Source organism: Panthera leo, chromosome C1 (genome assembly GCF_018350215.1).
Source record: "Panthera leo isolate Ple1 chromosome C1, P.leo_Ple1_pat1.1, whole genome shotgun sequence".
Taxonomy (NCBI): domain Eukaryota; kingdom Metazoa; phylum Chordata; class Mammalia; order Carnivora; family Felidae; genus Panthera; species Panthera leo.
The window spans coordinates 169598425-169670513 of NC_056686.1; the positions used below are offsets into that span (position 1 = coordinate 169598425).

The following is a 72089-nucleotide window of genomic DNA, read 5'->3' on the forward strand; positions in this document are numbered from 1 at the left end:
AATAAATGACAAAGTGTCCTTTAAGATTAACAGTGCTAGATCAATGTAAAGTACTAGATAAATTTAAATTTGCATGTTATTAAAGAAGGCTTGTTTTCCTTCTCTTTCTTCCCTTATAAGAACTTGTTTACAGCATTGCAAAATTCCTGGTGCAGAGGAAACAATTGTTATGGCCTTTTTACCTGCAACAAGCCTCAGGAATTTTTTTATGAATATAATTGAATATATTGTCAAATTGGTTTACACATACAACACCCAGTGGTCATCCCAGCAAGTGCTCTCCTCAGTGCTCATCACCCATTTTTCACTCTCCCCCACACCCCATCCACCCTTAGTTTGTTCACCGTATTCAATAGTCTCTTGTGGTTTGCCTCCCTCCCTCTCTGTATCTATTTTTTCCCCTTCCCTTCCCTCATGGTCTTCTGTTCATTTTCTCAAGACCCACATATGGATGAAAACATATAACATCTGTCCTTCTCTGACTGGCTTATTTCACTCAGCATAATACCTTCCAGTTCCATCCACATTGCTGAAAATGGCATGATTTCATTCTTTCTCATTGCCAAGTAGTATTCCATTGAATATATAAACCACATTTTCATTATCCATTTATCAGTTGATGGTCATTTAGACTCTTTCAATAATTTGGCTATTGTTGAAAGCACTGCTATAAACATTGGGGTACACGTGCCCCTATGCATTGGCACTCCTGTATCCCTTGGGTAAATTCTTAGTATTGCTATTGCTGGATCATTTTTGATTTTTTGAGGAAACTCCACACTGTTTTTCAGAGAGGCTACACCAGTTTGCATTCCCACCAACAGTGCAAGAGGGTTCCCGTTTCTCCACATCCTCACCAGCATCTATAGTTTCCTGATTTGTTCATTTTAGCCACTCTGACCGGTGTGAGGTGGTATCTCAGTGTGGCTTTGATTTGTATTTCCCCGATGATGAATGACGTTGAGCATCATCTGTCTGTTGGCCATCTGGATGTCTTCTTTGGAAAAGTGTCTATTCATGTCTTCTTCCCATTTCTTAACTAGATTATTTGTTTTTCAAATGTGGAGTCTGGCAAGTTATTTATAGACTTTGGATACTAGCCCTTTATCTGATATGCCATTTGCAAATATCTTTTCCCATTCCGTCGGTTGCCTTTTAGTTTTGTTGATTGTTACCTTTGCAGTGCATAAGGTTTTTATCTTGATGAGGTCCCAATAGTTCATTTTTGCTTTCAATTCCCTTGCCTTTGGGGACGTGTCAAGTAAGAAATTACTGTGGCTGCGGTCAAAGAGACTGTTGTCTGCTTTCTCCTCTAAGGTTTTAATGGTTTCCTATCTTACATTTAGGTCTTTTATCCATTTTGAGTTTATTTTTGTGTAGGGTATAAGAAGGTGGTCTAATTTCATCTTTCTGCATGTTGCTGTCCAGTTCTCCCAGCACCATTTGTTAAAGAGACTTTTTTCCATTGGATGCTCTTTCTTACCTTGTCAAAGGTTAGTTGGCCATACATATGTGGGTCCAATTCTGGATTCTCTATTCTATTCCATTGGTCTTTGTGTCTGTTTTTGTGCCAATACCATACTGTCGTGATGATTCCAACTTTGTAGAAATCCTCAGGAATTTTCAAGACCACAACCTAATTTCCAGAGACAAAAAAAAAAAGGCAGTTTTCCAAGAGGTTTGGTTACCTGGGTCAAAATCACCATCCTCTGTGTTTTGGAGGAAGATCTCTCCTTCAACATGGCTTCTGACTATTTGACACTAAACAGGGGCCAGGGTATTAGCATTCTCCATGGAGCTCTGGACTTTTTCTAGGCTCAAGCCTATCTTTGCATACAGTTGTGTGCCATTGTCTCATTTATTCATAAGGTTTTTTTAGTCAGCCTGGCCTCATCACACAAGACATTTTCCCACTGTCCAGGCTGTGGCTCTGAGAAAAGGATCAAGTCAAGGGCCTGTGGTTTGTCTCCAAGGAGGGCTAACACCTGAACCCAGGCATATTTGAAGCTATCACATTCCTTCCTGAGTGGAAAGGAGAAGAGTAGGACTTCTAAAGATACCAAGACTTATTATTAAGATAATATCCAATCTAAGTCTAAAATACTTACAGATCTGCCTATTTAAGTGTGAGGTGTTGAACAAGTACTTTTAAAAAAGTATAACCTTTATAATTATAGCTAAATATTTCATGTAATTTGACATTTTATTGTGCTAAAACCTGCAGTGGAAATTGCCAATAGCAGAAATTATTATTAAATTCTAGAATTATCTTACAAAGAGATGATTTAATGTCTTCCAGAATACTCTTTTTTAATGGGATAGATAGATGATAGATAAACCACTATCTTACACAGATTATATTAGGTTTTACCTGGACAAGATAAGAATTAGTGAGGTTGAGGGGGCGCGTGGGTGGCTCAGTCAGTTAAGCGGCCGACTTCGGCTCAGGTCATGATCTCGTGGTCCCTGAGTTCGAGCCCCACGTCGGGCTCTGTGCTGACAGCTCAGAGCCTGGAGCCTGTTTCAGATTCCGTGTCTCCCTCTCTCTGACCCTCCCCTGTTCATGCTCTGTCTCTCCCTGTCTCAAAAATAAATGTTAAAAAAAAATTAAAAAAAAAAAGAATTAGTGAGGTTGCTCTTAGGTCTAGAATGCCTGAAAATCTTGTCTGCCTTCCACTGAAAACCCCTAAAAGTCCTCAAAAAAGAATAAACTGCACAAACCCAGAAATGAACTCAAGGTTCTTTTATATTTATACGATACATTCCATTTGTTGAATGGCTCAGGATCTATGCCATTTATTTATGACAGGTTCAGCAGTCAGCTGGCTATTTCATGGTTAAATTAACCTGAGCTAGGTTAATTATGCTGGCAATTGAACCTCATTCCTATGCCTTGCAGATTGAACCTAGTATAACTATATTCGCCTCTAAGCTACAGTATTTCAAACACAAACTTCTGGCTGGGAGCAGTTTCAGAATCAATTTACATTCAAATAAAAAGGGACTCCAGTGAGAGGCACATTAAGATGTTTAAGTTATGGGGCATGTGGGATTCATCAGGCAGGGAACGCAGTTGTAAATCAAGCTTCTGGTGAATGGGTTAAGCACACAAGAGGGTTTTAGTACATGCGCAACTCTTCCTAGTATCCTTTTTTTTTTAAATAATATTTTTAAAATAGCAACTGCCAACCATATTTATAGTTTTTCATTATTACAAGCATGCCAGCTTTAAAAATAGAGGCTAATTAGCAGTAGGAACACATTTCAATACACTAAACTAGAATGAATGGGAGGGGAGGTAAGAGAGGAATGAGACCAGCAGTTTGAGGGACTTTTAAAAGAATTACTCTTTGTTCTTATTTCTTTTGTAGATTCTACCATCTTGTATTATACATGGATTTTCCCTGCTGGATCATCCTAAAGAATGTGCCTTTGCAGGCAAACAACAACAACGAAATACTGCTGGGTGGTCAAATGGGCCCTATGAATAACTTCTTAAATGGGGCAACTAATGTCTCCCTTTTCTGGCTTCCTTCAATCCCCTATTCTCTAGGCAACTTCTAGGGCCTCTTTCAGTTCTAGATTGATACTAGGAAATGGTAATTTGATATCTTTCCCAAGCCCTTGCATTTTATTCCTGAAGAGAACAATATTCTACCCAATAGATTACTCTCTAATGGTAAAATTTTAAGGCAAAGTCCTATTTAAGCAGAAGCCTCAACTCTCAGTAGTTAAGTCTCTTTGCCACCAAAATTACCTATTTCCATAAGTCCAAAAAACTATAAGATAATTGAAACTAGTTAGTGAGAATTTGATTAGACCCACAAAGGTAGGCAAACTACAGCCCAAAGGCTAAATCTAGCCTACCTCCTGTTTTTTGCAAATAAAGTTTTATTGGAACACCACCATGCTCGTTCATATATGTATTATTATCGGTGCCTGCTTTTAAGCCTCAAGGGCAGAGCTTGCAACAGAGGCTGTATGGCCCACAAAGCCTTAAATATTTACTATGCAACCCTTTACAGAAAGATGTGCCAACTCCTGGATTAGGTTGTTCCCTTTTGCGGCTAGCTCACAGGTTATCTTCTATTTTTCCAGTATGTGCTAGTCCAAACCTTTATGAGTTATCCTTATTTCCCAAGTTTCAGTAAAAGCTGCCTCTGTTTAGAGAGCCCTCAGTGTGCAGCCTGGAATGCAGAGCCTGCACTTTTCAAATATAAACACTTTGTCTCGATATAATTTTAGTACTTCTGGAACTCCCTAGGAAATGAAAAACACCAAGAAGCTCCTCTGACAAAATTCTGCTCATATTGAGAACACATATCTTTGCAAGAGGTCCCTTCTTGCTCACCTAAACAATGAACAATAACCTTTCTGGGGGACCAGAATTTTACCAATACCATTAAGAAAACTGTTGGCTTACTTGTTTTGCTCCTTTACATGAAATTACCTCTTAGTTACCATGAATAACAGTAAAGTATAAAAACCCAGTTCCAAAGTTGGAAGAATAAGTGAATCAATTTGGAAGTTGACATCTGCATAGAAATAACCAGCATAAAGATGTTATGCTTTTTATAAGTTTACCATCCTTCATATTAAAAAGTGGTTGGAGAAGCACTTGGGTTTTTTGATTTTCAAAACAAATCATATTTGGAAGAAAACAAATTTTTAAAAATTTTTTTCTAATGTTTATTTATTTTTGAGAGAGAGAGAGAGATCGCATGAGTGTGGGAGAGGCAGAGACAGAATCTGAAGTAGGCCCCGAGTTCTGAGCTGCCAGCACAGAGCCCGACTCAGGGCTCGAACCCACAAACAGCAAGATCATGACCTGAGGCAAAGTCATACGCTTAACTGACTGAGACACCCAGGCACCCAAGAAAAAAACAAAATTTTACCAGTGATAATAGTATTTGTAGAATTATTATGTAGTTTTTTCAGAATATTTTTTTTTTTTTATGGAATGAGTATCCATCTGGTCTCCTGACCATGCTACTGTCTAAGCACATTTGCTAAGGAAGAGGAAGAAAAGAAAAAAGATTTCAGTCTTCAACCTGAGAATGCAGGAAGGAGATTTTTGTTGGGTTTGTCATCTTAAAGATGACAGAGGGAGAACAGAGCATGATGTAGGATCTCTTGGAAGCGGCCTTTTCTTCTTTTGACTGGGTAAGCACTCACTAGAGCCCTATTTGAGAACTGTGCACCTTACAGAGAAAATTCCAAAGTAAAAGGTCAAATAATTCTGATATTTATTAAGCCCCTACCATGCTCCAGGCAGTGCTCAACAGGCTCTGCCCAGCTCAACTCACCTGATCTTAAAACTTGGAGAGCAGGCTAAACAGTCAGAAAGTTTCAAAGAAAGAATCTGAACCCAGGTGCCCTAACTCCAAAGATCCTTTCAAGGTGTGATAAGGGGACCATTTTGATGATCGAATGTTTCTAAGGAGGGAGTGTGGAAGCTGTGGTTTCGGGCTGTTGGTATTGGGTACACAGGAGAAGCTAAAGACAAGACTGCCTGAACTAGTGATTTGAAAGAAATTCAGATGAGCTTCATGGATATTGACCAGAGGCTTTAAAGAATGTCACTCTCTTCCATTTGCTCCATGCTTGATTTTCTAGCAATTCTGAATAGTTCCTACAGGACTGTATTTGATTTAATGAGCAGAACAATATGAAAAGAAGCAGAATAGGTGAGAAGGAACAAGAGGCAAAGAGATAAATGTGCACAGACAGGACAACGCAGCCTTTGTGGGTATATTTCTGAGCTTCGTGGTTCTTTTTAAAGCTTTGATACCTCACTTGGAGTTATAAGCCCCAGGGAAAGAGTTTTTCAGTAGGCATTTTGTTTATATTCATCTATTCTTTTGTCCAGTTAAGTCATAACTATTTACCTCAAATTCTGTTCTTAATACTAGTGCAGGGATCCTATCTCTGAGAAGCCCTGATTCCCCCAGAGTCACCAAAATAATGTAGAGATAAAATTAGAGGGAATGAGATCAACTTGATTAGCGTTATTTGCCATCCAGTATAGACAAGAAATACTTGGTTCTCTGTTTCACAGACTGTTTACCATCCCAAGCTATCCTAAGCTTAAAGTATCACCTTGACCTACCCTTGCTGTTGCCTCAAGTTTTCCTAAGACCCGACCCTGCAATCCCACTCAATCTCATTTCATGATGTTAAGTGTGTGTGGAGGGAGTGCTGGCTGTTTGGAAGGGCAGCCCCAGCACTACCATGCTACTAAGACATGCTGTTCCCCTTCACAGCCTGGAGATTAGTGGGCAGTTCTGTTCTGCATTTCCTTTCACTTCTGATTTAGCCTCCTCAGCCCACACATCCTTCCCTTTCTGGACGGACACACTTCCTTGAGCATGCCCTTCCCTTCTTCGTAGTTCCTTGACTTCTCAACACCCGCCATTCAAAGTAGAAACAACAAATAATGGTTACACTTTACCCAAAGAAACCCCAGCTTTAGGTGTCTTTCAACGTGTTGAATCCCCGTCATAATAAAAATATTTAATGAAAGAAAAGCAAGAGGAATTAGGTCATGTAGAATCATTTTCTTTCTCAGCTGTGGAGGATGCTGGTGGCAGGAGGGATTAAGGGAAGATCTAAGAATGAGAAAAGAGAGTTCTCAGTGGAAAGCAGCCAGCCTGGTTTTATTTGTAGTAACCATCAACCTTCAATTTCAACTTTCTTCCTGACCTTGTTAAGTACTTTCAACGCCATACTTCCCTCCAAATTCAAGGGAAAACGGACACTTAGAGGGAAAATACCTTTTTTTTCCCTCCTGAGAATCATGTAACTTTAGTAATGCCAAAACAAAAGAAACTATTAATGCCAAAATTCACTTACCTGCTCATCCTCTACAAGAATCATTCCATGAAATTTTAATTTTATAGGCAAGGAAAACCGAAGAGCAAAAATGACAGTACTTGGGATCAGATTGGAATTATATTACATATGCTTTCTGGCATTCAGTCGGTAGACCTCAGTTTAAGAAAAAATTTTAGTAGTCCACTCCGTGCCTGACACTATGCTTTTTCATAATGTCAGGATGCGTTGATCTTTCTCAGTATTTGCAATGGTTGAAAACATATAACTTAGGAAATAAAAATAAGAGAGTCTGAGGCCCAGCTCCGCTCCTTACATAACTTGATTTTTTCATCCATAATATAGAAATACCTACTTCACAGACTTCCAAGGGTTATATGAGGTTATACACATGCACGTATTTTGTATAGACCTCTAGCCACTGTTAGATATTATTACCCAGAGAGATAACTATCAAAAGGTACAACTATACCATTTTTTATTAATACAGCTGGGAACCATATTCAAAAACTCTATCAGATTTCACTAACAGTATTAGAAATCTCTGCTTTATCTCATTTTTACCATCTTCTTGAATGCTCATACTAAGTAATAAAATTCAGTCTAAATAAATACCAATCTTGAAATACTTATTTGTCATTTTGCTTGCTGAAAAAATAATAGCAAGTAATTTCTTGCAGAAGGCAATAAGTAGTGATATTTACTCACAGTGATTGTAATTTTTGTATTTGCCTTCTTAATACATAACAGATGTGGAGACCCATGGATCTGTCCCACCCCACCCCCAATGCTCAGTGCAACATATGGCACCGAGTCAGATTACACTCTGTATGTGACACAGTAAAATACTCACATATCTGCAAAGAGACTCCAAGTTTGCTGTTATTTTAATTTTTGCTATTCAGCACGCACCTAACATTTTGTTCCTGTTACTTGGCTGGGGAAATTAAAATCCTGAAGGTGAACAAAAGTTTTCAAAGAAATTTTAAGTGAATTTTATAGACCTCAAGGTCACTGACAAGGATGCATATAGATTAAAATTTTAGTGGCTTTCAAAGTGAGTACCTGTCAGAAAAGCCTGTAGAGACACTAATAAGATGCATTTGTATTATGGCAATTGCAGAGTAGAAATGATTTTGCAGTCTGATTAGAAACATGACCACCATAAAAATCATGTTATCTCCCAAAAGAGGCTTGCACATAATTAATGAAGACATTGCAACTATCAAACTGAATGCCAAAAGTACTTTATTCATGGACCTCATACCATTAGAAGCTTTAACTGACAGAGCCTCACACAAACAAAATCAACCATTGCCAGTGCAGATCACTAAAGGGAAGGTGGTAAAGAACACAGCTGAATCCCAAAATCTAGTCCTCTTTTGTTTATAGTTGTATATGTACTGTGCATAAATTGTGTCATTCTACACAGGAGCTAACTTATGGTCACCACTGCCCCCCGCCCCGAAAAAAATACTTCAGGGGCTTGGATACATCTGTGGCTTCGGTTGTACATCAAAATATTTCATCACTTAAAATTCCTCTTACTGTGCTTTGGAATAAGCGATGACATTGTGTGGATTTGAGAAATCAATTCTTTTAAATCTCCCACAGTCCATTCTTGCCCTTCTTCCCACAGTGAACATGAAAGATGCCTGAGAAACACGGGACAAGGCAGAATTCTACTTTCCACTCTTCAATCCTTGAAGCTCAGTTGGGGCATCAACATCAGGACGAGAGATCCCAAGGTGTATTTCTTCCCTTGCGGCACTTCACTCCTGCCCTGTGACACCCAAACTTACCTCTTTAAGGCTGTAACAGTAGCATCTAGAACGATATGCACCTGCCCCAGCCATCTGAGAATAAAGCGGGTGGCCAAATTATCGATAGCAACCACACAGCAGCTCAAAAGAGCATGCGGTCTTCATGGAGGCAAGGTTGGAACTCTTTCTTGTGGGATTCCAGAAACTGTAGGGGCTTGGACATCAGCCAGAAGGTTGAGATGGTCACTTACTTTCAAAAGAGAGAATTTAGAGGAATTATTATTTACCATTTGTGGAAATGTTTGTTCTAGACTGAATTTCATTCCCACACGATTGTCCGTGTAGAAGGAAGCACAGCACCATTTTGCTTCATAAATGTTTTATTTTCAGTGTACCGTATCTTGGAAATCTGTTCTACTAATATCGAACACATAAATTGAAGGAAATGAGACATCCAAGTGATTGGCACAAGCTATGAAGAACTTGCTAGAGGAAGGAAGGAAAAGCATCAGTTATTCCCCAAGGTCCCTGGGGACACTGCAGCTTGGGTAGCAAGATTGTGCATTTGGTTCAAAAGTCGGCATAACCTCTCTCCTGAGGCGCCTGGGTGGCTCAGTCAATTAAGCAAAGCATTGGACTTCAGCTCAGGTCGTGACCTCACGGTTCATGAGTTTGAGCCCTGTGTTGGGCTCTCTGCTGTCAGGACAGAGCCTGCTTTGGATGCTCTGCCTTCCTCTCTGTCCCTCCCTTGCCTGCGTGCTCTTTCAAAAATAAATAAAAATATTAAAAGAAAAAAGAATAATCTCTCTCCTGACAACCGTAATTCCTTTTATTAGGCATATTTTACTGAGCATTAAACAGCACAAATCCAAATGATCAAGTACAGGCCTGTAATTCAGTCCAGCTTGGGTGTGAGTGCACAAACACATACACACGCTCACACACACACACACAGGCACAACCTTGCACATTTTACCATGCTGCAAACTACAGCATTTTATAGAGCTATGTACCTTTCAAAAATAATACCCTGGTGCACATGCATACATACTTTCTTTTCCTGGTCAACACATCAAGATTTATTTTAAAAGATGCAAAAAAAAAAAAAAAAAACTTACACCAATGGGCTTATTTAAAGGGAAGCAAACTTAACAGAGGTACGCTGATAACAACAGATGTCTAGTTACAATTCACTTCCCTAATGCTGATTAATATATTCACAAACAAACCAAATGTATTGTCAAAAGAAAAATGCTACCGTTAACACCCCAACGGCTACTGGTTTCAGTTGTGCTTCTCAATCAGGCAAAATGTTCTTTCCCCAGCTCCTAGCACTATTTATTTTGCTTCCTGCCAATCTTGCAAATAATTTATCTTGTGTGTCGTTTCCTCATAAATGGTTCCTGGTGCTTGATTGCTTTGCCTGTGTGGCATTTGATTTCAAACTGCCATTTTACCTTTATAAACATTCAGAACTTTTAAGCGTGAGGAGAATGCCCAAAAGGCATGTGAAAATGAGGCTGTAATTAGATGAGCAGACTAGGTTTCACAGCATATCTAGCTCTCTGTGTATACCAGAAATCTCTCTTTGCATCCAATATTGCATTCCCAATCTGGGTGCAGAACAGCATATTAACATTTACTCCAGCAAAAAGGCCCTGGTATCAACATGTTTAATTTATTATTATTGCAGAGAATAGTTTTCCCAGGATTAGTGAAACAGAATACATATATTTAAGGAGCTGCACTCAGAACACAATAAAGAAAAAAGAAAGAGGGAAGAGAAAAACAGAAAATGAAAGAGAAAATAGAAGTAATATCAGTTACCACATGATTTTTGTGGTAAAAAATAGAATATGACGTGCAATAGTGCAATTTTCCTTTGCTAGTCCAGCAATGCAAGTCTTAATAGGAAGTCCAATGGTGTTCTTTCTGCACTTCAAGATTTAGTTGCGTGCTTGACGGGGGTTGGAGCTCTTGCCAGGCTTCTGACTCTGAGTGGAATCACTATGGCTTGAATCGCTTTTATTGAGTCCAAGATGGCGGAGCTTCATATCCCAGCGCTGTGAAATTCAAAACAGAAAATGCTCACGTGCATGTATCACCAGGGTCATCATTTCTATTATTCTAACAACTAAGTAAGACCTCAAAGTCAGAACTCAAAACCCTTTTCCAAAAGTATAAAATTCATATCCCAGGATAACAAAATTGATGCTACGTGAACATAATTCTCTGATCATGAAAAGCACCAAATTGGCCACCTATAATATATCAGTTATGTTTTCATATCAGACCTTAAACTTAAAATTTCCACATCAAATGGTGACAAAAATATCTATCAAAATCTGCAGGTATTTCCGGAACTAACATACACAAGTCTGGCACTACACAGGGGATCACCAATGGAAGATTTACACAGAGAATTTGAAGGGCTATTCTTCATCTTCTTCTTCTACAATACATCAGAACATAGCCTTTTAAAACATATGTGATTTAAGCAGCGAAAAAAATAGAAATTTTGGGGGCAAATAAGATCTCTTAAAAACATATTTCCAAGTAATATCTACCAAGTGCGACAATCACAACAGATAAGGTCCTGCACTCATTCTGTTTTACAAAGCCGACATTACCAATATTTCTAATGACCACAGTCAAGTTCACTAATATTTCATAGTAACACTACCAATAGTATTTACATGTAATATAATAAAAGGAAGTTATATTATTGGTGTTAAACGTAGTGAATAAGGACCACAGCACTACTTCTCAAATTTCGATGAATACAGAAATCACCTGGAGATATTAATATTGCAGATTCTCATTCGATAGGTCTGGGCTGGGGCCCAAGATCTTCATATGTAGCAAGCTCCCAGGTGATGCCAATGTTGCTGGCCCCAAGACCACACTTTGAGCAGCAAGGAGCTAATGTCAGATGGCCCAAGCCCAAATTCTAACTCTATCAGTTACCGTGCAAAGTTTCTTGAACTTACTAAACCTCATTTTAATCATTAGCACATTGGAATTAATAATAGAATATACTTATAAGACTGTTCTGAAGATTAACAAATGAAAAATATATGAAGGGCTTAGCATATAATTATCATTTTTCAATTACTGAAAGTAATTCTTCATTTTAGCATACTTTACAATCTTATTGTTTTTCATATTAAAAAACAGTCTGATTCTCAACTGCCCAAGGCAGACCAAATATTTTGATTTGAACAACCTGCTCTAACAGAGACTTAGGTAGACAACCATCTGTATGGCAAAACCAAAAGAAGGTCTTTATCTCATTCTTATTCTATTCACTGAGCAAAAAGAAAAAAAATCAGCTGAAAAGGGAAAATCCATAAAACTCTTTTTTACATCCTCAAATTGACAGGAAAACTAAACTAAGGATCTCAATAATTCTAGCCAAAAGAGATTTTCCTACCCAAGATATTTAGCCATGAATATCTGCAATATCAATTAAAAATTGTTGGGATGCCTGGGTGGGTCAGTCAGTTAAATGTCTGACTTCAGCTCAGGTCATGATCTCATGGTTCATGAGTTTGAGCCCCACATCAGGCCCACTGCTGTCTGCACAGAGCCTGCTTCAGATCTTCTGTCCCAGACTCCCCCTGCTTGCGCTCGCTCTCTCAAAATAAATAAATTAATTTAAAAAAAATGGTCACATTATTGATTTAATTCTTCCCTTTAGCATGTTTACATCCAGACTGAGATATAAAGAATTTCACAACAATTCTATGAGTCCCCTGTAGAAAGCAATGGAAAATGTTTGCCTAAGAAATAGGATAAACAAGCCATGTGTCCTGGGTCTTTACATGATGGTAATTGTTTTGGTACCAAAAGAGAAGCAGCAAGCAAGCCTCGTTACATGCTTTGCAGCAGGGATGTTGAAAGCTCTTCCAACTGGTACAGGAATTTAGGACAAATTCCTGTTCTGAATTAGCAAGCAGAAAACCAAATTAAAAGAACAGTAAGAGATTCCAACTTACTGAAGAAGAGCCACTTTTTAATAAACACCAAAGTAACTGAAAATAGATACAAATGGAGAATTCCCACAAGTCTGAACTTGAAATACATCTCACTTTTGACAAATATACCAGGGAAAAAAAGAACTTACTGAAGGGTAGTTTCTCCCTGCAAAATAATGCCCTTTACATTTTTGTAGGTCACTTCAACTCAAATGTGTCTGCTGTGTCAAGTGCCAGATGTATAAGATAAACTGCTCAGGGGTGTTTAACTTACCCTGTAAATGTTTCCCAAGCCTTCAAACTCACAGAAGTTAGAGGATGTATTATGTTTGGTACAATTCCCACTCTTTCTTTTCCCTCCCTGCCCACAACACACACACCCTTTTCAATTCTTTGCCAATCTGCGCATACATTCCTTTCTTTGGAACAGATTAGCTTAGTATATAGTAAGAAGAAAAGAAATGAAACCTTCTAACCTTCTATAATAAGGTTATATACTGTGATTTTTAAAATTTTTTTGTTTATTTATTTGGAGAGAGACAGCATTAGCTGGGGATGGGCACAGAGAGAAAGAATCCCAAGCAGGCTCTGTGCTGTAAGCACAAAGCCCAATGTGGGGCTTAACCTCATGAACCATGAGATCATGACCTGAGCCGAAATCCAGAGTCAGACACTCAACTGACTGAGCCACCCAGGTGCCCCTATTGTGATTTTTTAAATGTATCACTTACAGAATCTAAGAATCAGTGGTTTAAAAACAAAGCTACATTACTGCTCTAAGGACCTAATTTGCTCAGATGTCTTATACACAGATGAACATGGCTGCATTTTGTACAGAAGAACTGGTGTCTACGAATTGGGACAACATTGGTAGTTTCCTACCCACCCTTTGTTCTCCCCTCTTAACTCCCAGAACTGCAATTTATGCCCAGCTAAAAAACTGCATTTGCCATCCTCTCTTGGAGCTAGAGATGGATATGAGACTAAGACCTAAGTAAAAATTGCTAGATGGGGCACTTGGAAACTTCTTTTTATCTCTTTTTTTTTCTCCCTGAAATGTAGGTGTGATACTGGAGGTGGGAAGCCATCTTGCGACCTCCTGGTGAACATGAGCATGGAAGCAATGCCCTTAAAAATAGCAGAACAGCAAGCTAGAAGGAGCTGGAGCCCTAATGATAATGTGGAGCTACCCAACCAGGACTGGACTGACTATAGCCAGACTTCTCATTGTGAGAAGTTAGGCAACTGTAGTTAAATCTCTGATACACTTATAGAGAATTCACTCCTTAAATGAAATTGACATTAAAGACAAACTCAGTCGTTAGAATTTGAGATACACACACACACACACACACACACGCACACACACACAGCTCAGGTTTTAATAATTCTCATGCTGTTAAGGGCAGCTATTTTGTTTAAATGACAAATGTCTGGTTTTCTACTTTATGTATCACTTTGAACATAAAATATAGGCTTACCTTAACTTTTTTACCAAGTCGATCCTTCCATTTCTCAGCAATAGAACCTTCCACCAACAGTAATCTGTATTTTTTAAAGAAGCAACCATTTTTGAAAAATTAAAAGATATTACTGAAAAATACAAGGAATCGTTGCCAAGAAAGATTTACTGTTTATTCTACAATAGGACAGCCAGATTTTAGAATAGAAATTCTTAATAATTTGTGAGTCATAGACTCCTTTAAGAAGAAATGATGTTATGATCCTTCTCCCCAGAAAAATGCACACCCACAAATTGCACACATATACTTTTCTATCCAGTAAATGATATTGAGGGACCCAAATACAACCTATCGGTAATCCCCTAGGAGTTAGATCCCCAGGTAAGAACTCCAGAGTAAGACGTCTAGAGAAATGAAATAAAGAGATGATAGGTATAGCAATTATTCTGAACCTTTAGGGAAAGAATTACCTGGAGCGTTCCTCATCTTCATAGCCCATGATGATATACTCCTCATTAACATTAAGTGGAGGACACAGGCAGCCAGAGCTGGTGTAAAGGTTAACGTTTTCTCTTGGAATGTTTACCAGAGAAGCTTTTAGAATCTCCTTCACCTCAACTACTACAGTCACATCATGGCACTTGGTCTTTACTTCTTTAACTTTAGCCCGAATGACTGGATAAAAGAAAATAAAGTCGATATGGTAATATGATACATGATAGATGCCCCATTCAAAAAAGACAGGTAGACTTCTTTCTAGTCAATTCATATCCACTTCCTGCTCAACGAATGGAGAAGAAAAGTCAATCAGATGTTTGCCTTAGACATTAGTGAATGACACACTACACAACACACCTGCCCCCTTTAATGTTCAGCCCTGATCCCCTTCCAATTTGTATGTACATATATATTTGTGTATACATATATACACATGTATATGTGTGTGTACATGTGTGCATGTACTTCATAGTGAAAAATCCATTTAGATAATCAAAGGTTGAGTGAATCTGATGTGATTTTCCTCCAAAATTTTATTTGGAATGTGTGCATGCATGTAGTTTCGATTGCTACCAACAGAAGTTTATATTAATTTCACTATATGTAAAGACCTAGTACTTGAATATGCTTTGTTTACTTGTCAGTATTCTATAAGATTCATAGATTTTCTAAAGAGTTGGGGTCTTCAGTGCTTTCAAGTCCTGTTCTACAGTGTCCCCCAACTGTTTCCACCATCTTTCCACCTCCTTACCTTAGTGACTCTTTAAAAAAAATTTTTTTAACGTTTATTTATTTTTGAGACAGAGAGAGACAGAGCATGAACGGGGGAGGGTCACAGAGAGAGGGAGACACAGAATCTGAAACAGGCTCCAGGCTCTGAGCTGTCGGCACAGAGCCCGACACGGGGCTCGAACTCACGGACCGCGAGATCGTGACCTGAGCCTGAAGTCGGACGCTTAACCGACCAAGCCACCCAGGCGCCCCAGTGACTCTTTAGACATCAGCTCCTTTCTTCATTTCAGAGCAGATTATCTTTTATATTTTCCTGTGAGTATACCACACTTTCTTTTTGAATAAAAACTGCTACCACTTGACTTTGTTTTCCTCCATCTGCTTTGAAGTCAGACACTCCAACATGTCTTCCTCTCATGTGGTATGGACAATGGTCTAATGTGTCAATTGCATTAATCTACCTCTCTCAGTGGAAATGCTGGCACCCACTTTATCTCACAAGAGCCAGCTTCACTCCTCAACATAAAGATGAACTGCCTTAAAAATAACCAATTTCGCTGCAAAGTCAAAGTATTTGTCTCAGAATCTAGAAAGCACAGTTCTGTGTCTAATCTGGGTATTCTGTCCTTTGGAAGAGCCAAATTTTTTAGATTCCTCCTTCTGATAAATGAGTTATCCTTTTTTTTTTTTTTTTTTTGAAAGAGGAGTTTGAAAGCCTACAAAGAAGTAAAAACATCAATTAGTAAGAAGCCAATGGCTTTTGACTAGGCTCCCCGGCTGCTCTAGTTTAATATCTAGGGATGTTATACGGAAGAAGACACAATATATCCAAATTAATCCACTTTTTGAAAGCCTCTTAGGAACAGATCTGCAAACCACTTTCATCTGAGTTCCTTCCCATGTATTTTAGGGTCTTTTGGACTACACAGGAATGGAAAAAAGTAATCCATGAAAACATAAAGCTAGCTAATAAACCATTCCCCTCATCAATGCCCCAAGTCTATATGGAAACATTCAATAACATTCCACCAGTACAATATATGTATGATAGAAATTAAATTGCAAATTCTAAAAACTTCAGGACAAAATCTCATTTTTGCTTCTCAGGTATTTCAGTTTCTGGAGAAAAGTATGAGAACTTACAGCAAACAAACATAACTACCCAGCTGTCCCTGCTTGGTGAAACTTGTGAGTTAAGAAATCCCTTATTAGTGTTCTCTCTAGTCTGTATTTTAACAAAAAGTAAGATTGCCCTTTTTTGAAATGTCATTTGGGGGAATCAGATGATAAATTGACAAGCCCAGCTAGCAGGCATTTTTTTGTGTCCTGGTTTATGTAAATGTGCTTCATAGCATCCATCAACTCTTAGAGATTAGCAAACTGTGCAAATGTTCTCAAACTAATGATTTATTTACCCAGTGTGTCTACTATTTTCATTAGAAATTTTTAGCACATGTACCCACTCCAAAACAAATATCTCTCTACAAGACTTACTTTATTATTCAAGTAATTTTGTTAAAGCTCAAGAGCTTTTACTGAATTAATCTGAATGAAGCACAGGTCATCTGAATTATCATTTACTCCCGCCCCAACTTTGTTTTCTCATTAGACACAGGCAGATACTTATGACAAAAATCAACAGATTTCAGAAATTAAATTGCATTTTCTTTTCAGCATTCTTCCTTCTATTTAATCATTTGAGTGCCTGCCTTCCCCCAAAGATGTTCCACATTAAGCTGCAGACACATGAAATCCTTCAACTTTGGGCAACCTGGTTATTGTTTGGCCATGAAAAAGAAATGATCTCTCTCCCATTAAATGTGATCTGTATTCCATTTTACGTTATACTATTCCCTCAGCTACTGTGTCAAAAATCTTCTCTTTCCATGACTTGTAACCACTAGTTTTTTAACTTTTAATCAAAACAGCAGCATCAACCATTGAAGCACTAAGAAAGTAAGATAAAGTAAAAATCAATAATAAGAAAAGTAAAATAAATACCAAGTAAACTAAATTCCCTTGAAATAACATTTTTATTATGATTTTTTTTTACTATAACTATACTTAAAAGTCCATAAAACATTTTTCAATCTTGAAAACCTAATCTCCTAAAAATCAAGACCTCCATTTCCCTGTGATTTTTCACATTGGGTTTTAGAAGAATGGATCCTCCAATTAGCAGCCAGGCATTTGACTTCTCAGAAAAACAACCTTTCAACCTTGCAAGCCACCATTGGCTAAGAGAAGTTAGATTCCTCTTAAGGTGAGTAGTAAGCAAAAAATAAAAATTTATTCCATTGAAGAAAACTTGTAAAATTAGTACATTTATTTCAAAGAGATTTATTTACCTGAGAATTTTCTATTTTATACTTTCTAATACATGATATTTTCATAGATATCAAAGATTACTCTTACAGAGTCTTACCAATTCCTCTCCTTCCTACTCCCAACAGTACAGAAATAAATTTGCTATATATGTTCTATGTCCTCTAAAATAAGGCCTGTAAATTTGATAATAAAATTCTCATTTTAATAAAGTTTCCTTTAAAAATGTATTTAAAAAACATTTTAAGGTTTATTCTTGAGAGAGACAGAGACAGAATGTGAGTGGGTTAGGGGCAGAGAGAGAGAGGGAGACACAGAATCCAAAGCAGGCTCCAGGCTCCGAGCTGTCAGCACAGAGCCCAACACAGGGCTCGAATCCATGAGCTGTGAGACCATGACCTGAGCCAAAGTCGACGCTCAACCAACTGAGCCACCCAGGTGCCCCTAAAAATGTATTTAATTGTCATGTTTATTCATTGACTCCACATCAACAATCATCTTCAGAGATATAGTCACATGACCTTTATTAATCTTATAGATGCCCAGGAAAAAAAATCACAATAAAATGCCTATGGATTACAGCAAATGTTTTTTGTCCCTTGTTGTATCAACTGGAAAACTCCGAGTTGTCTAAATATAAGAGTAATTGATATTTGTGACTCTGAAGCATGCCAGTACCCAAAAGTACATTCTAAATAATTTAAGAAAGGACAACTTACATTCAATAATCACTGATAAAATTAGGATAATAATACATCTCATGGGGCAGTTGAGGAAACTATAAAAGATAGTGTATAGAAGTCACTTTGCACAGTACCTGGTACAAAGACAGGAGGCTTTTTCCTCCATTTAAGTCTGTTGGCTACATTTAGATGGGTGGCTCTTAGATTAATATTTTATCAAAATGTCACATTTCTAGGTCAAGCTAGACAACAAAACATTTCCTTAATTGAATACTAACAACTTCTGTGTTACTTTCCAACTCTGTCAATATGTTCCATGAGACAGACTGATTGGAGACACCAAGTTGTTCTCTGTTAACCATCCATCCCTTATGCATCAAAGTGCTCCTCTGTTCACCCCAGTGAAGCTGACTTGGAAGCAAAACTGAAAACCCATGCAGCCCCAAACATTCAAGCTCAAATCCTCCTCAGCGTCTCAGAGAGCAATCTAGTTTGAAATGCAGCTCTGTGTACTTACTTAATTACATGGTTCTAGATGCCAGCAATGCTGCCCAATATGATTCAAAATCAAGCATTGGTTAAGAATTTTGCCCATCAGACATTTTAATTGTTTGGGACAGGGCACTATGTGCTTAAAAGTTGTCTTTGTTTGGTTTTAAGCCTTATTCTTAAACTGCTCTAATTCTCTCTCTCTCTCCCCGCCCCCCCCCCCCACACACACACTACTTTCTTAGCACAGCAGTTATCCTTACCATAGTTGTAATTGTTTCGGAAATAGGTCTTCTGTGTAGCTCTAATAGGCTTACACTTGCAGCGTTCTGAAAAATACAACATTTTAGCTGTCAGCAAAAATTCAACATGAGCTTTCTTTTGTTCATTCACATTTTTGGTAAGGTAGATCCAAATTTGGTGGCGAGGAGGCTCTTAGTAATTCTATGTGTTTGATCTCTTTCTCCTGGAACTACATTCATGTTTATTCTGTTTACCTAGCCTCTTATTTAATGTGAGTATGCTCATAAGCTCCTACTCTTCAACAAACCACCCGAATCCTAAGGAAACCCTGTTCACTACCATGCAAGAAGAGATCATGACCCCTGAATCCCCCAAAAAAGGCATTTAGTGCCTATGGAAGCAGAACCAATGCCTACTGAAAGGCAATTTCTTGCTTATGCTCAGGCAACTGGTTTACCCCTGTGGGGTACCACCTGCATTCATATATGCTTTACACATTACATAGCACTTTTCCAAATACTATTTCCTGCATCTAAAAGCAACTCAATGAGATAAGCATGTATTATTACAACCCAGTGAACTTAGTGAAGTTCTTAAGAGAGGCCATGAGCCCCATCTATAGGCAGAATAACTGCTATTTAACTCAATGATATTTTTATACTCACTGGAAGAAATTTACTAAGTACATAATTTGAAATGAGAAGTTCCATACTTTTCAAATCTGCAACAAAGGGGTGTATATATCTATAAAAATTAGTGTATTTGTTTTCTTTGGGTAAATACCCAGTAATGGAAATGTTGGGTCATCTGGTGTTTCTATTTTTAACTTTTTTCAAGAAAGTGCTACATCCAATGTGAGGCTTGAACTCACACTGAGATCTCACTCCTGAGATCAGGAGTTGCATGCTATCCTGACTGAGCCAGACAGGCACCCTTTTATTTTTAATTTTTTGAGAAGCCCCCATACTATTTTTCACAGTGGCTGTACCAATTTGCATTCCTATGAAGAGTTCATGAGGGAGAGATTCTTAAGATGAGACTATTTCTGAAGAAGTAACTGATATAGTCTTTGATTTACAAACTATCCTCACCCATATACAGAAAGGGATTTGTACTTTTTCTATCATTTAAAAATAGGTATTTTTCAAACGTAATGCATGTAGATAAATTATCTACATATTTGGAATTCTTTAGAAATATGCTCATACTCTAATAAAAATTCTTGGCAAAACTATACCAAATATCACTGCATTGAATCTAATATGATTCAATGATGTTGTTACCATATAATTTTGCTTGAAGCATAGACAAATGGATTCCATAACATTCCCAGAGATTTTTTAAAAAATTTTATTATAAAGTGATTTAGGAAGATTTCAAGTAGGTATTTACATAACTATATATACACAACTACATGCACATAGGTAGACCATTTCCTAATAGCTAATAGCGAAGCAGTTACATTCTTGGTGGGACTATATTTGATTCATCTACAGTGCACTTATATCTGCTGGCCTCAGAGGTGGCAATACCATACCATATATGTGACCCTTGCCATGCTTCCAATCCCTTTCACCATAAACAATTATCTACCTAGTTGAAGTAACTAGTAGCTCAATAAAATAATAAAGAGACTTGGAAATTTATATCTACAAGGCTCAAATATGGAAGAACTTCCTTTCACCTATTTATGCTAGCTCAAACCAAACATATTCATACCTAAGTGTATTCATGAAAAATATATCTTAGATCAAAAAATTTGGAGAATTATTCTTCTTCTCAAGTTCAGTTACTCACATCTACATATATATCCCCCAAAGCTCCAAGAACTGGGAAATTACAAAGAAACCATAGAGGGATATACTGCTTGCATTATTATGTTTTTTGCACCTGCCACCCGAAGTAAGATAGCAACAGCTTTTTTTTTTTTTTTTTTAACTATCAACAGTTGATTTCTCAGACTTTTACAGAGGCAGTAATACCATTATCATCTCTTTACTTTAATTTGCTAATAATTTTGCTAGGAGTCTTCCTCTCTCAGCTTCCAACTGCATAAGGTTTTTAAATTTTGGTTTCTACGGTGGTAAAATAAAATCTATTATTTACTGAGCTTTGCACAAAAACCGTTAGATATTGATTAGCTTACATTCCACCACTGAGAAGAAAAGGTTGTAAAGGAACTGCCTTGGTGTTTTTATCTGGGGGGGGAAAATATATGAAAAAGTTAAAGGAGCTGGCTGCAACAAAGTAAGTGACAAAGAATTCTTCAAATGTGGGTAAGTTTTTATATTAACAATTCACTTGCCTCAATGTCTAGAACTGAATGTAACATCATGAATTGCAGAACAGCACATCATCCTACATCTCACAAGCATCTACGGGCCTCCATCAGGAAACTATCTTTGGCAGCTCTCCCTCAAGTTCTTGCTTGGTTCTCTCAGGCACTCTCTCCTAGCATCAACGATTTCCTACTTCTCTGCTAATGAAACTGACGACTGTTTATTATACTAGTACAAACATGAGTTTATCACTCTCATACAAATATTAGTTTGCAAAATTAACATCCCTAAGCTCCACAGAATTTGGTTTGCAATTCAGAGATGTCTCCCAGGGCACTGCAGTGCCCGAGCCACAAACAGCCTCGTGGTCTCAACAAGAAGGCATCTTATTAACATAGTTCAGGGAGGAAAGTAATCACATCCTTCTTTATTCCAATTTTTATTCATAAAAATAGGCTCACTGAAAACACATAATTATGATAGTATTTTTAAAGAGTCAGATGGTTTTATAAAGTCTAAGGAATTCCAAGTACCTGATACAATTGTGAAATGTGATTCTCAGTGGACCTTCCCTAGTTAATGCAATCTGTTCAAGTTAATGCTTAAGTGTTAACTCTCTAACCGTGACCTTTATTTGAAATTGACTACCGTTGGGTCTCATCCAGAGCCATAAGACTGTAACTAACTTCTCTTGCCAGATTCCAAAACCACTATACCCTTTCATGTCCAATGACTTTGGAATACCACTATCTAGGAATTAGTATCTTTCTGCTTTTTCTAGGAAAAGACGTCTTAGGTCTGTGTGCAGGATTTATTGTCAAAAAGTACATGGGGATGAAAGAAAATATAATTCTATTTGCATTGCATTTTCCATTGTAATTCTTTCAAGATTGGCTCATTCTAATCAGTTTAGAATTTAAATGATTTTAATTTGTACCAAATGTATTATATGTTTTAGATCTTGGCATTTGACCCTTGAAGCCCACTTGTCCCCTTCTCTCCATTTTAAGAAACATAGGAGCAAACCACAAATTTTAAAACAAGCATAAAAAATAAATTTTTACTATTTCAAAATCTATATTCTTAACTATAACTTCTTTACAGAGATCCAGATCTATATTTTTAAGATGTGTCCATAAGTATGCCCTAAGGTGATTTTTAAACATATCTTTTAGAGTTACCAGGAGAATTAAATGAGATAATACACATCAAATACACATTTGACACATCAAATGGTCACATATGTGACCATTCTAATAAGTATTAGAATGCAAGAGAATATGACAACACGATTAAGGGCATATGGATTTGAATCCCAGCTCCATTTCTTCCTAGTGGTAGGACCTTGAGAAAGTTACCTCGGGCAAAACCTATTTCTAAATTAATACTGCCTACCTCACAGGGTTATTGTTAAGAATTTAAAGAATAATTCACTTAAGGAATTTGACACAGAGACTATTACTTAGTAATCATTCACCTACTGTTAGCTCTTAGCAATAGTAATATATAAACACACCAAAAAGATCTTAAGATATTTTATGCAAATTCAAGAGCAGCTGATAAAATAAGAGACAATTTTCTAACAAAAAATCATCTGCAAGTTGATTTAAAGATAAAGTTTAAAGTTTATACTTAAAAGTTTAAGCTTAAAGATGAAAATGTGCTAAATTTTTCCCTAGAGATAGACTTTTATATATATTACATTTGGTTGGGCGGGTTTAAAAAAAATAGAATTTAGAAATCACATTGGTATTATGCTCACACAAGGATACACTATTCCACAAAAAAAGAATGAAATGATGCACAGAAATGGATAAATATCAAAAACATTATGCAAAAACAAAAGTAGCCAGTCACAAAAGAGTAGGTACTATATGATTCCATTTACATGAATGTGAAGAACAGACACTCATCTATGGTAATAAAAATAACACCTGTGCTTGCCTCACAGTGAGGTGGGTGACTGGGCACAAGGGAATTCTTAGAGATGATGGAAATATTCTTTATTTTGAGCTGGGGGATAGCTACATAGGTATATACATTTGTCAAAATTCAGTGTGGCATACACTTAATTATGCATTTTACCGTAAGTAAATTATACATCAATGAAGTACCATTAACATAAAAATTCATGAGACCTTCCTTTCATATTTCCATAAACTGAAGTGTGCCATGACTTAGCAGCTGTTCATTACATGTTTAAAATAATATTTATTTCCCAATCATACGCATAAGGCAAAGAATATATTAGATTTTATTTTGGATAAGAGCAGTATGTGGAAAATGCAATGCAGTTGATTGGTGAACCTAGGTAATATAATAAGGCTTTAAAAAGCAAAAATAACATTTGCTCGGTTTAGCTTAAAAAAACAAACCTCAAAATTGTAATAAAGGTCCCTATTCATAGTAATTTGTGCTTTATAAAAGGGAACTGTTTAAGATTGAGAGGGCTAACACTGTATTAATAAGAAAAGGAAATTTAGTTTATTCCTTTAGGATTTATGTCTTTGGAAATTTTTAAATAAACTTTCCTTCACAACATTTATGGATCCAAGAGTCATTCAGGATATACAAAATACAGTCCATGCGATTTGCCCATTTTCTCCCATGAGATCTGAAGTGTTATGTTCAGTGAAGTACTATAAAGAGGTCAGTTAACAAAAACATAAAGTGGGCTCCACAGTCTTTTAGAACATCATTTACCCCTCCCAAGCACATAGAAAAGAGGTGACAGAAAAGGGAGGTGCAGTCCCTGCTCACCCCCCTCACCCCATGTCCTGGGCAAGCAGTATGCCTGGTACAAGGAGGTGGCCATTACATTTCTTTTTTTTTTTTTTTAAGTGTATTTGTTTATTTTGAAAGAGTGGGGAGGGGCAGAGAGAGAGAGCACAGAGCCCGACGTGGAGCTCAGTCTCACAGACCAAGAGATCATGACCTGAGCCAAAATCAAGAGTCAGACTCTTAACCGACTGAGCCACCCAGGCGCCCCTGGCCATTACATTTCTAATGAACGGTGGGGTGGATGAACCAATAAACTGACTATGAAGTTTCAATGCTGGGGACCTGGGAAAACAATGGTGCCACATACTAAAAAAGTTACAAGAAGGAAATCTGTAATAAAAAGGTAGCTTTAATTATTAACTAGGTTGTAATTGAAGTACAAATAGGTGACCTAGGTAGAAGTGTTTATTGAAGGAGAAATATGGTGCTGTACCTGTGACAGGGATAAGAACTGGAGTCACAAGAGTGATAATTAAGCCCAGTTGCTGGATATACTCCAAAGGGAAGAAACCGTTATAAGGAGAGAGCAGTAGAGGCCAAGCACAAAGTCTCAGGGAATGCCCATGGCTAGGGGACAGGGGAAGAACTAGCATGACTTGGGTAACAGTTCAAGGAGGAAAATGCTTAGGAATAAAAATGGGTCAAAATGTCAAATACCGTGAAATAACAACAAAAAAAAGGCATATACTTGTAAGGAACTATAGAATTGCAAATATTCTTTTTATCTATCCTAATTTTTTTTTCAATGAATGGCAGAAGTTGCTCCAAGTTAATTCAGCTGCTATAGTCAGTAAACATTTGCACCAAAGCAAAAAACTAAATTCCCCAAATTAGGAGGAAGTCAAGGGGAGGAAAGAAGTTTGGAGAAAGAGAGAGAATGAATCTCTACCACCCCAGTCAGGCACAGGCCATCCCACAAAGAGGGCGCCCCCTCTGGGGCAGGCCTGGCAGGTGCAGGCAGTCAGAAATCTCTAGTTACTCAGCAGCAGCCACTCAAACTTAAGAGTTTCTCTGAAGCACCTCAGAAATAGGGGCAAAGAGACATTAGTCAACCTGTGTAGGGTACCCAGCTTACAATAGGGGATACCGCTAATGTTTCCCTAATTCAAAAATATGTCACACGGGAACTCCAAGGTCAATACAGTCTGACTTGATAATCAGAAACAAACCAGAGAAGTAACTGGGTTATGCTCATGTAATTCATTAGTGTCAGAATTTACCAAATATATCTGCTCTCTGGAAAAATTTTTGTTTTTCAAAAATAAAAACTCATAAGGTGCGCCTGGGTGGCTCAGTCGGTTAAGCATCTGACTCTTGATTTCGGCTCAGGTCATGACCTCACAGTCATGACAGCCAGCCCAGCTTCGGGCTCCACACTGAGCATGAAGCCTCCTTGGGATTCTCTCCCTCCCTCTTCCTCTGCCCCTCCCCTGCTCACATGCGAGCTCACTCTCTCTTAAAAAAAGAAAAAAAAAAAAAAAAACACTTCAAAAAAAACCCTCACAAATTGGTCACCACCACAAAGTAGAAAACTGGGAGAATTCTTTTTCAGAATCATTTTAATAATAAAAAAAGATCTTTTCATTGTATCATTTGAATACCTGCCTCAATTTTCTGGTTGATTTGACAGACAAAATGACTCGGTGGAATAAAACTAAAATTGTTTTTCCCCATATGCCATGTTATGGAAAATAGACATGATGTTCTCCTTATTAGGACAGTGGGTTTACAATAGAGCACACTCACACACTGGAAGCTGTTCAGACAAAGTCATTATCTCAAGTAAAAAAAAAAAAAAATTGTTAAGCTTCCAGGCAAAGGATAAATTAACTAGAGTGAAAGAATTTCTTTTCTAAATTCCAGGCAGAAACAGCTTGACACTTTTGAAAGCTGGGTTATGTGGGTTACAATGTTTTTGTATCTTCTCTATATTCTCCTTTACCAACCTCAGCAGCTACATTTTTCCAAAGCATAAAATTTTGACCATGAATAATTTGTATTTTCTTTATATAACATGTGAATAGGTCAGTGCATCTTTCCACAAGCAGAATAAGCTTGGTTTTGCTTGTTTGTTTTCATCATTCCCATTATACCAGGAAACAGGAAAACATTTATAAAAGAGGAACAGTACACACGAAGCCCAGGAATACTACATTCATTCTAGGTCATTTTTTTTTTTACACGTTGACCTATTTTTGTATATTATTTATAGTGTTGTTGATGTCATATCTTTCATTTACACACTAAGTGCTATATTATTATAACCATAACTTCTGCACAGACTGATAGCACATGTATGCACTTGACTAAAACTTTTGACTTACCTGTTGTACTATACAAATGAGCTTTGTGGTTTGTTTTGATCAAATTCAACAGTAGACGTGATCATTAAAACAGAAACATTGCTGGACATCAATAATTTCCAGCTGATTTTATGACACTGCAAAACATTCTCAACTGTATCAAGAAGGTAATGAAATAATTCTAAATAAATCATTTTCATTCACTTACGTTTTTTAAAAGTTGTTTGTTGGGCACATTTGGCAGACATTGCCTCTGGTCAGACACTTGTCACTTTGACAAGATTCAATGGAAATCAACAGTGAAAACTATCGCAATCTAATGAAAACTGATGTTTCAAAGTTATTTACGACTCAGTAAAATAAATGCTCCACTTCCACATATAAGACACCTTACAAAGCAGGACACACAGACCCAAATCAGTGCAAACTACTAGAGGAAAGTGAAATCGAAAAGGTATTTATAACTAATTGCAGTTAAAACGTTCTTGTAAGAGCAAATGTAGCATTAGTCACAGAAACAAAAACTAGAAACAACCCAAATATCCAGGAACATTAGGATAAAGTGTGGTATATTCATATGATAGAATTCTACACAGCAACGAAAATTCAGAAGTACTGGTATGCACAGCATAATAAGTAGCAAAGAAAGCCATACACTATACACACAAACACACACACATATATGTATATATATATGTGTGTGTATATATATATATATATATATATATATATATATATATATATATATATATATGTATATATATATATATATTCATAAAAGATCAAAATTAGACAAAATTAATGTATGGTATTGGAATTTCTGCTAGCAGTTACCTTGGGAAAGAAAGGTGGAAGTAATAATTTGGAAGAGGCACAAGGAGACTTCTGGAATGCTGCTAATAGTATAAATCTTGATCTGTGTGATGGTTTCACAACAGTGTTTACTTTGTTACAAGTCACTGAGCTGCATGCTTATGATTTGTGTTTTTGAACATATAGCATACTTCATTTGAAAGCTTATTTTATGATGAGATGAAGTAACTAGATTCTATCATGTCTTTCCCACTGAACACAGCTACAGAATGCATGAAGCAACTACTTAAGGATTCTGAAAAGTAAATAATAGAAAGATTGGGGAAGAAGACTGATATTCTCAAACTGTTCATCAACTTCCCCCGCTCTAGTATCCTCCAGCCTAGTTGCAACACAGCCCATAGCCTATAAGTGGGCATGATACAGATGGAGTTCTTTAGGAGAATCCCTCTACTTCTGACTCAAGAAGGGAGAAAAGGGTCTTCTACTACTCCATTCTCTGGTATCCCATCATTCAAGCAATCCTGGGGCAGTGCTGACACAGCTGCACCAAGGGAGGCCCTCAGGAGTCTAAACTGGTGACATTGGAGAACCTTCCTTTCTCATTGGACGTGTAATGTCAAGAGATTGGGCCAAAGCCCCATTGCTTTGTCCTCCACCATCTGGCCTCAGATGTGGAGTCAGTCACAGGAAGTACATCACAGAGTGGGATAAATAAAGCTCCAGATTTCTGGCCAAAGGACCAAAGAGGAGCCCCAAAGGAACTAAAAAGTGCTGAGAAGACCACAGACAGAAAGGAACTTAGAAAAAAATCCATGAAATTGTTTATGAGCTGGTAGATTCACCTCTGGGTATGTATGAATCTGACACTGACCAGTATACTGTAGACTTTGAAAACTAAACTGTGGGATAGATCATTGCCCTGATCTCACACTGGCCCCTGGGTAGGATGCACATGGGATAGATCTGAAAGGCACTTCAAAGACTGACAGTGGAACAGATACTGAAATCACAACCTACAGAAGATAAGTCAGAATTTGCTGCTTAAACCCAATGTGCTAAAATAAAAACATCAACTTTCTCGGGGCACCTGGGTGGCTCAGTCGGCTGTGTCCAATTCTCATTTCAACTCAGGTCATGACCTCACAGTTTGTGGGATCAGACCCACTTTGGGCTCTGCGCTGACAGTGTAGAGCCTAAGATTCTCCCTGCCCCTCCGCTGACTGTTCTCTCAAAAAATAAACAAACATTAAAAAATATATATATCAACATTCTCTATAGAACTTTAAATGAGAACCAAAGTCTTAGAACAGAAATAATCAAAATGACCAGGATGCAATTAAAAAATTACTCTGCATATTAAGAACCAGAAAAATCTCAATTTGTATGGAAAAACAATCAGGTGACACAAATGTTAAAATTATCCAACAATAATCTCAAGGCAGTTCTTACAAAAATTCTCCAAAAAGTAATAGTGAACACCCTTGAAATGAATGGAAGGATAGAAAGTCTCAACAAAGAAATACAAGATATAATGAAGAACCAAGTGGAAATTTTGAACTTTGAAAATTGTAGGAACTGGAATAAAAAATTCACTAGATGGGCTCAGTAGAAGAATAGTGATGATCAAGTCACCGAACTTGAAGACAGACCAGGAGAAATTATAAAGATTGAGAGGGAAATGAGCAGATCTTTGGGGACCTGTGGGACAATAACAAAAGCTCTAAGATTCACATCATCATAGATTTGGAAATAGAAGAGAATGTGCTGTAAAAATAAATCTTGGAAGAAATAGTTGCTGAAACCTTCCCAAATTTGACACAAGGCAAAAATTTATAGACTCAAGAAACTCCATTAACCCTAAACAGGTTAAAACCAAAGAAATCAATGTCCAGGCATAGCACAATCCAACTGCTAAAAACTAAACACCAAGAAAAAAGCCTTGAAAGCAACCAGAGAAAACTGACACATTATATACAGGGTAACAATGATTTGAATGACTACCAATTTCCCTTGAGAAACACAGAAGTAAGTGGAATAACTTTTTTAAACACTGAATGAACTGCCAACCCGGAATTCTATATCCAATGAAAATACCCTTCAGGAATGAAGGTGAAATCTAGACATTTTCAGATAAAGCAAAACTGAGAGAATTTATTGCCACCAGAACTGCTTTAAAAGAAATGTTGAAGGAAGTTCTTCAGGTAGAAGGAATACTGGAAATCAGGAAAAAACAATAGAAATAGAAACATCTATGTAAACACAGTAGGCTATTCTCTCTTTTTGTTTTTTATTTTGAGAGAGAGAGAGAACAAGGACATGAGTGGGGGGCAGAGGGGGAGAGAGAGAGAAAGAGAGAGAGAGAGAGAGAGAGAGCGAGAGAGAGAGAATGAATCTTAAGCAGGCTCCACACCCAGTGTGGAGCTCAACACAGGGCTTGATCCCATGACACTGGGATCAATCATGACCTGAGCCGAAATCCAGAGCTGGACGCTCAACCAACTGAGCCACCTAGGCACCCCTATTCTCCCCCTGAGTTGTTTAAAACATTTTTAATGGCTTAAAGAAAAAATACAACTACATATACTGTCATTATATATATATATTCACAAGATAAACGTATAACACAGAGAGATACATACACATGTGTGCATGAGGAAGAGAGATTCAAATAATCCAACATGAATCAGGATATAGAACACAGGAATGAAAAAGAGAGGGAACAAACAGAAACAAATAATAAAATGGTAGATCTAAATAAAAACATAACAATAACCACATTAGATGTAAATATCTCAATGCACCAATCAAAAGACAAAGATTGGTTAAAAGAACAAAAAAACCAATTCCAACAAAAAAATGACCCAATTATACTAGGTCTACAAGAAATTTGTTTAGAACATAATAATGTAGGTATGTTAAAAGTAAAAGGGTAAAGATACACCTTGTAAATACTGATAAAAAGAAAAATTGAAGTAGCTATATTAATGTCAAAGAAAATAGATTTTAAAGCAGAGAAAACTACCAGAGATAAAGAGCGACATTACATTATGAAGGGTCAATTCTCCAATAAGACATAAAAACACTAATTGTGGGGGCGGTTGGGTGGCTAAGTCAATTGAGTGTCCAACTCTTTTAAAAAAATTTTTTTTAACGTTTATTCATTTTTGAGACAGAGAGAGACAGAGCATGAATGGGGGAAGGTCAGAGAGAGAGGGAGACACAAAATATGAAACAGGCTCCAGGCTCTGAGCTCTCAGCACAGAGCCTGATGTGGGGCTCGAACTCACGGACCGCGAGATCATGACCCGAGCCAAAGTCAGAAGCCCAACCAACTGAGCCACCCAGGAGCCCCAAGTGTCCAACTCTTGATTTCAGCACAAGTCATGACCTCCTGGTTCATGAGTTCGAGCTCCATGTCTGCAGTGTCAGTGCAGAGCCTGCTTGGGAATATCTCTCTCCCTTTCTCTCTGTCCTTCGCCTGCTCTCTCTCTCTTGTTCTCTCTCAAAATAAACAAAAATTACAAAAATACTGTGAATGCACCAAATAACAGTTTCAGAATACCTGTACATGAAAAAAACAGAACTGAAAGAGAAACAGAAACATCTACGATATTTGGAGATTTATTCATCTCACAATGATCAATAGATCTAGTAGACAGAAAACAGGCAAGACTATAAAAGTACTAAACAACAGTATTAACTAATCTAATTGACATTTAAAGAACATTCCTCCCAACAATTGCAGAATATATATATTTTTTTTTCCCCCAAGTGTAAACAAAGCATTCACCAAATCATATCCTGGGTCATAGAATAAACCCTAACAAATTTAAAAGAATCAAAATTATACAAAGTGTATTCTCTATAGTAGAATTAGAATAACATAAAGCAAAGAGAAAAATCTCCAAACAGCAGCAAATTTAACAGCACAATCCTAAATAATTCATAAGTCAAATATGTAGTCTCAAGGGAAATTATAAACTATTTTAAAGTAAAGAATATTAAAATAAAACCTATCAAACTTTGTGAGATGCAAATAAAGCCATTCTTAGCATCAAATTACTATACTAGACAAGAATAAAGGTCTCAACTCATAACCTAAGCTTCTACCTTACGGGAAAAACAGACAGCAAAGTAAATCTTAAGCAAAGGAAGGAAATACTGAGGAGCAGAAATCAATAAAGTTGCAAATAAATAGAGAAAAATCAATGAAACCAAAAGATGGTTCTTTATATTCAGAATATATCACTTCTGTAATAGGTATGTGCTATCACTACACACCTATTAAAACGGCTAAGATTTAAAAAATAAAAAACTGAAAAAACCACATCCCAGAGAGGATGCACAGCAAGGGGAACACTTACACACCACTAGTGCAAAATCGAACAGCCATTTTTGGAAACAGTTCGGCAGCTTTTTTTTACAAAGTTAAACATACCCTTACTATCTAACCCCAGTAAGTTTATTCCCAGATATTTACCCTAGAGAAATGAAAACTTATGTTTATACAAAAACTTATACACAAATGTTTATAGTAGATCTACCCATGACTTACAAAAGCTTGAAACAGCTCAATTATCCTTCAAGGCACGAATGGATAAACAAATGGTAATAGACTCAAGTAATAAAATATTTGGGAATTAAAATGAATCAACGATTGCTACATGCAGTAACAACTTGGATGAATCTCAAAGGCATTATAAGTGAAATAAGCCAATCTCAAAAGGTTACATACTCTACCATTCCATTTATATGATCATCTCAAAACTACAAAGCTATAGTGGAGAATAGATCAGTGATCACCAGTGGTTAAGGGTGGGAGAAGCTTGTAATTAGAAAGAGATAGTATGAGGAAGTTTCTTTTGAGGTGATACAACTGTCCTGTGTCTCGACTGTGGTAGTGTTTACACAAGTCTATATATGCATTAAAATTCATAGAACTCATAAAATCCACACAATTTTTAGTGGCAAAAGGTCAATTTTATTATATGTTCATTTTTAAAATAAAATATAAATAATTAAGTTTACTTTTTAAATGTTTTATTTTTATTTATTTATTTTTGAAAGAGAGAGAGTGAGAGCACTCATGGGCAAGTGGGGAGGAGCAGAGAGAGGAAGGGAGAAAATTCCAAGTAGGCTCCACGCTGTAAGTGCAGAGCCCAATGTGGGGCTCAATCTCACAAACTGTGAGCTGAAATCAAGAGCTGGATAGACGTTTAACCAACTGAGCCAACCAGGTCCCCACATTTACTGTTAAAACTTAGGGTACAGGGTGGTGCCTGGGTGGTTCAGTCGGTTAAGTGTCCAACTTCAGCTGAGGTCATGATCTCACAATTCATGAGTTCAAGCCCCACATCGGGCTCTCTGCTGTCAGCACAGAGCCCGCTTCAGATCTTCTATCTCCCTCTCTCCCTCTCTCTCTTTCCCTCCCCCACTCTTTTCCTCCCTCTCAAAAATAATAAATATTAAAAACAAAAACATAGTGTACTGATGTCCCCAGATAAGACTTGAGTATCTAGGTTACAAAGACTAATTTGACTACAAATGAAAACTAGGAAGATAGTGATGTACTCACCACTGGCTCCTCTACAGTTTCCATTACTAGAATCCATAGGAAAATCTGAAAGTGATAAAATAAAGAATCATAATTTATTCATTATTATTTTGAGAATTCCCATATAAAAATCTAATTCAGTCATCAATTTAATTAAATCTAATTCAGTCATGTCTCAAGGAAGTGGATTCTTATTAGTGCCATGAGCTTGGCACGCTATTACTTATAGGTCAAATAAGGACAAGATCTATTTTGTGTGACTGAAAGAGGATATGCTCTTTTGAGTTCTCCTCAATTGTGCATAAAATTTCAGGATTTGGTAAGTTTTTGAGTCTCACGCAATTTCTGACACCATGAAGTCCATGCACATATTAGGCATTCACCCAACACTTGGGTCTTGATGACTAAAAGAAGCCAACACATCTCTTCAATAAATAGATGTATCACACATTACTAGCGTATATTTAAATTCTTGGTGCCTGAAGAAAACATTCAGAAAACATTCTCATGCCCTTTGTTACCTGTAAACAGTTGTTCAGCAGAAAGAAAGCATACCATGCAGGGACCAGTGCAATTAATAGATGTGGTAATAATTGGAAATTGTCAAGGACTCTTTTCATGATCCCATAATCCAAGAAAATGGTAACGATGAATGATAAATAGTAATTATATAAAGTTCTTCGGTGTTCTGGTTAGGAAAGCAGCCTCTAGGGGAGCCTGGGTGGCTCAGTCAGTTAAGGTCTGACTCTTGATTTAGGCTCAGGTCATGATCTCAGTTTGTTTGAGCCCTGTGTCAGGCTTTGCACTGACAGTGCAGAGCCTGCTTGGGATTCTCTCTCTGTCTCTCTCTGTCCCTCCCAACCCACCTCTCAAAAATAAATAAATATTTTTAAAAAAGGAAAAAGAATAAAAAAGCTGCCTCTAGTGAATAAGAGTGCCTCAGCAAAACACCCTGTGAGACTTGCTGAACTTAGCTATCCATTCTTATTGCTACTTCAACTCAGTACTTTTATATAAGTTTTAGATTTGTATTAATACGTTATGTTAAATAACTTATTGAAGTTTGTTCTGTTTATCCTAACAGAAAATAACATTCTTCTTCTGTCCTTTTTCTTCATAGGATATATCATGAATAAATTTTAAAAGGAGTGGTTAATACCATGTTAGGACAATAGTACTCAAAATTACTATTAATCAATTACATTCTCAGGCTTAGTAATCATCATCTGGTATTTAAAAAGCTCTGTACAAGGAAAGACAGTAACCATCAAATAGGCAGGCAACAAATACTTGATTCTAAAACATTAGGTTTGACTTAGTCATATACTATTAATTTAATGATTTTTATTCTATGCAAAGACTTTATTGATGATAAATGTATCCAAGTGTTAAAGTAACATGCCAATCAATGGTTTTATTTCTGAATAATTCCAATAATAATACATATATGACCTATACCAAAATGATCTTTTTGTAAATGAAGAAATTATATTAAACCACATGTAAAATAATTGTTTAGTGTCGAAATGTTGAAATAAAAATGAAAAAAATCTCTTGGAAAAAAAACAACCCTTTGATATAGTTGAATCTAGGAAAGTGGTTTTACTACTCTCATTCTTACAGAAAAATGTTTCTTCATTTTTAAAAGTGCTTAGAAGTCAATTGGTAGAATTATAAGAGAAAAAAGTTATCTTGTCATAAATAATCCAAAAAAAATGTTTTCATAAAGTTAAACTTAGGAATTCCAACAGTATCATCCTAAGTTAAAATAGCAGGCATTATTAGGTTGTATGCCCCAAGAATTTCTAGTAGGGGTCATAGAAGTTTCCAGAAGAAGAGTCCTAAAGGAGCTGGGGAGGGTTGGGTGGGGGGTGCGTTCCACATAGAAAATCACATGTGTAAGAAATATGGAAAGAAATTGCAGTACTCACCAAGGGACCTGCAAGTCTTCCAGTGTGGCTAAAATAGAGAAAGTTGTGAGCAGAGAGAAATGAAGCTAGAGAGGTAGGAAGGGATGAAGTCACAAAGGCTAGAGACAGACACCAAAGGATTTTAAGCAACAGATTGACATTTCAGAAAGATCACCCTGTTGGAATATGGAGGGACAATACTGGAAGTAAGCAAGCCGATTATTACCCCATGGCCATAATCCATGTGACACATGTGGAGACCCAAACTTAGAGAGCAGCATCAGAGAAGGAGGGAAGGAAACTGGATTCAGAGTAGATCCATAACACTTAATACCCATTAAATGTGGGGGGGGGGGAGGGTGGCGGGGGGCGGTAAAGAATAGGGTAGAATCAAGGATGACTCCCAGGCCTGGAGCATGGGTATGCTGGTGCCTCGTAACCATATAAAAAAATACTCAAAAAGAATAGGCAAATGAGGAGAAGGAAAGGAGGAGTTCACTTTGTGGCATGATGAGATTGAAGGGCTCGGGATTAGATGTGAGAATCTGGAATGTACTCTTATCTCAAAAGTGTAGTGAAGTAGTTATCTCTTATCTCTTGGAATCCCTGTCCAGAGCGGTCTTTTATTCTCTTAAGCTATATATAAGTGAGCTTTCGAAATACAATGGACAAAACTTGATCCATTAACTGCAATCTGACAGTCAAAAGACACAGATTCTCTCAAAAGTTATGAATCACCTCTTTCTTCTTAAGACAGCAAGTGTATTGGAGAATGATTTCTGGTTTGAATCTTCTCTCTCTTAATAGCTTTATGACCTTGCACAAGTCACTTATATGCCTCAGCTTCCTTTTCTTCAAAATGGGAATAATAGTACCCACCAGGTAGTTATTACAGTAAATTGAAATGCATAACACACTTAAAACAGCAGATGAAACATGCTAGTGTTATTAGTTCTTATTCTGGTTGCTAACAATCCATGAAAGGACATATCCTTTCCTCAATCACATTGTTATTAAACACTTACATTGTGCTTTGCCATTCATCGATCACTTCACATGAATAGTTCTCTTATTCTTCTCTATTCACAATGTCAATCTTGAATGACTTGCTCAAGGTCTAACATTAATGGCAAAGGTGGAATACCAACTAAGGGTCTAGAGCTCTAAAACTGTGCAATTGCAGAAATATAACCAATTCTTAATTATTCAAAACTGTATGTCTCTTCTTTCTATACACCTAGCAGAGAGAGAAAGGCCAAATAGAACTTAAGTCAGTTTTGCTATTTATAGCAACAACTATTTGGAAGTCTGGTAGGAATGAAATTTTAAAAAATGAATCATTAAGATTTGGGGGCTACATAAGATTTTATTACCACAAATAATTAGGTCAGCTGTGATGAAATACCGTAACTCTCTGAGATAGTCTCTTCCCTACCCCACCCAGAATGCCTTTCAGTATTTTATGTAATGAAGCATCTTTAGGGGTGCCTGGGTGGCTCAGGCGGTTAAGCGTCTGAATCTTGGTTTCATCTCAGGTCACAATCTCACAGTTCGTGAGTTCAAGCCCCATGTCAGGCTCGCAGCTGGCAGCATGGAGCCTGCCTGGGACTCTTTCTCTCTTTCTCTCTCTCTGCCCCTTCCCTGCTCATGCTCTCTCTAAATAAAAAAATTTTAAAAAATCTTTAAAACTGTGTTCTCTCCAGTCTTAATCTAAAATTTCCATTTCTTCTTTCCATTCCATTTTCCTCCTATCACACTAAATAATTTTTCCTTCTCGGTATTTGGCCCCTCAAATATTTGTAGAGCAGGGCTGAAGAAAAGGCTGCCTGTTTCTCAGAGAGCAGAGATATGACTAAACAGCAGTACATGCATGTGAAAGCTGGCATGGTCCAGGCAGCAAGAGAGGGCCTGGCGAAATGTGTTGAGCCAGAACTGAGGTGACGAGCTAACACTACCGCAGAAACCAGCAATGACTGAGGATTGATTATAAAACCCTTGGCATGGTGAACCATGGGTACTGAATAAATAGCTGGGAAATATCATACATAAGTTTTCTTAAATTCTTGATCTCTACACATCCAAGATCAACTATTTATAATTAACAGACATCCATCAGACTCATTCTCTCTTCCTGTTGCTCCCAAAGGGATTTGTTCTTGATCCCGAGGTCCAGGTTAATTTGTGTAAAATGAAATATTAAGCTTGTGTGTTCAGAAGTAAGATCTGCTTGTCCAGGTGGGTCCCCGTATGGAGCTTGTTTTCCAGAGCTGAAGTGATCTAGGCTGTATCTGCATCGACCAGCCTACCGTTTCAAAAAAGAAAACATCATTTTGATACCACAATGATACCCATGGCGAAAAAGCAATAGCAGCAGCACCAATCTGTTAGGGACGATGTCCCAGGTACCATGATCTTTAACTTCATCTTCACCATGCCTGTGGGATGTAGGCAGTGCTGTTGCCATGATACAGACCAGAAAACTTTAAACCAGAGAGGTTATATAATTTCCCTGCAATAACACTTGATAGGAAGCAGAGTCCAGATTCAACACCTGGCCTGCCGGGCTCCTACCCACACTCTTTACTCGCCATACAATACTGAAGACAGGACTAGAGGTCTTAACTGGCAGAAATGAATCCTCCGATAAAGCAGTTGTGCATGAAGCCACAACTCCATAGTAAATATACAATGTGGAAAAAGAATACATTTAATGTGAATTTGTTGGTAAGGGTCAGGATAGGATTTTTTTTTTTTTTTTTTTAACATATGCTGGCCCCTAGTATTTCGAAAGCAAAAAGTAGTTTGAAGCACTGCCCCATTTCAACACGTAAATGGGCCTAAACTTGCTTGTGGAATCCTACTGTGCCAGGAGGGAAGAGACCCATGTGAAAATGGTAGGACTTGCAAATCCTCTTGGCATTGAAGGAATGTGAAGGGTGGCCTCTTTTATTCAGGGAGACCTCATTTTTGTATTCGGCTGGATTCTAGTCATAAAACATAAGTGATTCTGTTTATACCTAGAGGAAGAAAAAAAGCTGCTTCACGGACTATCCTATCCCACTGAACCAAGCAGTATATTGCATCGTAAATTAAACTGGCCACATATGGTAGTTACTAAGTAACTCCAGGTGTCCAACAGTTTGACCCAGGATAGGGAATGAAATTTTCAGCAAGCTGGCCTTGGAAGCCAGGGGACCCTTCGGGTTAGAATCCACCTCTCCATTCCCCATCCCCACCTCCCCTTAAGCTCCCACCTGCCGCCAGGGCCAAGGACTCACACTGAAGGTTGTGGTAAAGGGAGGGAAAAGGGAGACCATCACAAAAATATGGTTCCTACTGCCGCCTACCCCTACCTATTTTTCCAGCAAGGATGCTGTCAACAAAGCAGCTATTATGGCCTTTGAAAGCAGCTCAGAAATCATGTCCCACTTAGTGACAAATTGTTTCCATGCATGTCCTATTTGAGAGCTTCAATGAGGCAGTTGTTCTGCATTTGGTCCCCAACGATAGGTAATTCAGGGACACTTAAGGAAGCTGCTTCCCATCCATATTGACCACAGCGTTTGAAAGCTGTTCATCTTGCCAAACCTCTCTCATTTGAGGTCCATCTCGAAGAGAGGTTTCAGAGCAAGTCTTTTCCTTTAACGGGAGGAAAGCATTTCAGAGTGAACCATAGCCACCTCATTCCAGGTCATTGGCCTGAGCAAAGCACCAGTATTTAACAGATTCTAAGTGTCTGGCAAACCAGGGCAGCAACTGACCAAGCTCTTCCAGAAGCTGCGCAGACTGTGACTCAAGAGTGTTCTTTGAGCCCAAAGATTAAGAAGAAATACATTTCTTTCTGCTTACATTATACAGCCAGTTATTCGTTCTTGATTAAAACCAAGACGACTTAATAGGTGTATTCAAAGAGTGATTAAGTGAGGGGACCATGAAAAAGCTTCTGGAATCTTTCTGTTCAGTTTTCGTTTTACAGCTATTTGTACTCTCTGCCTCTCCACTCATTTTATGGTAAGCATCTCAATGTGCACAGAAAACAATTTTTCCAAATCAATTCTCTGACAGCCAAGAACTGTTACCTAGAGATGGACTATGGGCCTGAGCTTAAGCTGAGCAGGTCAAGTGGCAGGAGGAAAAATTTGACACCCAGGAAATGAACAGAGGAGGCAATCGAGTCAGCACATTTAATAACAGAGTTCATCTGGGGAAGGTATGAAAGAGAACAGACCATAACAAATATGAAATTCTATGAAGGGTGAAATTTGAGTTGAGGGGTAATTGGTAGGAGTGCTATTAAGTGAGAATTAAATGAACCATAATGAACCAGGTTTAGCTGGGGTCTTCAGAGTTATGACTGTCCTAATTAGACCAAATACTAGTGAGAAAACAACTTGTGGTTGATTCCATTAAATGCAGAACTACAGTCAAGCTTTACAGTAGGGAAAGATGAAAATGAATGTGTGGTTGGTGCACACACAGCACAAAAGGCATGAAATAAGGTATTAAAGACATATTTGCAGGGCATAACAAACAGTAGGGCAAGGGGTGAGATTAAAAGTAACATTACGTGAGCATATGATGATAGCACACCTTAAATATAACTCCTTTCATCCATATGTCATTTACAAAAGGACTTGAAGGCATGTGGGAATGTGAAAAGAGCCCAGCAATTCACTTCGCCAGCTCTGTGGCTGGGAGCAAGTCACAGAAGCTAATTAGCAGTGCATAGCAATGTTTCACAGCTGTTTCAGTCTGGAATGGAAGAACAATTTATCTCGTTGAAAGGACGAAGAAATTTAAGGTGAAGGTAATTGCTCAAATTGGACTTTGAGCAAACACATATCACTAACATCTGTGGGTTGGAGTAAGATTACTGAAATTATCTAGGCATTTTTAATGATTAGAGGAAAATGGTGCTTCAGTTTTTCTGTTTTCACCATACAATCTTGACAAGCAGCTACAACAGGAAAAATACGGAAAATGCGTGATTGAGAATGCAAGAGAATCCGGCAAGAAAGTTCAGTGACTGTAAACAAATTAAGAAAGTAAAAAAAGAGCATCACTATGCAAGATGTGGTTACTTAGACATGGAAAGCATGGAAAGCGCAGGGTCACTGTTGAGCACGAGTGTGACGGGGAGTGGAATGAACTGCAAGTTTTAGAAAGACGGACAGCCTATCGGAATGGAGTGCATCAGTCTGGAAGAGAGAAGAAAGAAGTGGTGCTCCAGAGAGGAGTGATGAAGAGAAGCGACCCCAAGGAAAAAAAAAAAAAGGGGGGGGGGTGCAGAATTAGAGAGTAAAAGGCGAGTAACAAAAACTCCGAGAAGTGGGGTAGCTAAAGGTCGGGACGGAGGCTGGGCCAGAGCCGGACTCACCCGCTCCGTCCGCGGTAACGATGGCCTCGGGAGAGATGCACACGCCACGGTCATAAACAGGCAGCTCCTCGCAGGCCAGACTCTCGGGCCACGAGTGGCGGTACTTGATGAGGATGGGCTCGCAGCCCTGCCGGGCCCTCTCGCACACAGACTTGCAGGGCTTGATGGGCTCGTGCTGGAAGTCAATGGTGCAGATGGGCGCATACATGGCACAGAGGAAGAAGAGCAGATCCGGGCTGCACTGGGTGCCCAGCAGACCTTCGAACTGCTCAATGGCCAGGATGGCGTTAGCCTGGGTGCTGTGGTGCAGGTGGTTGGGCATCTTGGTCATGTTCCAGGGCAGGGACTTGCACAGGGGGATGCGCACGGGCTCGCAGGCTGCAGCTCGTGCTCCGGGCACCCAGAGCAGACAGAGCGCAGCCAGGGCGAGCAGCCCGGCCCGCAGCAGCAGCATCCCTCCTGGACCGCCGCAGACCATGATCCCGGCAGGACGGGGCAGGGTTCAGCAGTGCCGAGGACGCCGACAGGCCCGCTTCGCGGTCCCCTCTTCCCCCCTGGAAGTGGACACAATGATCTGGGAGCTTCTCCTCCCCCGACGATCTCAGTTTCTTTCCTTGGATCAAATTCCCCCAATGGGGTCCCACGAGCTCCGCCGGCCTCCGGCCGCCGCCGCCCCTGCCTCTCTGGCTGTTCTTTCCCGACGTCTAAGCCTTCTGGGGCAGCAGCATCTATTTATTCCTCGCTCCCTCTGGCAGAAGCGTCAGATTCGCAGATGAATCAGATTAGAGGAAAACAAGAGGAAGCGAGGGAGAAATAAAATCAAAAGTAGAATTCAGCTGAGGCAGTTGGAGCTCTGGACTGTCACGTCCCCTGGATTATGAAAAGGTGCTAACAGAAGCATGAAATTCTCCAACGGGGGAAGGAGGGGCTGGGGCGGGGGAGGGGAAACCAGAGGGAAAAGACTCCTAATGGGGGAGGAGGGTGCTGTAAGAGTTTCAGTTCTTGTAGGCTGAGCAAAAAGATCCAGGTCTTGGTGGGAGTTGACGCTGCTGCAGCAGCGACCGCCGCAGGCAGGAAGGACCAGCCGGAGGAGCCTCGGCGCGAGAGGTCTGTGCCTCGGACCCGCTGCGCTCCACTTTCCCACCTCCGGGCCAGAGAGGCAGCCCCGCCCCCACCCCCCACCGCCAACCCCTCGGTGCAGTCCCAGCCCTCCAATGCCAGCTCCTCTTCCTGGGATGGGAGCGGGGGTGGGGGTGGGGGGAAAGACAAGGTCTGCCGGTTGGAGGCAGAGGGGAGGGAAGCCTCGAGAAGCAGCCAGGATGCCGTAACGCAACACAGCGCTGACTTGAGACGTGCACCTCTTTCCCATCTCCACGCTGGCTCCAAAGAAAAGCCCCCAGACCCTTGCTGAAAGCCCACCCCAATCCCTGACGGAGGAGTACCAAGTTCCCCACTTCGGAGCCCACCCAAGCACCCTCACACCCTGGAGATAGCTCTTCAGGCAAACTACCGCTTTACCTCTGCGCATCACCAGCTCTGCGCAAAGTCAGACTTCAGGAGGAAGGACTTCAGCAGTGTCACTTTAAATGTCCAAGTCACAGAAAACACAGACCCCTGCGTGCAGTGGTGAAGGTTTATCAACCCAGAGTTCAGGACTACAGAAGTCTGCATTATGAATAACAAAGTGGTGGGCGGGGGAGGGGGGGGGGCAGCCTTTCATAAAAAGGAAAGAAATCTGTACGTAATACACGTAGGCCACCAGAAGCAAGAAACGGGTTTTTAAAAAAGCATTTTTTTCTTTGCCCTGCAGAATTAGAACTTTGGAGTTTTGCTTCTTAAGGTGAAGAGTGAAAAACTACCTGCTTTGAAGTATCTGGTTTTTGTTTTGTTTTGTTTTCTGATTTTACTCACTAAAATAAAATGGCATTTATTATTCAACTCTTGTCACCAAGGATTTCACCTAACACTTGAAAGAAATGTGTAGGAAAATTACACCACACAGGTAATAATAATCATGATGATGATAACAATAAAACCCTTCCCATCCAAATTAGCTCAATCTAGAGAAGAAAATAGAAACCAGATCCCCTCCTGGTCTTCTCTGTCACTAATGAGCCACATCTTTTCCTTCCTCTCCCCCTCTGCCTTCTCAGGGCATATTGTAAATGGAATGACCTATTGAGGCCCTGCACCCTGCCCTTTAACCCAGCAAAAGGATTGTAGAATGTCAGAAAACACAGCTTTCATTGAGAAGAGAAAGAAACCTTAAAACAAAACAGGAAGTCACCTTTGCCCTGCATCATTGAAATATTTCACTGCTTTAATCCAGCCATTTCTCAGAGTCAACAAGAAGCAGAAAAATGATGCCCCCGCTTTAGAGCACACAGGGAGTTGTGGGTGTCCATTCCCCATCATTGACCTGATGGCACTTACAAAACATCAGTGCTCACTTGAGTTTATGAAATTTTATCTCTAAAATGACCATAAAGAGCAGTTTGTGACTATAGTAAATTTCTTCAGAAGCAAGTTTGTTCCACTTAGGAGAAAACACAACAGATGGTAGATAGGGAGTCATTTAGTACAAACTTTGCCTGGTCTACAATTATTTCATGTAATGTAAGAAAACAAAGCCAAAATTGTATAAATGAATTAGATGAAAGATGATATAGCAAGTAAAATTTGGGGGGAAAAAACAAATTTGAAAGAGTCAATATTAGAACATTTGGGGGAATCCATATTTTGAAATGTAGGTGGAATCTTCAATAAATTAGAAGAAGGAAGTGAACCATAGATGCAACAGATTGTTTGCTATATGTGTTTCCCTGTTTGCCATAAGTCTTTCAGTATAAGAGGAAACAAGCTAATTGTTTTTATGGTTCCACAACTGTCTGAAATAAAAGCTTACTTTCCTTCCCCTTCACAGAAGTTAATTATCCACTTTGTCTAACATGTCCCCTCACAATTTTAGTCTCTAATCCAAACTTGTCTTTATCAACACCCAAAATAAATTTCACTGCCTCCCACATGTCTTTTTGAATACACTGCCTGGTTTTGTTCATTTTTCTAGTTAGTTCCTCTTGAACTTTGTTCATTTGTGCAAATTATTCTTTAGCACCTGTCAATTTATTGCTTTAAAATATTTTTCTTTTGTTATTTCATCTGGGTGTGCCCTGCCTTCCTAAACAGTATGTATGATTTTCTTCAAGAAGAGAATTCATCCTCTATGTCTTTTGAAATAAGCATTTGAGAAATGTGAGCTGATGGAATTTGGGATGCAATATTTTAAATATCAAAACATAAATGTCTAAAAACATATAATAAATAAATGCCTTAAAGAGAAATAAAATACAGGGGCGCCTGGGTGGCTCAGTTGGTTAAGCGTCCAACTTTGGCTTAGGTCATGATCTCAGGGGTTCGTGAGTCTGAGCCCCACGTGGGGCTCTCTGCTGACAGTTCAGAGCCTGGAGCCTGCTTCAGATTCTGCGTCTCCCTCTCCCTGCCCCTCCCCACCCATGCTCTGTCTCTGTCTATCTCTCAAAAATAAACAAAATGTAAAAAAAAGTTAAGAAAAGAGAAATAAAATACAGTTTGAATAAATAGAGTGAAGTCTGAAAACCAAGCTATGTGATCATGAAGGAAACACAAATTAGATAAGGAATACAGTCTCCACTAGTAGATGAGCCATGCCCCTAAAAGTGAGTGCCTTCCAAAAGGCCCACATTTACAGAAAATTAAGGGAAGGTTGAAACCTGATTCCTCAGAGGAAATGGGTCATAGGTAATTTGTTTCTCTTATGTTATGTTTCTCTTATGTTATTTTAAGGTTTTATTTAACAAGCATTGAACTGACCCTGATCCATTAGGACCCTGATCCTAATGTAAAAGTGCACCAGGGCTGTGTGATAGCCGCCTGTTTTAGATATCTCTCCACATCTGTTGAAAAGGCATTAAGGTAAATAATCTGCAGGGAACACATAAGTGGCTGTAGAATTGAAGCTTTTAAAGGAAATTTTGATGGGCAGAGCAACAGGGATCTTTTAAAACTCACTCTCTAGAACTAAGGATGAAAATCACAGATTTTTACAGTGGGTTTTATGTTTGAGAAAGTTATGAAGGTGGCAAATGCAAACTATTAGTGTACCAATACCCTACTGAAAAATATCTTATGAACCCTAGATTTCAGGACCTTGAAAGGCTCCCCAACACACATCTCAGGCCTTTTAAGGGGGTGAGGGCAGTTCAGAGTAACCATGTGGCATGTGACTCTCTGAGAGGCAGCATAGCACCCATCTCCAGCACCTATTTGGGACTGTGAGTCAATTCTGGGCTCAACAGCTGCTTGGAAGTACCCCCAGACCTAGGCATGGCCAGTCTTCTTAGAATGCATGATGGCATTGGCATTTCATCTAACTTCCTGACAAGGGTTCCAGTGGTGATTTCAAGGAAAGATCTTCCTGTATAGAATTGTTGAATCATTATATTGTACACCTGAAACTGATATAACATTGTATGTTAACTATACTGGCATTAAAATTGTTTTAAATAAAAATAAATATGGACAGGAAAAAAAAAGAAATAAAAGATTTTCACTGTGAAATAGCCTTCTTTCCAAAATTTAAATCTGACCAATTTCAAAAAAAAAAAAAAAAAAAAGAATTTGTGATGTATTTTGTCAACAATTTAAGTATTAATATGCTTTTTCATCTGGTAAATACACTTTAAACTTACCCCAGGTTTGTGCTTGTAAGACAATCTACATCTGTCCTTTAAGAAAATGTGGTTACATTGTTTTGTTTTGTTCTGTGTTTTTGACATCACACACAAGCAGGGGAGAGGGGAAGAGGGAGAGACAGACAGAGAGAATCTTAAGCAGTCTCCACGCTCAACGTGGGCTCAATCCCACAACCCTGGGATCATGACCTGAGCTGAAATCAAGAGTCAACCACTCAACTGACTCAGCCACCCAGGCACCCAAAAAAACGTGCTTACGTTTCTTCAAGCAGGGCTGATGTGTGCAATAATTAACAACTAGTACAGCATGGGCATCCATCAGTCAGAATGACTGAGGCCAGTCCCATTCTGTACCAACTGGGGATCAGCCCTAGGTACCCAGGGAGCAAGAGAACTAGTGTTTATTGAGTGCCTACTATCTGTGAGGCATATAAACCATACGATACTTACAAGAGGTATTAATTCCAAAGATGAAGAAACTGAGGCTCAGAGGAAAGAAGGACTTACCCAAAGTTCTCACAGCTAGATAAGGGCCAGTCAGAGATGGGACTTGAATCCATGCTCCTTCCCCAACGCCAACAATCACACTTTTTCCTAAGCAGAAAGGATTTGGGAATGGGAAAGACCACGGCTTTCTGTGGACCTAGGTCTTAGCCTGAACCCTGTCCACACTGCTTATCAGACACTGACTGTGCCCGCCACCCAGGAATAGAATGCAAATCCTTGTGCTTCGAATGGGGAGACCTTCCTGCTTCATGGCCTCATTCAAGCTGTTCTGTGCACCTAGAAATTCCTCAAGTTCCACTTTAAGAAGATATTACCTGTCCAGTCTCCAAACAATCCAGAAAAGCTTCCCACCTGTTAGGTACATCAACATTAAGGCAGTGACTCTCAAACTGTGACCTGTAGCAAAATCCCCTGCAGGACTATTGAAAACACAGATTGTGTGGGCCTCATCCAGAATTTCTGGTATGGTGGGTCCTCTGGGGGTAGGGCCTGAGAATTTGCATTTCTCATATGTTCCCATGTAATGCTGATACTGCTGTCCAGGGACAACACTTTGAGAATCACTCTTTTGAACTAGATATGAAGCCTTGATTTGCCTTAGTAAACTTTGCATGCTATAAAGCTTTCATTTTTATGGAAACCAATTTGACAATAAACTTCATATATTGAAAAAAAAAAGCTTTCATTTTTTAATCTCCTGCCTATCTTTTCTTACAAGGAACTTAGAAACATGATTTCAATAAAGCAGCCTAATATCTAAATTATACTCTGAAGGGAGGCCAGGGAGGAAGACAGGACTAGATTTGTCTACTAGTTACTCAAAGGTCAACCTCAGAGCCCCAGTGAGAGTTGACAATACTATCAGCTACTCTCAGACCCTAATGTACTTTCCTAAAGGAAAATAGCAACACTCCACCCCCACTGCTACAAAAGAACAATAGATCCACTTCAAAGAAGTTCCAGAAGCAACCATAGTATCTTAGTAATGGAATGAACCTCAGCAATTTAGCCTACCCACCTGTTCCTCCCCCCCTAACCTCCTAGGCTTCCCTATCTTATTTTGGGGAGAAAAAAAAAACAAACCTCAGAAAAATAACTTAGGTAAAGCCATGAAGTCACTTAATGGCAGTTAACGGGCTCAGTTCAATATTCTTTCCAATTACACCATCCTTCTCTGTTGGAAGTGTGTTTTCCTTACATTTGGAAACACCAACGCCTATATACAATATGTATGACAACTAAACATAATGGTATTCAGCTTTCACAATCCCTTAAAATCATCCAAACCTCCCAAACAACCCAAATGGACTTGGGGTCCAGAAGGGGAGGTAAGGGACACATCCAAGAGGACCTCAGACTGTAGTGCTTCCCCTGTCTAATGTCAGTTGAAACCCAGATGAACCTGAATTTCTTTCAAATCTCCCTTTGACAAGATTTAATTACAGATGATTTCTAGAATACCCTTTTACCATCTTACTCTAGAATAGACCTGCATGTTTTGCTACGTCTTTCATCGTATATACTTAAAATCTTTATTTACTCCTCAGTTCCCCCTCTGATGGTGATAGAAGGGAAGTCAAGTGGCACAGAGGTCATTCCAACATGGGCTTTTGGCTTGAGTTATGACTGAATAACTGAGCAACTGACTGTGACCATCAAGGCCAAGTTAGAAAATGGCCTTAAAATAATCCCCACAATATTAGAAATCCTGCAAAACAGTAAGAAGCAATAACCTGGCCAGTTCACAGTCATCTGAGATTTGTTAAATGTGAGTCATATACCTCATGTTTAACCTGGAAGATGAATCACTCTCCTCCATGCATATATAAATAATGAGAACATGAATCTGCCAAATTAGCAAATATATCAATTACTAGACCCAATGAATTTTTTTAAAGTCTAAAATTGTTTCTTCAGGTTTGAAGGATAAATGTCCATCAGAATATCAGAAATTGCTATTGAAAGATTTCTAGGGTCAAAATGAGATATTTCAAAATAATTTAGCCGTTGGAAAAGGCCTAAATCTTGACATGGATCCTCCTAGTATTAACAAAACCTTTCTTGAGACTACGCTTATTATCTCTATATCACCAATCAACTAATTTACCCCATGTGAGAATCCTGGCCCACTGACCTTGCTAACCCAAGAACATTAATCATCTTGTTCAGTCTTTCCCCCATGATCCTTCCTCTTTTTTTTTTTTTTTTTTATTGCTTATTTATTTATTTTGAGAGAGAGAGAGAGCATGAGCAGGGGAAGGGCAGAGAGAAAGGGAGAGAGAGAATCCCAAGCAGACTCCATGCTGTCAGCACAGAGCCTGACACGGGGCTCAATCCCATGTACCATGAGATCATGACCTGAGTGAGAATCAAGAGTCGGACACTCAATCGACTGAGCCACCCAGGCGCACCCCCATGATCCTTTCTAATTGATGCCCTGACCCTCAAGATGCCCCTCATCTACTTTACTCTTCCCATCACTGGCTAATAACTCTACCTCTAACACTCTTTTACCCTTTCCATTTTTCCTTCATAAAGAACTGGATCTTGAGGAGGCAAATGCAGATGTTATTTTATTCTTCCTCTGTGTCTTGTTTTGTTATTATCTGTCTGAAATTTGTCCCTGGGAAATCTATTTTTCCTCACTCAAACTTGGGCTCCTTTTTTCATGTATTTATTCACTAAGTTGGAAGCAGAAAAAGCTGGAATTTCATCAGACCAGAGGTTTGAATCTTGTAGACTATATCATAATAACAAACACTTATACAGCATCTGTTATGATTCACGATATGCCAGGCACAATTAAAGCATCTAACTCATTCAATCATCATAACAGCTCTATAACACAGGACCATTGTTACTCCCATTTTATGAATGAGGAAGCTGAGCCACAGAGGGAATCATTTCCCCAAGAACTTACGACTTCATCAGAGGTCATAGCAGGATTCCGATTCAGACAATCCAGCTGCAAAGCCTGAACATTTCCACTTAGCACTGCATCGCTCTACGTGAGAAGTTGCTCCTTCCCTAGAGGCAGCACCCACGAGGAGCGGTTTGGTATGCTTTTATTTCATATAAATACTCTACCTACTAAACTGCATGACATTCCTTAGGTATCTATTTTTAATAACAGTTGTGTTAAGATATAATTTATATAAAATATAAAAGCTTTACTCTTTTAAAGCCTACAATCCAGTGGTTCTTAGCTCATTCACAGAGTTATGTAACACCATGAATCCATAAAAGGAACCATACCCATTAGCAGTCACTTCTCATTTCCCCTTAATCCCTTCAGCCCTAGATAACAACTAATCTACATTCTGTATTTATAGATTTGCCTATTTTAGACATATATATGCACGTCCATAGAAATGGAATCATGCAATATGAGTTCTTTGGGACTGGCTTCTTCCACCTCCTATAATGTTCTTAGGTTCATCTATGTTGTAGCCAAAAGGGGGAAAAAAATCCAAATATCCATCAGCTGATGGGCATCTGTTTTGTTTTTTTTTTTTACACTTTTGAGCTATTATGAATAATGCTGCTGTAATATTTGTGTACACATTTTTGTGTGGATCTATGTTTTCATTTCTATTGGGTATATACTCAGGAGTGAACTAAATTGCTGGATCATAAATAACTTTATGTTTAACTTTTTGAGGAACCGCCAAACTCTTTTCTAAGTCACTATACCATTTTGCATTCCTACCAGCAATGTAAAAGGTTCCAATTTCCCCACATCTTTGCCAACACTTACTATAAATGTCTGTCTTTTTTATTATCACAATCCTCATGAGTGTGAAATGACATCTCATTGTGATTTCAATGTGTATTTTCTTAACGACTATTCATAGTAAGCATCTTTTCAAGTACTTATTTGCTATTTATATATCATCTCTGGGGAAATCTCAATTCAGATTCTTTGCATTTTTTAATTGGGTTGTTTGTCCTTGATGATTTTGCTTGTTTTGTTTTGTTCTGAGTTGTAGGAGTTCTTTATATAGTCTAGACACAAGTCCCTTATCAGATAGATGATTTACAAATATCTTTTCTCATTCTATGGTTTGTCTTTTCATTTGCTTAACAGTTCTCTTTGAAGCACAAAAGTTTCAATATTGATGAAGTTCAATTTTTTTTTCTTTTGCCCCTTGTGCTTTCTATTGTTATATATATCTAAGAAGGCTTTGAGTAACCCAAAATCACAAAGATTTAATCTTCTGCTTTCTTCTAAAAATTTTATAGTTTTTGCTGTTGTGCTTAGAGCTATGATCCATTTTGAGCTAGTTTTTGTGCAGTGTGAGGAAGAGGTCCAACTCCATTCTTTTGCATGTGCCTATCTAGTTGTCTCAGCACAATTTGCAGAAAAGATTATTCCTTCCCCATTTCATTGTCTTGACATCTCTATCAAAAATCAAGTGAACATAAATGTAAAGGATCATTCTGGATTCTCAATTCTATTCTACTGATTCTCTTGATATCCTGGTTCATTCTGATGATAATTAGTGAAGACCTTAACACCAAGATTGGTTTTATTTAGGAAACGTTGTATAAAGCCTGTCTTCTTTGAGCAATCTCTCAGAAATAATAAGGCAAGACAGGAAGATTATAATTTTCAAATCCCACCCTGAGTGTATGACTGATATGTTATTAATTGAACACAATGGCAAATAATGTTTTGAACCCAAAGGAAAAGCATCTGGTTATACCCACTACTTATTATAACATTATGATGTAGGATAGTCTCTGGAATAATTCTAGGAGAGAATTATACCTTCTATCTCTAAATAAAAACTTGTTTTTACTTATATCCTTATAAGAAATAAGATTCTGAGGCTATATAGAAAATATTTAAGAACTATAGTTAATAATAAGTAATGTGTTATTTTGATTCTCAGTATTTGCTATCAATCTGATCATGTACATTGTTAAAGTGACAGAGAAGTGAGAGCCTCTCCAATTCCTTGCTTGACCTGATGAGGTTTAGGATTTGATAGGATTTTGCACATAGGTCTTCTGGGAAACCACTCCCTTCCCCCTAGATACGTGTTCTATAACAGGCAACGTGGTACTTGGGAAAGTTTCCCAGAGAGAGAATCAGGGAAAGATCTTACATAGAGTTAACATCACTCAATTATTCCATCTGAGGTGAAAAGGGAGATAGGGACAAAAAATTAGCCATCTCTTGGTCCTGCCAAAAATAAAAGCCTGGCAAAGTTACGAAAACAACAACACACATGAAGATCAGTTAAGGCCATCCAGGTATTTCCTAAGTACAGAATTTCTGTAAATCTACCTCCTTTTCTGATGGAAGCTCAGATTTTGACTTTTCACTAGTAACTGCCAAACAAAAACATTTTGAATTTTTTAAATATTTTGCAACAGTAAAAAATAGCATCCCTTTTCTTAGATTTCCTTTCTCACCAAATTCGAAACTAAAGTGTTTTTAACTTGTGAGCATAATATAATCTGCTTTGAATGAAAACAGTTTATAGTTCTTCAAGAGGGCCTTGGAGGCAAGTGTCCATTGACATCCATTTATACTGTTATAAACAATATAAATGTTTTCATGTTTTTTTATTACAGTAATGATGATGGTGATTAACACAATGACAACATAGCTATTAAGGTCTAAAAATCTGTGCCCAGTTGAACCAAACTGGACAGGATTCAGAAGAAACATGAAATGTTTCTTTTTTTTGAGGCAGGGGTGGGGGGTGGTGTGGGAAGTGATGGAATATAATCTCTGGAAAAACCTTAAAGAATATTGCTATCCTGGAGGAGATAATTCATCCATTCATTTATTGAACACTTGTTGTTGGCCTTCTAAGTTCCAGATAGTTTTAGGTGGAATAAATAGCACAATAAACAAAGCAAAGTCAGGACCGTAATAAAACTCGCATTCTGATAAAATTTTTCTCTACAAAATGGAAAGAACTATAAATGGTCAGCCCTGTATCTTAACTGAGGGAAGACTAAGTTACAACAGTATGTTATGGCAAGAGAGTTATACTAGATCTAAAGAATGTTTTGGGTAGAAGTTGGTAAAGTCCTGAAATTGTTCTCTTAAAAATTAAGTTACTGTTGAAAGAATACCTTTCTCCTCCAAGAGTTTAGATGACTCCACCTTGCAAACCAAGCCACAGATTTCATTCTTTTCTTCAGACAGGTCCTACACTTCACGTGGAAGACAAAGGCCCTGGGAGGTGAGGTTTAGAAAGACTGGGCAGATAGAAAATGATCAATTTGTCATTTTTGATAATGCATACAAACAGCTTTTGAAAAACTGCTTACATTTCACTGACACATATTTTCATGTTGGTGTTTGTGTTTATTTAGTCACTTTGCATATAATAATACTCTAAGTGTGTACATTATTTGTCCTGCAGGTGACATTTAATGCTTCATTTTACCAAATTATAGGTCCATATTTTCTGTTTCTTTTTCTTTCCCCACATCATCCATGGACATGTTTTTCTTTGCAGGAAATTGCATTTTCTCATCTAGATGTAAAAAAATGTTAACAGAAGTATCTGTAAGACCCTAATTGCCAGGTTTGCACAGGCCACAAGGAACTCTCTGTCACTCAGCACTGCATCAATAACTCAGTGTGCTGCCTAGTGTTACAAATATCATTTCTAGTGAAGGATTAGGTGGGGAACTTAGCAGCGCTTTACATCTGCTATGTATTTTGGCTTAGAACTTGTTTTTCTTTGAAGAATGTGGTCAACAACCGGCTATGGTTTTCCCTGAAGTATTTAAGAAGAATCAAACAGAAAACTGTAAAATTGTAACATTCAATTCATAGTTAGATTATAACAAAGGAACCAAGGCAACCAAGAAACTATTTTACATCAAACAGAATTCAAGCAGATTTAGAAAAGAAAAAATTACCCAAATAGCCAATCAATTGCTTCTATCTAGCTATTGCTACTAGGAAAACAAATTTCTAGGTTCTGTATATAAATAAACTCATTCTATAGTTTTAGCAAATGTAGTGTTCCTTAAGCATTCACACATTCCATGTTTTCAACCAATGTACAAAGAGAATTTTTCTTTCTTGAATATAGATCATTACGATTTGTGTCATTTCATATATAGATCTCAAAATAGGTAAAATACATGTTCCCATTTTCACACCTTAAATGGGTATACTGTTAATGTTATATCTCCAAGACTGTGATACATAATTGAACTAAGTTATGAGGATAAAATGCAGAAAAAAATGTTTGTTGGCTAACCATGATCAATACAGTGTGAAACTACCCCCTTCATCCCAGGAAGGGAAAGAGAGCAAAGGAAAGAGCAAAGGAACAGGTTGGTAGGATGCTGGGGACAAACTTAATGCTAGTAGGGAAACAAGAAGATATTTTGTCAGAGAGGAGGAGATGTCCACTTGTCTCCCCAGGATGGAAAATCATGGGAGGAACCTGAGCAGAGGAGCCATTCTCCTGACCTATGAATTTGAGCAAAGGGTGCTTCAGGCTTTTCCCTTCTCCTGGGAAGCTCTTCCACTCTTCTCCAGGTGGCCCCAGGGGGCTCAGCCACTGGAGGGAAAGCCTGAGGGGGTCCAGCATTCCTGTGACTGGGTATTTAATTCTTATTAATCCTGGAGTCAAAAATTAGCAAGCCCTGTTAGCCATACACCTAAAGCCACATTCCCCTATCAACTGTGTTAGTAATAACATTCATTAGTTTCTCTGCTGTAACTTATTTTCCAACTGGATTCCTAATTTGAAGTGATAAGGGAGGGGTTCGTTTATTGGACTCCTTCAAGATTTACTTGAAGTCTAATTTCACTCCATTGGCCTCAGGGACAACTTTATGCCACTGGAATCTAGTTCCCCTATAATATGGACAGTAATGGGACCTCTGTGTGGTGCCTCAGTGATATACCACCAAAAAGGACACAACTCCGAAGAGATGTTTTGATGCCAAAGTAGTACTTTTATTAATATTAGTGTTTTTTAAATAATATTATAATTGATTTATAAATAGGATTACAAAGAATAAATAAGTCACAGATGATATACTGTTTACCAATCTTTCAATTTTTACCATTTTCATTTTTCTCTTGTTTGCCATGACCGTCCCACCAATTTTTCTCTCATATTGCCTGTTCTTTGCCTATCTATAAACAAAAATGCCCTGGAGATTAAGCATTACATAAATATAAGATGGAACAGATGGTGTGCTAAATAACCACCCACCGTGCCCCCCCCCCCCCAGAAAACCTAGGACTGAAGGTGCTTTTAGCATATTGTATGTTTCCATAAGGCTAAAATTGTGTTGTACCTTTTTAAGGTATGAGTGCTATTCAGTAACCTGATATGTACTGTAGCTAAAGCCATTAAATAATATACATTTCTTGGGGCGCCTGGGTGGCTCAGTCGGTTAAGCGTCCGACTTTGGCTCAGGTCATGATCTCGCGGTCCGTGAGTTCGAGCCCCGCGTCGGGCTCTGGGCTGATGGCTCGGAGCCTGGAGCCTGCTTCCGATTCTGTGTCTCCCTCTCTCTCTGCCCCTCCCCCGTTCATGCTCTGTCTCTCTCTGTCTCAAAAATAAACGTTAAAAAAAAAAAAACATTTAATATATGTTTCTGAGGCAACATCTATGAAAACCATGAAGCTTCTGTGTGAATCTGCTTATCATCTACCATGTAGCCTACCAGGTTTATCATGTGCTGTCACCAAGATTCTCCTGTTTGTTTTATTTGCAACTCTTCACTGATAAAAGTAATGAATTCTGAGTATGTTCACAGGAGCCTGTGAGCCAAGACTCGAGTCAGGGCATAAATATGTTCTCACATGATGGAATGGTTACAAAATATGGATGCCTTAGGGCTAAAAATTCTTGTATACTTCCATTATTAACTAGTTTATAAATTGTTCATAAAAATTTACATCTGTTGAACCTCAACCGATCTGTACCAATTTATTTTCTTTTTTTTTTTTTTTTAAAGAATTTCCACACATAGGTATCTATTTACTGGATAACAATAGTATGTTATTCCGAAAGGTGTGGCGATCAATGCTAAGGCATTTTAAAATCCTTTATTGTTTGGAAGGATTATTTGATTGCCTAATTATTAACATTAGATTGTATTAGGTTAAATTTGTCCTTCAAAGTATCTAAGGTAACCACTACAAGTGTAACTTTCAAACTAATAAAGAGGAAAATACAGAGGAACAGAGAAGAAAAATGAAATTAGGGGCGCCTGGGTGGCTCAGTCGGTTAAGCAGCCGACTTCGGCTCAGGTCATGATCTTGCGGTCCGTGAGTTCGAGCCCCGCGTCGGACTCTGTGCTGACAGCTCAGAGCCTGGAGCCTGTTTCAGATTCTGTGTCTCCCTCTCTCTGACCCTCCCCCGTTCATGCTCTGTCTCTCTCTGTCTCAAAAATAAATAAACATTAAAAAAAGAAAGAAAGAAAAATGAAATTAAAAACTTCAAAATGTATCTGTGTACTCAAGAGCAGACATGGCCTAGAAATTATTTACATTTGCAAATATTCCATAGAATGATGCATAACTTCACCTGTGACCTTCAAACGCTACTCCCTCACCAAACCAAAGGTTCAGTCTCTCTCTCTCTCTCTGTCTCTCTCTCTCTACCTCTTCATCCCTCTCCCTTTCTCTCCCCTTTCTCTCCCTTCCTTCCTCTCCTTCTCCCCTCCTCTATCTCCTTCTCTCACTATACATACACACATATACTTATATCTACATACTCAATTGTATTTTTAGATCAATGTTATTTTAAGCACTTAGAAAACAGAAACTATTTACCCATCCTTACGTTTGAATCTATATATTAACAAACAAATTTGACTAAATAAAAACAAAAAACCAGATTGAATACAATAGAATTTTGACTTACTGGTTGTTGGGGCTTTTTAACCCTATTTTTAATTATAAGAAAACTCAATTATATTTATGTAACTTAAATCACTCTACTGGATCAGAAGTGCATATTAATTGTTTTATTGATAACAATAATTTAGGGAAGAAAGAGGAAAGAGAAAAAACAGATCATTAAGACATGCAGAGAAACCATTTAAGGTTCAGAATCAGCTTGCAGGAGCAGGAAAAGGGAAGAACCTTCTGAGCGAGTTTCATCAGAGATTTATCAACACATCTTTCTCTCTTTCCAACTCTGATTAGATTGCCCTGATTTGACAAATGAGGTACCATAAGGTTAGGATTAGATTCAGTGTCTCATTATTAGGGCCTCTAGGAAAGCCATGATAGTCTACACTTGTGATAATGCCATCAACTATAGCCAAGATCTGCCTATGGCCTGTATCTGTGCAGCACAGCTTGATAAGAAGACAGGAGGCTTTGAAATTGGATTAAACATGAGCAAAACACAACTCTTTAGAAAGGCGTTCCATTCTATTCTAAAGAGGATTTTTAATGTTTAATTTAAGCTCTTCCAATTTATGAATATCCACCAACAAATTTTAAATCCATTTGATTTAAAATAAACTAAGTAGAAAAGCTTTAGACTTAGACTTTCCATTACAGTTTGATTAGTACACCAGTCTAAAACAGAAGACTCTAGGGGCATATGGGTGGCTCAGTCATTAAGCATCTAACTTCGGCTCAGGTCATGATCTCATGGTTCGTGAGCTAGAGGCCCACCTGAGATGAGCTCATGCCCTGCTTCAGGTAAAATGTGAGCCCTGCTTTGGGTGAGCCCTGCTTCTCTCTCTCTGCCTCTTGTTCACTTGGCCCTCTCTCTCTCGACCTCAAAAAAAAAAAAAAAAAAAAAAAAAGATAAAACATTTTAAAATAAACAATAAAAATAAAATAGACTCTATAATAACTCACATTAAATATTTTCAGAAACCCATAAAATGTTACATTGACTTGAAAATTCTCCCAGGTTGCCATTTTGTTTCAAGATGGCATACTGAATCACAAATTTAACTTATTGTGTGCATTTAATGCTCTTTGGCAGCCACACACTAGGCAGTTTTTTTCAGACAAACATAAAATATCAAATGGCTAAGCTTAAACAAAACCTTACTGCTACCAATTAAAGATTCCTTAGTGTAATGTTTTGAAAATGTTCCCAATTTCTTAAAAAAAAGTTTTTGCCAAGGTCAGTGTTGCTGCATTTGCCCAGTCCTAAATGGTAACTATAGCCCTGTTAAGAAAGCAAAACACCAAAACAAATTTTAGATGAACTATACCAAACGTTCTAGTGCTCATTTTTTCCCTTTAGACTTGGTTGGGCAGCAAAAACATAAAATGAACATTGAAATTTACGAAAACAGGCACAGTGTTTATCTTTTTTTATTATGGCAATTAAGGCACTTAAAATACATTCTGAGGTTCAACATGGTCTTTCCAAAAGAATGCATCCAGAGAAAATCTGATGTTGTTAATAATGAAATAAAAATCCTTTGACTAGAAGTCTTGAAATGACCTATCCTACCAAATGCCACATGCCTCCTTCCTGCTTAGTGAAAACCATCACTTGTTATTGGAATAAAATTATAAAACTCAATAACTTTAGCACTAGGTTTTTCTGTAGGCTGTTAACCTTCATGGTGAGCACATGGTGATTGAAAGAAAAAGAACAGTTTGGCTTTTTTAACAAAATGCTTGGTCATTACTTTCTCCTTTGAGGCACACAGGTGCAAAATTAAACTGAACCCACTGTTTGAGGTTATGAAGAGTGCATGTGATGGGGTACATACCCTAATGATTGTTTTCTACCAAAAATATTCCAACTATAACATAGTGTGCTGTGAGCATAGTCAGGAACTGCCACAGAAGGCCAAAATTACTTTCCACCCATTTTCTGTTCTCAGCACAATGTCTTCTATACATGTTCAATGAATGTAGATTGTGGGAGCAGAGAGTGAATGAAAAAATGAACAAAAGAATACATGTCATTTTCATTTAGTATAGCAACTTTACTATGTTGTTTAAAAATGTTTTGATACAAAAAGATCATGTTTTAAAATTTTTTCACATCACATTTTCCTATGAAGTTAAATCTAACACTTGTGGGAGGCGAAGGGAACAAAGAAAGCATTCCTTGGAAGTCACCCCTGTGCCCTTCATGTCCTGAGATTTAGGAAGGACCAGAAGGTCGGAGGGGCTGCTCAACCTCCATCTCCAGTATGGGAAGGTACCCAGAACTCTGATGTCCAGGCTTCCCCAAGCCCATGCCTCTTTAAACCAGTGTAAATGGTGAGAGCTGAGACTTACGCTTTGAAGTTTTAGTCAAAACCCTTTAGAGACTTGGCCCACAATGGCCAGACCCTGACATTCTCCCACTGCTTGGGGCATGCTCCCCTCCCCAACCACCACCACCCCAAAGCTCCCTTGGTCCTGGTCTTTCATGCCCCTTACATAGACCTTACCCACTCCTCTTTCCAAATCAACACAGAGTTGTCTTTCAATATATACTCTCTGCTCCAGGAAGGCTGTTGTATAAGCATGGCCTTCATGAACTCTTCCCAAACCCTGGAAGCATGCATGACTTATTCACAACCACATCACTTAATCAGACTACCCCTTGTGATAGAGGCATGTAACAATTTGTGACGCCTCAAAGTTGAGCACCACATCATAACACTTTTGTACGTTCCACCATACTTTGCGGTGTGCTATTCCCATAGTACGTGGTTAGTATTTGTAACCTAAATGAGAACAGATTCTTTTTTTTCTCTGGAATTACCTTACATAGCTTCTTTGATCAAGGCATGTTAATCCAGAGCAAAACACTTTTGGGACCAATATTCTATAGTAGTAGAATAAGAGGTACCCCTTGTCATATAAAAGTCAGCTAAGGAATTTCTCCACTCAGCAAATTCACCACTTTCATGGATATGCAAAGAGGTCACATGGAAACTTGCTCCGCAAAGCACTATTATGGCAGGTCTAGTGACATAACCAGCATTATATAACAGCCATGTGGTCATGGAAGTAACAATGATGGTGGTGGTGGTAGTGGTGGCAGACTATTTGGACGTGTAGGAGAGTCCTGGCATATTGTCCACCTAAAAGATGATCTTTGAAATACTCCTCTCCCTCATTTCTTAATGTTGGAGAGCCTCAGTGCTCAGTCCTCAGTCTCTGATCCTCTTCTTTTCCCTGTATTCACTCCCTTGGTGATCTCATCCAATCTCATAGCTTTTTCTGTTCTATCTAGAAAATGATGACTCTTCGCCCAGGTTTGGCCCTGAACTCTACTCAACTTCCTACTCAACATTTCCACTTGGATAGCTAATAAACATTCCAAATTCATCACGTCCCAAACCGTGCTTCTGATCTTTCGCCACCTCCACTGCTCACAAAAAATAAAATAATAAGAAATTAAAAACTTGTCCCACTTGCAATCTTTCTAATCTCAGTTAATGGCAGTTCCATTCTTCCAATTAATTCAGGCCAAAACCCTTGGGGCCATTCTTTCTTTTGGCTCTACCTTCAAAATATATAAGGAATCTGACCACCTTTCATCACCTCAACTGTTAGCACAGTCATACAGGCCTAGATTATTCACAGAGCCTCATGACTCATCTCCCTGCTTCCACTCTCAGCTCCTTACTGTCTAAGTTCAACACCCACAGTCAGAATGATACTTTCAAAATAGAAGTCAGATCATGCTACTCTTTCATGGCCTGCATTTTCACTTAGAGCAGACATCAAAGTCTTGATAGTGGCCAAACAGACTCTATAGGATCTGCCTTTCCCTTTCTTTTCTGACTTAATCTCCTACTACTCTTACCATAGTCACTCCACTCTACCACATATATGTCCTTGCTGTTCTTGAACATGCTGGGAATGGAAATGCTCCTGATTTGTGGATTTCTCTGTCTGAAGCTCTCTAAGCTGAAATGTTAACTTCTTAATGGAGACTTCCCTGACAACCCTATTTAAAAAAGCAGATGCTCAAAAAATAAATAAATAAAATAAATAAAAAAGCAAATGCTCAACCCTGTGGCCCTCTTTATCCTTCCTCTTCTACTGCTTTATTTTTCTCCATAGCTCTTAGCACCCTGTAATAAACAATATTATACATGTATTTGTTTTATTGTCTAGAATGTAAGCTCAATGAAGATGGTAATTTGACCATTTTGTTCTAGTGCCTACAACACAACCAGGCACCTAGTAGATGAATGAGTGACTGTGAAGAAGAATCTTTACTGATTGTTCTAGAAAAGAATAGCAACATTGAGAAGTTATTCATTATAACAACCCCACTGAATATAAACTCTAGCAAGGCTTATTAAGTTTTAGTCCTGGTTCCATCTCATACTAATACCTTGACCTTGTGTAAGTTGATGAACTTCTCTGACCCTCAGTGTCCTCATCCATAAAATGAGCCTAGCAGTCCTTTCTCACTCTACATCAATTTTGAGGGTGAAATAAGACAATGTCCATAAAAACAGTATAAATTTGTAAGTTGTAGTTTTGACAATGTTAAACAAATCATTTTAATAATGAAATTTCAAGGATAAGTTGGCTCAATTTCTTCATTTCTTCATTAAACGCACTGCTTGACTTAGCATTTTATCACATGGTGTTGTATGAAATTTCTAGAATGGTCATTTATATTTATTCATTCAACCTTTCATATGTGTCCATTAATATGAAAATTTTCTGATTGCTTACAACAGTAAGATTCTGAAGGGCAGAAATTTTGTGAAATATATATTTTGTATTTTTCTTTTATAAATAGGTTCTTAGTACACAGTGGATGGATAAATTTTCATTAAGTAAACTTATCTTAAATAGATTTCTAAACAGGGCAAGCTCTGGGGGAAGTGGCTCAGAAACACTGGCTTACAGAAGTCAAGTTCAACTGACTTAGACTTGAGGTACAAAGCAATATATCATTATTAGAGAATACTACTACATAATTATATTAGATTATTCCAATTATTCAACAAATTAGAATAGAATAGAATATCACACTGATTGTAATCTTACATATTATCTCCTTCTTTATCCTACCTTGAAGCAGGACTGTGTTCAAATGATCTTAAGACTGATAAGAGTATAATAAAAGATCCTTACTTTTCTATAGCCCTAAGCAGACCAAGACATATGGCTACAGCAAGTTAATTACATATACCAGACTTATTGGTATCACTATCTCACTCTGTCTACTCCATCCCACATTTTTCAGGAGAAAATGCAGAATTTTGGTCTTCATGATTCTTGTCTCGATCAGCTTTCAGGAATGATAGCTTTGCACAACTAAACTCATTCATAAAATACAGAAATATAGATAAATGCTCTAAAATTAAAACTTGCTTTTAAAAAGACATTTGTTGCTGGATAGCTTATAACAGAAAGTTGGAAACAATATAAATGCTATTAATATGGGCCTGCTTCAATAAATGATGGTACCTATGTGAAAGGGACTCTGTATAGCACTGGAAAGAAAGAAGCAGACTTGCACACTGCGACTTGAAAACAAATCCATGATGTATGAAATGTATGAAGTGAAAAAAACTGCAAAAAAATATACCTAGAGCTACTCCATTTTGTGGCAAGAAATACTTGCATATATCTGCATATATCACTGTGTCTCCTTAGGAACAAGTTGGAAAGGATAAGCCAGAAATGTAACAGAGGGTAAAATTTTCCCAGGAGGATGGGATTAAATGTATGTGTGTGTGTGTGCGCGCACATGTGCGTGTGCATGTGTGCAAGCAGAGGGAGGGGGAATTTAGCCACTTTATGCCATGACATTAAAAAGATTGGATAAATGATTTTTATGTTATTGTATTCCTGTTGTTTTTCAAATAAAATCTAAAAGGTTTGTTTCCACAGCTATCCAAGCACTCTTAGCAATGCTTCAGAAGCAAGTAGGGCAAACAGCTGCCTCTATTAGGCCAAACCACCTGAGCAGGGAGTGGTTAGGGGGGTTGGGAGAAAATCTTTCGTTTGCTGTAGCCAGGAGACTAGAAACCACACTGTCTTGTCAGAGATAACAAAACATGGATCTCAGAAATAAAGCCTGAAAGTTTCCAAAATCTAAAGACCTTCAGAAAATAATATTCCACAACTTCCCTTGGAGAATCAATGCCATAAGAAGAAAGTGACCCTCTTCATTCCCAGGCCCTACTCCCTCTGTGGTGAACAGTGAATAAATCCCTAGTAGGCTAGAATCTCCCACACAACCCACTGCTTTCTCTTCTTTCCTTCCTGTTCTTCCTTTTCTTCCCTCCCTCCCTACCTTCCTTCCTTGTTCTTTCTTTGACTGTCCTCTTCATTAGCACTGTTTATAACTCTACTTCTGTCTGACTAATCACCACACCAATCACTTGCCCCTCATTCGCACAGTTTTTTCTAGCCAGTTCTAAAGGGAACAGTTGTCTTAGCTCTCGTGTAAATAACGGAGCCGATGACCTCAGCAGAGGCAGGGCTAAGGGCTCAGGGAGTGAAGCTGTCCTTGCCGTAGCCCAGAGATGTTGGTCTTCCACAGCCACTAACAAGTTATAGCTTATTAAGCTAATAAATATCGTTCATTTTCCTCCTTCCTTCCAAGAGAGGTGAAACACAGGACCAGCTCAGTTATCAGGCCACATCAGGAAAGGCAGAACAGATGTCAAATCCGTGGGTTCTGCAGATGGTGAAAATTGATTTTTGAGTTCTGAGACTTACATAAACATCCTCTTTCATACAAAATGTCCTAAACCGTATTATGCCCGAGGCTAGTGGAATACTTCTAAAATCATTTAGGAAGCCAAATGCATCCAAAGCTGTCGACAATGGCCCAGCTAGACACAAGGATGATAAGCCCCGCCCCCCACCCCGCCTCCTCAACACACGTCCAGCCCCCTGTGGCTGCGCAGTGCATATCCGGTACAGATAAGCACACCCACACGCACACCCACACAGGCGGACTCGTGCACGCACGCACACACACACACCCTCCCCCCACCCCCACCCCCCCACCCCCACCCCCCACTGGCAAACCTTCCACACCACCTGCTCCCACAGCAGGTGTCTTCAGCACTTGCGTTGCTGGGAGCCACGCAGCGAGCTGTGGTGAGGCGTTCCCAGAATGCCCCTCTGCCCGGTGGGCTCAGCTGGGGCAGACAGGTTGTCTCGGTGGGCTCAGCTGGGGCAGACAGGTTGTCTCTCGTGTAACCATTATCACCTCTTCCATCCCTCTGTGAGGCAGCGAATGCATTACAACTTTCCACACTACCTTAACAAGATTGCTGGCTCTTTAAAATTCTTTAAAAAAAAAAAAAATACTTTGCTTCTTTGGCACTAAATATATGTATTGTACAGTCTATTTATTTAATCAGCTATTTTTTTTCAAACGAAAATTCTTCCATATTTATTACTGAACCAATCTCTTAGTGCAGAAGTATAAGGAAAAAATTATTTTCCCAATAAAATGTGCCCAATAGTCCCAATAGTGGCAGTTTTTCAGCTTGATAGGGGAGAATACTAGTGACCTTGATAACAGCATCAATGTGAGCCATCAGATGTGTGACTCTTGATGGACATGGCTTGGTTTTTCTCCAATGTCTCCTCTTGGAGCTGTACATGGTTTATCATGAGTTTTCCTGTGAATTCATTGAGGAATGAAAATGACTCTGCTTTTGTTTCTTGGCCAGAAATCACCTGATCCTGAAGGTCATACAGGAGACAAGACAAGGAAAGCTGTCAACCGCACATACCATGATGGTGGGCAAAGGGAGAAAGTCACTCAGTTATTATTTATTACATCCATCTGCATACAAGTCTCTGTGTCAAACCAAAATGTGTTAGACACAGCCTTGCCATCAAGGAGTATATGTTCCTGTAAAAAAGATAAGAAACACACTCTGGTCAACAAGTAAACTGTGTAGTTAGTAGGTATAGATCATTTAGGACAGGAAGATGAATGTGATCTAAATCTGGGATATATCTGGAACTTGCCTTTTTTTTTTTTTTTTTTTTTTTTTTTTGACAGAAAGAGAGAGAGAGAACATGTGAGGGGAGATGGGCAGAGGGAGACAGAGAGAGGGAGAGAATCTTTTTTTTCTTTTTAACATTTATTTTTGAGAGACAGAGCAAGACAGAGCACAAGTCGAGGAGGGGGAGAGAGAGGGAGACACAGAATCTGAAGCAGGCTCCAGGCTCTGAGCTTTCAGCACAGAGCCCAACGCAGGGCTCGAACCCACCAACCTCAAGATCATGACCTGAGCTGAAGTCAGACGCCCAACAGACTGAGCTACCCAGGTGCTATGAGAGGGAGAGAATCTTAAGCAGGCTCCACTAGGGACTTGAAACAATGACCCTAGGATCATGACCTGAGCTGAAGTCAAGAATCAGATGCTCAGCATACTGAGCCAACCAGGCACCCCTGGAACTTGCCTTCTTAAATAAATTTATAAGCTTGAAATATGTAAGTAGTAGGGTAAAGAAACAAAGACAAAAAAAAAAGTTTTATCTTAACAGCTGGCAGCAGAATTCTTCTTAGAAAGGGAACTGTCTCTGTTTGGGAAATGTTTTCATAAATACCTTGGATGAATGCCAGAGCTCAAGGGCAGCAGCTGCCAAGACAACAAACAAGAATGTGGTTGACAGGAGAAAGAGAAGGGACAAAGACAGAGGAGGACCAAGTCACATGATGGCAGGCCAGATAACAGTAATAGTGAGAGAGAGAGTAAAAGCAGCTCACCACTTCTTGCCAGGCATTGTTTTAAGTGTTCTGTTACGGTTTATCTCATTTAACCCTCATAACAACCTGGTGGTTTAGGTATTATTATTCACCATCATTTTAACTAAAGCCCACTTTTCATAAATGGCCAAGGCATTTTCAAAATCAGAAATATTCAACATTTAATTTGTAAGTTAATGTGTCTGTAATGTAAATCCCTCTCCCTGAAACTCAGGTTTTCTACGCAGACACATATATCTTTTATGAGTAATTTTTGAGTGTACATGGAAGTTGAAGAAAATCTCTGAGTGACATATCAGAATCGAAGTGGCACGGAACATGGACCAATTCATGGGAAAGTGAGGGAATCCCTTAACAAATAATTTGGCAGAAGCAGGAGACTGGAGCCATAGGCAGCCATGACCAAATGCTTCTCAGGTATTCATGGTCATTGGTGGGGAAGCACTGGATTTTTCACACTAACTGGAAAGGTATTTTAATCTTATGGAGGCAAAGTAACCCCCAGTAACACTTGGTGGAGTCAACTTAATTAATGGAGTCCCAAACAATTGTGTATTCCACATCCTAAAACATTTTTTTTTTCTGCATGTCAAGCTAAAAAGTTTTTTTTTTTTCCTGTATGCTAAGCTCAATGCTAAGTACTTGAAATACATTATCTTATTTAATTCTCACTAAAACACAGTAAGTTTTAGGTCAGCCCAATAGCAAAGAGATGATTAGTAATAGAGTTAGATTTGAACCCAGGGCTTTCAGACTCCTGACCCAATCCATTTAATATCATCAACTCCAAGGGCAGTATTCTCCTTTTACCACCTACATACGGCTAAAAGATAACATTGCAGGCTAATGGTACTAAGGTTCCCTTCCATTGTATGTTTACCTCTTTAGTATCAGAGAAACATATCAATGTTTCACGGGAGATAAAGTGAGTCAATATAAGGAATTACAATTAGAACCAGATTCTCTCGTTCTCCTCCATTTGAACAAGGCTATGGAAACCTCCATGAACCTAAAATAAATTACAGGAGAGGATAAAAAGACAAGAAAAAATTGAAATATATAGAAAAGAGGAAACAGGGGCCCCTGGGTGGCTCAGTCGGTTGAGCGTCCGACTTCGGCTCAGGTCATGATCTCGCGGCTCATGAGGTCAAGCTCCACATGGGGCTCTGTGCTGACGGCTCAGAGCCTGGAGCCTGCTTCCGATTCTGTCTCCCTCTCTTTCTGCCCTCCCCTGCTTGTGCTCTATCTCTCTCTCAAAGTAATTAAAAACATTAAATAAATAAAAAATTTTAAGAAAAGAGGAAGTAAAAGAAGAAATGCAGAGATGAGCATGAAAGACAACAAAATGAATGCAGGCAAGTGTGTATGCAAAATGGCAGGCACCACTCATAGTCAGTAGACTCATAGGATGTCTATTTCTGCCCAGACGATGCCTACCTCTGTCATTAAGTGCTTTCTTTCCATAATGCATTCTTACATGTTTTTGTTGATAGAGTACATCAATCCAATGCAGATTATTCTATTTTTGCAGTAACTTCTGGAGCAAATCTATCCTGAAGTGTGCAACATTGGTGTTACACAGCTTACATACCAAGATCCATTTACACACAGATATTTTGTGAAGATGCTATTAAATACCAGAGGTTATTACTTGAAAATGTAACAATAATTAAGGTTCAGTAAATTCTAGCATATTGCAGACTTAGCAAAAGCTGTAAGCTATTTCTGAAATAGTTTGTGTTTAGCAAAATGCATTTTCCAACCAGAATAATTCCCTTATATCAGTGAGTATTGTCAGAACACTTAATCTTTATGTTTTTTATTAATTTATACTTTACTTCCCAATTATTTTTAAAGGATATTTTGATATCTAGGAATTTGTTTTAGTTTATTCTTACATGTCTCTTTAAAATCTTTTTTGTCTTGGTACTGGGAAGGTACCCTGCACTAAACTCCTGTATATTAGGATTTGTTTGAAACCCTAAACTGAAGAAAATTCTGGATATTATAAAATGGGGGCGCCTGGGTGGCTTATTTGGTTAAGCATCCGACTTTGGCTCAGGTCATTATCTGGCAGTTGGTGGGTTCCAGCTCTATGTCAGGGTCTGTGCTGACAGCTCAGAGCCTGGAGCCTGCTTCAGATTCTGTGTCCCCCCCCTCTCTCTGCCCCTCCCCTTTTCATGCTCTGCCTCTCTCAAAAATAAATGAACTTTAAAAAACATTTAAAAAAGGAATACATATAACTCTAGAATGTATATATGTATGTATCTGGATATCTGTATAGATACCTCTTTACATCTAGATAAAATGTTCATAAAGGTGGGATTTGAAGTTATTTAATAACATTGTGTTTATTGCTTGTCTTTATTTTTCCTGAATAAACATGTATTTTCTGCAATAAATATGTTTTCTTCAATAAACATGTATTACTTTATAATATGTATTCAAGTGGATTAGATGAGAAAACTACATATATAGACCAATTAGAGACTATACTACCTTCACTCTAGAAGAAAAATATTATCATGCATATCTTTATGTGTTTATACTTAAGTTCAAATTCTACCCATGTTGTCTCATGCCCTTTGGACTGTGTTGCAGGCAGAGCTGTATCTCCTGTGACACATGGCCAGGCTACATGGAAACAGAGTCACAGCCATCACCCCAGGCATCAGGCCAGGGGCAACTGCACTGGTTCCTTTTGATTTCTAGGATCCTTTGAGGTATATCTGACTTTTCACGCAAATTCAAGGACACTGAACTACCTCTCATATGAAATATGATAAAAAGGCATTTAATGGTTGCTTTAATGAACTCTAAATTCATCTGGGAAACATCTTTGGATTTTTGAAGTGAAGATGAACCTAATTCCACACTGTACCTTTAGATAGCAAGCAAAAGGGGAGGCAATCTGTCAAACCAAGTACTAATGCTGGGTAGTACAGTGAATCGGAAAATTTGTTTTGGCATCCAATTCTTTCTTGTTTTATTCATCAAGGACTGCCTCACCAGTTTAATAACAAAGGAGGAAATGTGGTCACCTCCACTAAGGGAATATCACCTTATGTCAAATATTTCTGGTATAATATCCTCTGCAGAATTCTGGCTTTTAAGAGGATTGCTTTAAAGAAACAAATATAAAAAACAAATATAGGCTCTTTGTCAGGGTGCCTGGGTGGCTCTGCCCGTTAAGTGTCTGACTTTGGCTCAGGTCATGATCTCACGGTCTGTGAGCTGTGCTGACAGCTCAGAGCCTGGAGCTGCTTCCGATTCTGTGTCTCCCTGTCTCTCTGCCCCTTCCCCGTTCATGCGGTCTCTCTCTCTCTCTCAAAAATAAATAAAACATTAAAAATTTTCTTAAAGAAGAAGAAGTGTTCTTTGTCAACAATGGAAGATTGAGATTCAACTTGGTACATGACAAAAGGCCTAGATGTTGTGCACAAAAAATATAGGAAGGAACAATCACTGAATCCATTCTTGTATTATTATTTAAGTTACAGTGTATTCTAGTGAACAGCACATAGAGTAGAAATGTATATGTGTTAAAAGGTTCAGTGCATTAGTCTCACGGAAGGAGATTCTTTTTTATTCTTTCATTTTCTTGAATTTGGTTTGTGTGCTTCCCGCCCCCCCCCCCCACTTTTATGAGGCCCTCCGTAATTTATTCATAATGCATGCAGCCACAAGGAAGCATTTCCTTTGGCATTCATGCGAATCGTCTCACTCTAGACTGAATCCTTTAGCTAATAGTCCAGCAGTTTCTGGTATTTGCAGTCTATTCTCTGATTCACAAAATGCCTCACTATGAATGTAGCCAATCACAACACTCAGAGCAAGGACTGTTGGCAGGTTGATTCCGAGATTTTTCTGCATGTATTTGATACTGAAATCCCGTTACTCCACTTGCAGTTCAGTCTCTTTGGGGATTGAATGAGTTCTATGATGAATTAGTCTTCCATTTGTTTGAAGAAACGTTGCCTTTCCTTCTAGAGACACGGCCTTGGTTGCAGCGGGACTCATGGTCACTAACTATCACATATCAAAACCTGACACTGAAGATGTGCAGAGCCCAGGTCTCTCAAGACTTTAAAGGCATGAAACTGGCACCTTCCAAAGGGTCCAAACAAGGGATAAGCTTTATGAGTCTTACCTTGATTACATCTGCTCCTGACCAGGTGATAGACTGGAGATGCAAAGTCAGACATGGGAGAAGTGCTGCAGGAATCAAGAGACACCACCACATTTGGATCTGAGGTGGGTAGACTGACTTGAGCAAGAAGAGGCTCAGATGCACATGATATGGTGATTGCCAGTATAGGCTTTCCAAATAAACTGGATTTAAAAAATTAAGATTGAGGGGTGCCTGGGTGACTAATCGGTTGACTGTCCAACTCTTGATTTCGGCTCAGGTCATGATCCCAGGGGCATGGGATTGAGCCTGTACTGGGCTCCACGCTGAGCGAGTGTAGAGCCTGCTTAAGATTCTCTCTCTCCCTCTGCCCCTCTCCTGCACTGTCTCTCTCTCAAAATAAAAAATAAAAATAGAAATATGTAAAAAATAAGATTGTGTCTTGTGTCCTTTCTCTTTTAAAACTTAACTTTTTAGTAACAGTAATTAAAGAATAGCTTCTCTGAATTTCTCTTGAAATGACAGAAAGACTCATAAGTTAAAGACTCCTTAAGAAAAAGTGTTGAGCCAATAAACCATATTCTTTAAACATCTACTAGTTTTTAAGTCACCTAACTTTTGTCTATTCAATCTAATAAGACACAATATATCATTGTTGGTCTCATTTGCTCATAGGAAATCTCATTACACATAACCTTTCACAAACCCAATGTCAAATACGTCTTTTCTCTTTATTTCAGTATCACAGTTGATTATGTGCTACCTGCAATGCAGACACAAGCTACAATTACAAAGAGCTGGCAAATCTACAAAATAGGTTATTATTCAGCAGAAACTAGTGATCCATAAGTTACAACGTAATTTACTTGTTTCCCCCACAAAGTTACATGACTTGCAGACACCATAAAATATGTTCACTTCCAGCCATAAAAGGGGGATTTATTGTATATTTCCTGTTTCAGCTGAGATCTTGTGATAGCTCCCACAGGAAGACAAAACACAAGAGAATGTTAACTTCCTTTAATAATTGCTCAGACTTGAATGTAACTGATGTGGAAGGAAATAGGAACAGGCTGTAAGCATTTTGTACCCTCGGGGCATTTGGGAATCTCCTATCTGTATTTCTAAGTCGATATTTAGTCATTTTGTCTCTTAAAAAAATTTGCACTTGTGAGGTTTTTCTTCCTAAGAAAAAAAATCAGCTAACTTGTTAAATTTTACATAATATATTAGACTACATCATCAAAGCTAGGTTTTCTCAACCACGTTTTATATCCTTTCCTTAGCAATGGACACTTGCTTCTTACAAAATAATAAATAATAATAAAAATCACTTTCCCAAGCACCTCAGTCTAAAGTTACAGCTGTATTTGGTTACTCTTTGGATGGGAAATAGGCCGGTTGCTTTTCTTCTTGGCCCGCAAGCCTTGCTCCTGAATCCTTTCCACACACACTCCTCGTATTTCAAAGAGAGCCCCCACTGGGAGGCTGGAAGACCGGACTGTGAGAGAAGGAAGTTATGCTAATTTCCCACCCCAAAGACACCAGTGAGCATTTCAAAGACTTGCAGCTTAGGAGGGAAAAAAGGCTTCATTCTAGATCAATCCAAAGGTTATCTCACTTGCCGGGTGTCAGGCTCTGCCATCTCATCCCTCCTCTCTCTCCCGCTTAGCGGAAATCACGTCTCTGCTTGAGGCTGAACGGGACGCGGTGTCCTCATGGGAGCCAGGGCCCTGCACTAATTGAAGACATAGATGGCTGTGTTTCTGGCCACAGCACAGCCAGGACTCTATGTTTAAGGGAACACATGGCCCTTGAAGTGTTCGGACCACAACCATCTGGGTAGCATCTCTGACCTTCAGGAGTACTTTGCCCCTCAAACTTGAAAGATTCCAGAAAAAGGGCGCAGGGAGCTCTGGAAAAGGAAACAATTTTTTAAATGTTTACACGTCTGCTGATGGTAAAATAACAGACTCTTACCTTTGTTAGTCAAGGAATTTCTATAGAGAAATCTTTCAAGAAGAAATACAGTCCAATGCAAGCTTTCATTCAAGAAATATTTTATATATGTACAGTGCCAAAATTCTTCACCTTTTTCCCCACCTTCTCTGAAAACCTTATGACTGGTATGAACTGTGTCCCCAGGAGAAAGAATACACACGCATAAAAACAAAGCCTAGGTCACACACGTCCCGCAGTATATCCCCAAGTTCCCCGCCCCCCCCCCATCCCGGGTTAAGAGCCCGGATTTCAATCCTGTGAGAGTGCTTGGGTCTGCTCCTCACCACTGCACCTACAGACTTTCACTGCCTCCCACAGCGCCAAAGGAGCACCTAGGAAGGCTCACAGTCCCTGTAGGTAAAATTGCCAGGCAGCATCATGGAGAAATGTCTTGCATATCCTTCTGTGCTGACCCATGAAAGTCTGAGAATAAAGGGCTTTTTTGGAAGAGAAGCCTTACACTGGGCTGGGACTCAGGAGTTCTGACAGGTTTTTAAAATTGCTGCTTCTATTCGTGTAATGTCTCTAGAGCTCAGATCTTCTTACGTAAAATGAAGAAAGTGGCACAGTATGGAAGCAGAGCTCCCCTCTAGAGTCATACATTCTGCAAACAGATTCGCTATTGAGACCCTTGCTAGGGCACAAGACTTGTCTCTACCATTTGCCAGCTGTGTTACCAAGTAGGCCATTGGAATTTGCTGAGCCTGCCTCATTCCCTGTGTGCTATACAGCTTAGATTGCGATGAAGAGAAGGCACTAGCATAATGCTTCACGAAGTGTTTCATGAGTAGCTACTATTTTTATGAAAGAGCCAAGTTTCTTGCCCTCACTCAATATTGCACCAAAATAATATACCAATGATTTAAAAATAAAGAAAGAAGCCATAAAAGTACTAGAAATGACAGGAAGAATTTTTTTCATCTTGAGAAAGTGGATACCTTTGTGTCTACATGATGATCTAGAAGTTTTGTGTAACTGTTAAAAAGCATAAAGACAAATGATAAACTTAAAAAAAATTTGCCAAATATTTGATAGACAAAAAAGTTAATTTTGTTAATAGGCATAAAAAGCTCTTACAAATCAACTAACTTAGGAAAGACGCTCAACCTCACTCAGAGGTTAGTTTTCACTCACTAAATTGACAGAGTTTTAAAAATTTGATAATATCCATTACTGGAGAGTGGTGAATAGATGTTTATACACTGTACGTGACAGTGTAAATTTGTACAAACATTTTAGGGAGAAATTTAACAATATCTAGCATATTACTAAAACAGATATTTTTTCAGCTACAGGCCATTTTTCCAGAAATTTGTCAAGCATACATATTGACCCAAGTGCTCAAAGACATATATTTAGATGTTCACTTTTGTATTGTTTGATTTTTTAATTTAAAAGAACTTTTTTCTAACATTTATTTATTTTTGAGAGAGAGAGAGAGAGAGCATGAGCACAAGCAGGGAGAGAAGGAGACACAGAATCCAAGCTGTGAACACAGAGCCCGACATGGGGCTCGAACCCATGAACCACAAGATCATGACCTGAGCCAAAGTCGGAGGGACACTCAACCGACTGAACCACCCAGGCACCCCTGATTTTTTAATTTTTAAAATTTTTTCAAAATGTTTATTTATTTTTGCAAGAGAGAGAGAGAGAGTAGGGGAGGGGTAAAGAGAAAGAGGGAGAGAGAGAGAATCCAAAGCAGGCTCTGTCAGCACAGAGCCGGGACTGGGGGCTAGATCTCACAGGCCATGAGATCATGACCTGAGTCGAAATCAAGAGTCAAAAGCTTAACTGAATGAGCCACCCAGGTACTCCTAATTTTTTATTTTTATTTTTATTTATTTTTTTAAAGATAGCATTCACCCATTTTTATCTCATCTCATCTCATCTCATCTCATCTCATCATCATCTTATCTTATCATCTTATCAGGCTCCACACACAATGTGGTGCTTGAACTTATGACCCTGAGATCCAGCCAAGTATCCCTGTTTGATTTAAAAAAAGAATATAATCTGAATGTCCAGCAGTAGGACACTAATAAAAAATGTAGATT

The 72089-nt window shown here is 38.6% G+C and overlaps 1 protein-coding gene across 2 annotated transcripts; it reads right to left on the bottom strand.

Annotated features, from left to right (window-relative positions):
• Nucleotides 1-9409: 9409 nt before the first annotated feature.
• FRZB (frizzled related protein) lies at nt 9410-41638 on the bottom strand. 2 transcript variants are annotated; one of them, XM_042949336.1, is made up of 7 exons: nt 41543-41638; nt 40025-40772; nt 32759-32803; nt 19025-19090; nt 14505-14709; nt 14053-14116; nt 9410-10657 (listed from the first exon to the last, which is right to left on the bottom strand). In XM_042949336.1, exons 2-7 carry the CDS (start codon nt 40500-40502, stop codon nt 10541-10543), a joined length of 975 nt encoding a protein of 324 aa, XP_042805270.1. In that variant the 5' UTR covers nt 40503-40772; nt 41543-41638; the 3' UTR covers nt 9410-10540. The 2 variants fall into 2 exon arrangements, with proteins under 2 accessions (XP_042805270.1, XP_042805269.1); XM_042949335.1 differs by lacking the exon at nt 41543-41638 and having other exon boundaries at nt 40025-41162.
• Nucleotides 41639-72089: the final 30451 nt, after the last annotated feature.

Bases quoted from the DNA above. Each gene is read 5' to 3' on its own strand.
- FRZB (XM_042949336.1), bottom strand. From the start codon at position 40,502: ATGGTCTGCGGCGGTCCAGGAGGGATGCTGCTGCTGCGGGCCGGGCTG. The intron at 32,804-40,024 runs GTGAGTCCGGCT...TATCACTTTCAG, and splicing joins CGTTACCGCGGACGGAGCGG to ATTTTCCTATGGATTCTAGT. The intron at 14,710-19,024 runs GTAAGGATAACT...TCTTTTATCCAG, and splicing joins CCGAAACAATTACAACTATG to TCATTCGGGCTAAAGTTAAA.